General features: G+C 52.9%; 4 protein-coding genes across 8 annotated transcripts; 1 reads left to right on the forward strand and 3 right to left on the reverse strand.

The window, feature by feature from the left end:
- Positions 1–10611: 10611 nt before the first annotated feature.
- Positions 10612–16072, forward strand: SFTA2 (surfactant associated 2; the record flags this gene model as incomplete). Its single annotated transcript, XM_079713267.1, is given in 6 exon segments — positions 10612–10680; positions 12266–12387; positions 15430–15503; positions 15507–15510; positions 15759–15847; positions 15986–16072. Coding segments are annotated over 4 exon segments (234 nt in total). The 5' UTR covers positions 10612–10680; positions 12266–12387; positions 15430–15449.
- A 4434-nt stretch (positions 16073–20506) lies between these two features.
- On the reverse strand, positions 20507–31344 carry VARS2 (valyl-tRNA synthetase 2, mitochondrial; the record flags this gene model as incomplete). Its single annotated transcript, XM_079713206.1, has 29 exons — positions 20507–20857; positions 20959–21087; positions 21264–21439; positions 21585–21696; positions 22388–22594; positions 23385–23537; positions 23670–23797; positions 23918–23996; positions 24129–24197; positions 24355–24459; positions 24678–24803; positions 24932–25002; positions 25220–25325; positions 25618–25693; positions 25774–25850; positions 26169–26250; positions 26438–26541; positions 26659–26786; positions 26926–27016; positions 27514–27602; positions 28316–28427; positions 28791–28910; positions 29081–29162; positions 29697–29794; positions 29887–29953; positions 30299–30420; positions 30712–30812; positions 30929–31010; positions 31144–31344. 29 exons carry the CDS (start codon positions 31342–31344, stop codon positions 20762–20764), a joined length of 3189 nt encoding a protein of 1062 aa, XP_079569332.1. The 3' UTR covers positions 20507–20761.
- A 771-nt stretch (positions 31345–32115) lies between these two features.
- Positions 32116–36834, reverse strand: GTF2H4 (general transcription factor IIH subunit 4; the record flags this gene model as incomplete). 3 transcript variants are annotated; one of them, XM_079713225.1, is made up of 13 exons in its annotated part: positions 32116–32407; positions 32875–32953; positions 33127–33174; positions 33822–33952; positions 34129–34261; positions 34506–34589; positions 34779–34847; positions 34973–35084; positions 35299–35387; positions 35483–35579; positions 35849–35980; positions 36335–36439; positions 36695–36834. In XM_079713225.1, 13 exons carry the CDS (start codon positions 36832–36834, stop codon positions 32235–32237), a joined length of 1392 nt encoding a protein of 463 aa, XP_079569351.1. In that variant the 3' UTR covers positions 32116–32234. The 3 variants fall into 3 exon arrangements, with proteins under 3 accessions (XP_079569351.1, XP_079569353.1, XP_079569352.1); XM_079713227.1 differs by lacking the exon at positions 36335–36439; XM_079713226.1 differs by lacking the exon at positions 34779–34847.
- A 5422-nt stretch (positions 36835–42256) lies between these two features.
- DDR1 (discoidin domain receptor tyrosine kinase 1) lies at positions 42257–53203 on the reverse strand (the record flags this gene model as incomplete). 3 transcript variants are annotated; one of them, XM_079713208.1, is made up of 17 exons in its annotated part: positions 42257–43250; positions 43363–43512; positions 44087–44321; positions 44788–45003; positions 45212–45339; positions 45510–45754; positions 46829–46939; positions 47640–47805; positions 48689–48840; positions 48958–49053; positions 49604–49850; positions 49960–50146; positions 50632–50740; positions 51000–51147; positions 52472–52700; positions 52902–53004; positions 53095–53203. In XM_079713208.1, the coding sequence occupies 17 exons, from the start codon at positions 53186–53188 to the stop codon at positions 43110–43112; spliced, it is 2757 nt and encodes a 918-aa protein (XP_079569334.1). In that variant the 3' UTR covers positions 42257–43109. The 3 variants fall into 3 exon arrangements, with proteins under 3 accessions (XP_079569334.1, XP_079569335.1, XP_079569336.1); XM_079713209.1 differs by lacking the exon at positions 46829–46939 and having other exon boundaries at positions 53095–53188; XM_079713210.1 differs by lacking the exons at positions 45510–45754; positions 46829–46939 and having other exon boundaries at positions 47640–47723; positions 53095–53188.
- Positions 53204–69336: the final 16133 nt, after the last annotated feature.

Raw genomic sequence — 69336 nt, forward strand, 5'->3', positions numbered from 1 at the left:
CCTTTGTTGAGGCTGTCCTTTCAGCAACAATGCCACCTCTCTCCTCTCCACCTCTACTCTTCAGTTCTCAAGTTCAGATCTTTCTAGCTGTATAGCATCTTTCCTGATCTTTCTAAGCAGATAAGATCCAGCTTCATCTCAGTGCTCAAAAAATTCTTTGTTAGTTACTCTTTCCTGCTACCTTCAACGTGACATTACAGTTGTTTGTGTGCCTGTCAACCTCTACTCCCTGTCCGGCTTATCACTTTGTAAGATTTTGAGAGGAGATATTGACTGGCCTTTTGCTCCGCAAGTGCTGTTTTAGAGTTTATATACTTATGGAATGGAGCTGCCTTTCCACTGCAGAGCTGAGAGGAAAGGGAATAAATGTCAGAATCTCTATCTTTCCTTAATTGTCCAGCTCCATCCCAAATGTGACTGTGTGAGAGACTGTGGTGAGACCTCTGGCAAAACTTCCCACAGAGATTAGTAAGTAGACACAGGTGATGCGTGAGAGGATAAGAAGAGGGATGGACGGTAGGTAGAGGAGGGGGATGGGAACCTTTCATTTTGGTGATGAAGGTTGACCTGGATGCAGGGAAGCGGATGAGATGACTCAACCCTTATGGTTCCCCACTGGCTCCCCCTCTTCACACACCTGAGGCCATCTGAGATAGATGAAGGTGACCCTTTTGAAAGAAAAGGATATCGACTTGGGGGTCCTGGGAGGTGTGAACAAGGCAGCTGGATCCTGGCAGGGACCGACTATGTTTATGGACAGGGTGTGAGGGAAAACACCCCTATCAATGAACAGATGTGGGCCTTAATTCCATGGAAGAACAACCAGTGGGAACAGAGGAGATGTCTCTGATATCTAACCAGGACAGTAAGAGCCAGGAGAGCGGGAAAAGTGAGAGAGATAACGTCGTTACATAACTGAGCTTTCCAGACTCTGTTAACTCAAGGTGGCAACCAGAACCTGGACACACTCCCAGTCACAGGAAACCACAATCCACCCACCTCCCTGCTGACTCCTTAAGAAGGTTGAGGGTTGGGGAACTTAGTCCTTGAAAGAAATACGGGTGGACGAGAAGGGGGTGAGGGTAGGAGGGAAGCCCAAGTACCTGATGGGATTCAAGGTTGGGGAGAGAGAGGAAGGCTGAACTGCCAGGCCCTCACTTCACCAGGCCGGGTCCATTCTCTGATTCCCTCGGCAGCAATACCGACCGTGGCCCTTGTTTATTGGGCCCCTTCTTGGGGCCAGGAGCTCAGCTAATTGCCTCATAGTCATTCTCTTTCTGTGTTGTCTTCTAAGGTGATTGATCCCCCAGCTCCCCACAAGGCATCTTAGAATCTGTCAATGTCCCTATTTTACAGCCAAGAAACTTGAATTTCTTGGAGCAATGGTGACTTGCACACAATCCCACAGCCACAGCAATGGCCAACCTTTCTGGAACACTTACTGGGAGACAGGCAGGTCCTACGAAGGAGGGCATGTATTCACTCATTTTCTTTTTAAAACAACCATTTGAGGTTGAGAACTATTTGTTATTCTCCATTTTTATAGATGAGGAAACAAGGTTCAGAGAGGTTAAGTAATCTCCCCAAGGACACTCAGCAAGTAAGAGGTTGAGACAGAACTGGAACATACATTCTGGGCTCCCAGGCCCAGGCTTTAACTGGTTAAGACCACACTATACAGCCTATAGGTCAGCCCAGTCTCTTGGGGAAGGGAGAACATTGACATTTGTGGAACCTCTGAAGGATGATGTTCATATATTTGTTTAGGGACTTCCCTGGTGGCGCAGTGGATAAGACTCGGCGCTCCCAATGCAGGGGGCCTGGGTTCGATCCTTAGTCAGGGAACTAGATCCCACATGCATGCCACAACTAAGAGTTCTCATGCCGCAACTAAGGAGCCTGTGAGCCGCAACTAAGACCCAGTGCAACCAAATAAATAAATAAATAAAGTGTACAACTCAGTGGGTTAAAAAAAAAAAAAAAAAGACCAAAAACATATATTTGTTTATTTAATCTTCACCACAAACTTGTGAGGCAAGTGTATGATCTTACTCTTTTACAGGTGAGGAAAGGAAGTTCAAAGAGGGTGAGTAATTGGCAAAGAGGCTTTTCGCTACACCCCAGATGCTTTTAAATGTGATAGGAGATGACTAAATATCCATGGAGTGAATAAATGTGCAGGCAGCAGCCCGGAGTGGCAAATTCCACTGGCCTTAAAGAATCAGAGGAGAGGATAGAGTCTAGGCACTATCCCTCACTAGGTTTGCATCCTTACTCAGGTCACTTAAATGCTCCGAAGCCCCATGTCCTCAACAGTAAATAACGATGATGTCAACCTACCAGTTTAGTGTGAGGACTAAAGGAAGTATGGAGCATAGAAGACTCTGGAGCATAGAAGACTCCTTAAAGTGTTTGCTGAATTCAAGTCATAGTCTTTGAAACAATCTCATACTTTGCTCTGCTCTTCTCCTGGTAGTAAGGGGAGCCTGAGCCTGTGGCCTTGCCCTCCTGTCTTGTGCAGCTCCAGGTGTCTCTCCTGGCTTCCCCCCGCCCCCACCCCATTTACTTCTGCATCTACCTTGACCACGCCTTCAACCCCACCCCCACCCCACCCCCACATTCCTGAGCCGCTTCCCCGTGCTGTGTTTTATCAACATTGCACTCACCAGTTTCTAATGTATTACAAGTGCGGTTTACTTCCCACAGTGGCAGGGACTTTTATGTTTTATTCATTGCCTAGGTCTCCAGCCCAGAGCAATGTTTGGCCCATAGGAGGCACTTCATAAGTATTTGTTGAATGGATGAATGAGAAAATATCTTAAGACAGATGAAAACTCTTCAGAAGCCATGCCAACAACCTTTCATTATGCATATTAAGTAAGAAAACAAACATAATTGTGGCCTCCAAAGGTTGGGAGACCAAGGGTAACTTCTGCTATGTTAAGTAATTGAGCCCTGAGATGAAAAGATGTTGAAAGAAGGTCTCTCACCCACCCGTTTTGGGATATTGGTTGTTATTTAACCACAGGAGCCACATAGTCAATAACTAGACTCAGATAACTAGATTTTAGAATTCCAGATCTACATCACATAGTTGTGTTGTGGAACCATTGATTATAAAATCTGGAGTTGAAGCTCAAGGGATTCCTTGGTCCTGAGTCTTGAGGCAAATCAGTGACCTAACCCCCAGGTTGAGATGACCATCTCTTCTCCCCAGTAGATCTGTCATTGGTAGCAACTTTCTTTTCCTAGGAAGTTTCCACCATGAGATATTCATTTCACTGACTATAATAATGGTCAGAAAAGAGCTGTTTTGGTCACTGGGGTATAGGTAGAGAGCAAAACCTGGCTTTAGCACAAGACACTGGTGGTAGATACTCAGCCTGGATAAAAGAGTAAAAGCAAATCCCACAGCATCAAAACTATGTACAGTTCCAAGTGTCTGTTCTATCTGCTTCATTCACTGGTTTGAAAAGAAGATGGACATCCTACTAAGTGACTCGTGCTATGGAGTCTCTGTCAGAGCAGCCTCACACAAAAGAGTATTTCTGATGTTTCTTGGTGTCCCATCCCTAAAAAATGGCTTACTGCATTTGCAATAATGTGCATAAATGTTTGTTAAAGTGTCTATACAGTGTAAGTTCAATATGTGACCTAAAACACAGACATAGTAAAAAAGATGAAAGAGAAAAACACTCAAATGTTTGCATGGACAGCTACAGAGTATTAGAAAAGATTTTCTTTTTCTTTCTAATTTTTTTCCATTTTTCAGCTTCTAGATTGAGCATATATTATTTTTGTCATAGAAATTAATTCAAATAACATTTACTATAGGAAAATGTCTTTTTTAGATTCTCCTCAGGCAGGACCTCAGCCCCATCTGTGCTTTCTTCAGTGATGATTTAATCTAGATGCTGCACCTGTGGTTCTGTGGCTGCATGATGCAGACTCTGGAGTTCTAGGATCTAGTTATCTGCGTCTGCGTATTGACTGGTCCTGTGGATAAGTGACAGGGCATACCCCAGACCTGTGGGCTAAAGGTCTTCATCCACTCCTCTTGTCACTCTTCCCTCCCTACCCTGGCCGCACTGTCTGCTGGACACAGCTATGTGTCAGCCCTGACTCACACTCCACTTCCACCCTGACTCCATTCCAACCCCACCCCCACGCTGACTCCATCCCAACCCCACCGCCACCCAGACTCAAGCCCTCCCCCACCTATCACCCCCTTGCTCTTCTCTGCAGAATCTGAGCGCCCAGCGGCTCTTCCCTCCCCACCCGTCCCCTCCATCCCAGCCAGCCAAGCTCTAGCGTGGCTGTCTCCCAGACCACACACACAGAGCCCAGAGTGTCCTGCTCCAGAATTCAGATTTTGAGTGTGCCCTGTGCCTGTCCTGTGCCTCAGAGAAAATCTCCCTCAAAAGTGAATGTGAGGAGGGACTTCCCTGGTGGTGCAGTGGTTGAGAATCCGCCTGCCAATGCAGGGGACACATGTTCGATCCCTGGTCTGGGAAGATCCCACATGCCTCGGAGCAACTAAGCCCCTGCGCCACAACTACTGAGCCTGAACTCTAGAGCCCAGGGGCAACAACTACTGAGCCTGCGTGCCACAGCTACTGAAGCCCGCACACTCTAGGGCCCGTGCTCCGCCACAAGAGAAGTCACCACAATGAGAAGCCTGCGCACTGCAGCGAAGAGCAGCCCCCAGTCGCTGCAACTAGAGAAAAGCTCGCATGCAGCAACGAAGACCCGACACGGCCAAAAATAAATAAGATAAATAAAATTTAAAAAATAAAATAAACTGTAAAAAAAAAAGTGAATGTGAGGGAAAAAAGTGAATGTGTGTGGAGATGATTCGGGACTCATTCCCTTCTGCCCCCTACAAGTTCCTCTTCCCGGGCAGCAGCAGGACAGGAGGAGATGGAGAGTGGCAGGTGGGACAATCAGCCTGACAGGAAGGGGAAGAGAAGGTGCGTGGGAATGGGTGGTGGGCGGCTCAGGGCGGCTCTGATGCCTCTGTCCCCAGACCCTCGAGGTGGGGGGAAGGGCATCAAATCAAGACACTGCTGAGACCCAGCAGAGACAACTTAGAGATTCCTCAGCCCCTGCCCCTGCCCCTGCCGTCCACCATCTGCCCAGTCACCAGCTCACATCCCCTCCGGCCCCAGCGTGACCCTGAGCTCAGGGAAGGAGAAACTTCCTCTAACATCACCCTCAATCAAATACCATTGGAAGGAAAAGCTGCTGCTTCCCCTGCCCACAGTGCTGCCCAGAGCATCCAGACTCACGACCTTCCCGGGCCTGGTTTGGGATCATCAACGCTGTTACCGTGGATGACCCTGTGCGGTACGTAGAGAGTCTCTCTGAATCTATTTTTGCCAAGTGTCTACCTTGTAAGACCCTCCTCTGAATCGCCCAGGCCCCTCCAAGCTGCCCCTGTGTTTGGGCATCTCTGCTCCCCAGGTTCAGTCACAAAACTCTCTTAACTAAGTGAACTAATTTTGCAATTTCACTTTATCTTATAGGGTCTATTTTGCTTGTCAAACTTTTCTTTTCTTTTCTTTTCTTTTTAATGATTCAGCACCTCTTTTTTTTTTTAAATTTATTTAATTTTATTTATTTTTGGCTGCATTGTGTCTTTGTTGCTGCACTCGGACCCTCTCCAGCTGCAGTGAGCGGGGGTCACCCTTTGCTGCAGTGTGCGGTCCTCTCATTGCGGTGGCCTCTCTAGCTGCGGAGCACGAGCCCTAGGCCCGGGCACCCCAGCAGCCGTGGCTTGCGGGCTCTAGAGCGCAGGCTCAGCAGCTGTGGTGCGTGGGCCCAGCCGCTCCGCGGCATGTGGGACCTTCCCAGACCGGGTCACGAACCCGTGTCCCCTGCATCGGCAGGCGGACTCTTAACCACTGCGCCACCAGGGAAGCCCTCTTTTCTTAAATTTTTATTAGAGTATAGTTGATTTACAATGTTGTGTTCGTTTCAGGTGTACAGCAAAGTGAATCAGTTATACATATATGTATATCCACTTTTTAAAAAAGTTTTTCCCCATATAGGCCACCGTCAAACTTTTCTATATTCACTTTCTTACCAAAGCCTTGGGATGTTTCCCAACTGTAAAATGGGGATAAAACCACACACACCTTATCGAGTTGTCGTGCGGATTAAATAAGTAAACACAGATGAAGTGCCTAGAACAACGCCAAGCACATAATAACTTCATGTCAGCCAGGCGGCATCGTTCCCATTTTACAGACGCCCAGACTAAAGTACATGGGCCAGAGTCAGGGCTGGAACCCAGATCAGAACTGAGCAGGGCTCTTGGGAAAGAAATGCGCCTTATGCCCCCTGAGGACAGCGGCGGGGGTGGCGTGGTGGAACCCCTGCTTGCCTCCGTGACTTTGGACAAGCGCTTTACCTCTCTGAGTCTCATTCTCCTCACTATAAAATGGGACATTACTAACCACCTCAGGGGATTTGAGGACATGAAATGAGATGAAGTACCTCCCTCGAGCGCCTGTGAATTCCCTGCACAGAGCAGTGGCTCAGGGAGTGTAAGATCCCTGCCGCTGCCTACCCAGGACTGGCAGCCCAGCCAGTGTCTTTATCCAGACTAAAAGAAGCCCCCCTCTGGTGGCTGCAGCCTTGCAGGCCATGTCTTGAGGAGCAGAGCATAGGCTGTAATTCAGCTCCGACACGGCCCTTAGCTGGCACACTTGAGCAGTGCACACCCTAGACAACTGTATGTAGTAGCTCCGAACCCACCCCCTTTCCCACCACATAGTCACTTGTTGTTCATTTCTGTGATTGGTCGTTCAACCGTATGAATGCTAAGAAACAATGCCTCTCTATTTTCTATCCCCCCATGTGATGGTGACCCCTTCGCCTCTGAGGGCACCTTACCTGCCTCCCGGGAAGCTAGAAGGAAGAGGAAGCAACACTGGAGGCCAAAGATGGAATGGATGCAGTGGGCCGGCTGGGCCATGTTGGAGATGGATGGCTGCTTGAGGCCATGGGCTGGGGTCCCCTCAGCTTATATGGGCCCAGGTTTGACGTCATTGGGGCTGGGGCCCCTCAGGCCTAAATCTTAAACAAATGAAACTGCCCCACCCCACAGGGGTGCCTTGATAACGGGAGACCGCAGCTGCTTCGTCATGGAGTGAGGAACGTGGGTGCCTACTGAAAGGGTGGGATCTGGGGTCAGGGAAAGGCAGCTGGGAGGGACAGACTCCTGCCCCAGCCCCAGTGGAAGGTGGGGGGTTGGGTGGGCAGCCTCCAGGGTTCTGGGCAGGTGGGGAGCAGATGATGGGTTCCAGAAGGACTGAGTTCTGCCTGGGGCCAGATGGGGAGGGGGCTGGTTGGTTGCCTGGATTCTGGGAGGAGATTCAAATTCTGGTTCTTCCCCAGCTTAACGTTCACCCTCCCACTTCTCTCACGTCAGCCCAGCTCTCCACACCCCTTACTCACACAAGGTCACTCTTTTTGCCCTGGGTGGAGCTGTCCATGAGTATCAGGTGAAAGAGCAGAGAAGGGGGAAAGCCCTCACATAGCCCACTGCTGCAGAGACAGGTGCTTCCAGGTGTCCAGAGACGACACAAGAAGTGGGGACAGTGGGGACAGTGGCAGAGACAAGACGGCTATGGAACCCCAGGAACTGACATCCCTCACCAGGGATGCCAGCAGGTCCAGGCCACCCAGAGGCACTGAAGCCAAGATCTTTGGCAGAGATGCTCAGTGGACAGGGGCTCTGCCTTCCCTCTCCCCGCCTCCCGCCCTCTCCCACCTCAGCCCAGCGGCAGTCTCTTTGCCTGCAAGCCCCCATCCACCCCTAAACAGAAAAGCAGACCTCTCATTTCTAGGAGCTCCCTGGAGTCTCTCGCTCTCCTTTGTCCTGATTCCTTGCCTGAAGCAAACATTAGCTCAGAGACTGTCAAAATTCATACACTGCGTTCCCAAGAGACAGCGGCTGAGGCTGGAGTAAGGGGAGGACAGGCTACCTGGACTGTAAGGAGAGAGAAATCCATGGGTCCAGGTGTCTAAGTCACTGCTCCTATCGCCCACTTAATTTGTTCACTGTGAGTCTCCGCTACTGGAAAGTCAGCACCCTGCAGGTGAGGTCTTTGCCATGATCGCTGCTGCATCCCCAGCACCTGGGACCGGGCCTGGCACACAGGAGACAATCAATAGTGTTGACTCCGCCGAATGGAGTGGAAGCCAGGGCTGGCTACTGCCTCTAGGGGGACGTGGAACAGGCAGAGGGCGCGGAGAGGGCTGGATCCAGAGGACAGGAGGCCAGGGCCCTGGGGCAGCGGGGCTCATGGGAGGACTAGAGGGCCAATATGTGAATCCGTCTCAGTACTTGGCATGACTGGTCCCTAAGCCCTAGGCAGGGCTGGAATGTGAGGGAAGAGGAGCGGCCAACTGCTCATTAATGCAATTAATGGGAGATTAATTAAGCTTCATGGAGTCAGGCCAAAGACCAACTGCTCAGAACTGGGCAGCCTTCCTCCCAGGCAATGTGTCCTGAAGGATGGGGAGACTGAGGCAGAGGCAGACCCCTCCCCTGCGGCTTCATCTAGACGCAGGGCTGACTGACAACTCCTGTTTCCACTAGTCTGCTACCCCACACTTTCCCCCAGGGACCCAGGCCTCAGTAGAATAAGGGACAGTAATACTGCTTATATCACAGGGCTGCTGTGAACTAAAATATGTACAGTGCCTGGCACATAATAAGTGTTATTTAAGTGTTAGTTATTATTATTATACATTATTAGCTATTATTATTAATGAGGAATATGGAGCACAGAAAGGTTAAGTAACTTGCACAAAGTCACACAGCTATAACGGCAAAGCCAGGATTCAAAACCCGGGTTATAAACTAACTTCACAGAGTTGATTCTTCACTGCCTAGAGCTGAATTTAGCACCTCCATGGGCTGGTCAGCCTGCAGCGCTCCCAAGCCTCTCTTTCAGTGGCCCCAAACCTCCATTCCTGCCCGGTCAGTGTTTCCTCTCAGCCACCCAGACTGCGGTTCCCTTTTCCCCTCATCCCTCCCTAAGTGTGGCAAGTTGTCATCTTTTACCTTGAAGCCCCTGTTCTTCTCAGAGTTCTGGAGCACCAGATCCCAGCTCCACTGGCCTCAGGGACCCACACATTTGGACCATAGCTTCTTCACTCACCTTTTTTTTTTTTTTTTTAAAGATTTTTTTGATGTGGACCATTTTTAAAGTCTTTATTGAATTATTTACAATATTGCTTCTGTTTTATGTTTTGGTTTTTTGGCTGTGAGGCATGTGGGATCTTAGCTCCCCTACCAGGGACTGAACCTGCACTCACTGCATTGGAAGACGAAGTCTTAACCACTGGACTGCCAGGGAAGTCCCCACTCACCTTTTTTTTTTTTTTTTTTTTCCGATACGCGGGCCTCTCACTGACGTGGCCTCTCCCGTTGCGGAGTACAGGCTCCGGACACCCAGGCTCCGCGGCCATGGCTCACGGGCCCAGCCGCTCCGCGGCATGTGGGATCTTCCCAGACCGGAGCACGAGCCCGTGTCCCCTGCATCGGCAGGCGGACTCTCAACCACTGCGCCACCAGGGAAGCCCCCACTCACCTTTTTGATACCATACAGTAGGCCGACAGTTGCTGCCACCAAAGTGAGAGTGATCAACACAATGGCCCAGTCAGGGACAGAGCCCTTCTCCTGTGGCTTTGGGCCTGAGGAACACAAGGAGACCTCAACCCCCTGACCCCCACTGCCCTCTGTGACTTTCCATCTTTCCTTCTGTGACTCTGACATCTATGTAACTCTAAGACCACGTTTCTCTGTGGAGTTCTGTCTTGTCATCTCGGGAACAGAATCTCAGTGGAGGGGGTTTTAAAGGGCTTCACTCCAAGCCCCAGTCACCTCTTCCCGACACCTGTGGACGTGTCTGTCAGTCTCTAAAGTCCTCACTGACATCCACGTCTCTCCGTCTTTCTGAACCTTCCTCCATATCGCAGGCTCTATTGTCCGCGTCTCTCTCCATCTGTGATGTCTCTGCACTGTGAGGGTCCCTGGGTGGGTCTCTCTCCTTCTTCTGAGCCCCCCTGTCCTCCCACTGCCCCACCCTAACTCTGATCTCTAAGGGGAGCCAGAGTCGGTTGTGTGTTTTCCCTCCACTCATTTCCTGCCCTCAGACTGCCTGGTGGGGAGACTAGGATTGAAGGGGAGGGGAGGAGGGAGACAGAGGGAGGAGGGAGGACAGGATCTGTGGGGGGGATGCTTGTTGCCCTGGAAAGACAGATTGGGCCACGAGGAATAAAGTTGAAAACCTTTTGCAGGTAACCAGACATCTGGCTGCTGATCGGACCAGAGACTTGAGGGGCAACCGAAACCCTTTTAAGTATTGGAGACATCCTCAGACATACTCAAAACACAGTTGAAAGCAGGTCCTAATGCCTGTCCGTACACTCCTCTCCAGGAGCCGAGCTGCCTGAAGGTCAATGACCCACTGCAAACGAGCACCTTACAGGTCGGGATGCTGAGCTCAGGGGATGTGATGGCCACCCCAGCTGTGGTGGCAGTGGAACTTCCTGAGACAGCTCCACTTGGTGTGGAAGTCCCAGGCACAGGTGAAGCAGTTCCAGGGGCTGTTGTGGCCGAGAAAGATCCCGGAAAGGCAGAGGGGAAAACAGCTAGAGGAGATGTGAGTGAGAAAAGAAGCAGAAATTCCATCCAGTTCCCCCTCAACTGAAATCCTAGCACGTTTTTGGTAGAAATTGATAAACTGATTCAATGAAAATGAAAGGACTGAGAATAGCTGAGACAGTCTTAAAGAAAAACAAAAGTGGAAGACTTACACTAGCAGACCTCAAGTCTTGCTTCAAAGCTGCAGACATTAAGGACTGTGGCACTGGAGTAAGAACAGACAGAACAGAAGAGAGTCCAGAAATAGACCCACACATACATGGTCACTTGACTTTTGATAAAGGGACTCACACATTTCAATGGTGGGGAGAGAGGGAGGGTCTTTGAAATGAATTGTTCTGGGGCAACTGGTTATCTGTAAGGGGAGAAAAGGAATCTTGACCCCTACCTCACTCCATACACAGAAATTAATCTGAGATGCATAATAGGTTTACATTTGAAAGCAAAAATAATATAGTTTCTGGAAGAACGTGTAGTAGAATATCTTCATGACCTCGAAGCAGGCAAAAAAATGTCTTAGGCAGGATACAAAAGGCACTAAGAGAAAAAGTTGATAAGTTGAAAAGCAGAAGGGGAGCCTTTGTATAGCCACCAAGGCCAGGATACTGCTTCAGTGAGGTTCCGGGGAACTAACAACTTACTCAGGGCTGAACACAGGAAGCCCCCACCCAAAGCTATGGACCAAGCCAAAGAGTTCTTCAGAGGTGGACTGAGCAACAGAAGTATCACCTGGCAAAGTTGATACCACTCCTGTCGTGCTCCCCAAAATGGTCAGATCTAAAGTCTGAGGACTGCTGGGCAAAGCCCCAGATGTTGAAGAAACTTGAGAAACTCACAGAGATGGTGGGGAGGCCTGCAGAGATATCCCCAGAGGCAGTTGGGAGACCAGCAGAGACATCCCCAGAGGTGATGGAGATGCCTCCAGAGTTAGAGGTCCCCAGTGGGATCAGCTGAGCTGTTGGAAGAAGAAGAAAGATGATAAGATGGTGTTAGAAGAGTTGGTCATCTCCCTGGGTCCAGAGTCCACATCTTGACCCCAGTGCCTCACGTCAGAGCCCGGGTGCTCACCTTAGCCAGCCAAGGCCTGCAGGCCCAAGAGTAGCACCAGTGCAGCGTCCATGATGCCCGCTGAGGCGCGTTTCCAGGACTGTCTCCCCGCCTCTTTAAAGGCTTTGAAGCCTTATTACAAGTCTCAGGAGAGCCAGGTGTGCCGGGGCCTCCATCAACAACAGGATCTCCATCCCCAGGGAGAGGCCACCAAGCTGTCCCCAGGGGACTAACCTGTCCCAGCCTGATCCCAGGAAGCCCTGGGTGAGGGGGAGAGTGAGTAAGATCCTGAGGACTCCCCTACCAGGCTCTCAGGCTCTTTCTGGATTAGGGATCTAACCCCCAGGCCCAAGTCAGTCCCCAGCCCAGGCCCTCTTCAAAGGGAAGAGACCCAGGTGTCCTATTCCCAAGGTCCTCTTGCTCCTAGAAGTATAACCATTGGGGGTGAGGATATACGGGTCCCTTGTGGAAGCAGGATTTGGGAGCTGGGTGTGGGTGGAGAACGTCACTATCTGGGGACTGCATCTGACTATTAGGAGAGCCCAAGGCAGGGCAGGAGGGTGAACACCTGAGTCATCCTTCGTTCCCAATGGCTGCAGCCCACAGAGCTTTCCATTCGTTTGGCTGAGAAGGGGTGACAGGAGAAGAGAGACACCTGGTAAGACAATTATCATGTTCAGGGACAGTGCAATGAGCAAGTTCAGAACCCAGCTCTAAATCCACCGCACTGGAATCCACCACTTCTAAGCTGTGCAGGCTTGGGCAAGTCACATGACCTATTGAAGTCTTCGTTTCTTCACCCCTAAAACTGGGGTAATGTAGTACCTACTTCAAAGGGCCATAATAAGCATTAAAGGAAATAATGTTTCTAAGGTGCCTAGCACACAGAAGCCTTGGCTATGATTACATGGAAAGAAGAGGGCCAGTTGAGAAAGACATGGGCATGCTCCCAGTGTCCTCTTAGGAGGACTCAGATGCCCCAAGGCATCTCTCTATGTTCCCACCTTCTCACCCCTGCTCTTACCTCCTGCATCTGATGATCTTTTTGTCTATTAATTCTTCCCACTCTGGGCTTCCTGCTCTCCAGTACAAGTCTGGGAGCCCTGGGATCACACTTTGTTTACTTTTATGGGATAGACAGTGTCTCCCTCCATCTCTCCATTTCCCTGGTCCTCCTTTTTTTTTTTTTTTTTGTAACATTTTTATTGGAGTATAATTGCTTTACAATGGTGTGTTAATTTCTGCTTTATAACAAAGTGAATCAGTTATAATATACATATATCCCCATATCTCTTCCCTCTTGCGTCTCCCTCCCTCCCACCCTCCCTATCCCACCCCTCTAGGTGGTCACAAAGCACCGAGCTGATCTCCCTGTGCTATGCAGCTGCTTCCCACTACCTATCGGTTTTACATTTGGTAGTGTATATATGTCCATGCCACTCTCTCACTTTGTCACAGCTTACCCTTCCCCCTCCCCGTATCCTGAAGTCCATTCTCTAGTAGGTCTGCGTCTTTATTCCTGTCCTGCCCCTAGGTTCTTCATGACCATTTTTTTTGTTTGTTTTTTAGATTCCATATATATGTGTTAACATACGGTATTTATTTTTCTCTTTCTGACTTACTTCACTGTGTATGACAGACTCTAGGTCCATCCACCTCACTACAAATAACTCAATTTCATTTCTTTTTATGGCTGACTAATATTCCATTGTATATATGTGCTACATCTTCTTTATCCATTCATCTGTCGATGGACACTTAGGTTGCTTCCATGTCCTGGCTATTGTAAATAGGGTTGCAATGAACATTGTGGTACATGACTCTTCTTGAATTATGGTTTTCTCAGGGTATATGCCCAGTAGTGGGATTGCTGGGTCATATGGTAGTTCTATTTTTAGTTTTTAAGCAACCTCCATACTGTTCTCCATAGTGGCTGTATCAATTTACATTCCCACCAACAGTGCAAGAGGGTTCCCTTTTCTCCACACCCTCTCCAGCATTTATTGTTTGTAGATTTTTTGATGATGGCCATTCTGACCGGTGTGAGATATCTCATTGTAGTTTTGTTTTGCATTTCTCTAATGATAAATGACATTGAGCATTCTTTCTTGTGTTTGTTGGCAATCTGTATATCTTCTTCGGAGAAATGTCTGTTTAGGTCTTCTGCCCATTTTTGGATTGGGTTGTTTGTTTTTTTTTGATATTGAGCTGCATGAGCTGCTTGTAAATTTTGGAGATTAATCTTTTGTCAGTTGCTTCATTTGCAAATATTTTCTCCCATTTTGAGGGTTGTCTTTTCGTCTTGTTTATGGTTTCCTCTGCTGTGCAAAAGCTTTTAAGTTTCATTAGATCCCATTCGTTTATTTTTGTTTTTATTTCCGTTTCTCTAGGAGGTGGGTCCAAAAGGATCTTGCTGTGATTTATGTCACTGCGTGTTCTGCCTATGCTTTCCTCTAAGAGTTTGATGGTGTCCGGCCTTACATTTAGGTCTTTAATCCATTTTGAGTTTATTTTTGTGTATGGTGTTAGGGAGTGTTCTAATTTCATTCTTTTACATGTAGCTGTCCTGTTTTCCCAGCACCACTTATTGAAGAGGCTGTCTTTTCTCCACTGTATATTCTTGCCTCCTTTATCAAAGATAAAGTGCCTGGTCCTGCTTTTGGCTTTTCTCCCTGAATTTGCCCAGGGTCCTCTCTGCCTCCATCCCTCTGTACAGGGGCCCATTGGTTTTGGGGGGAAGAGGGAGAAGATGAAAAGGGTGGCAGCTAAGAAGACAAAGGGCATGTGTCTTTGTGCGTTCTAGAGGGTTTACGTGACAAGTTTATCAGTCTGTTGAGCTAACCCCTGTGTCTGGCAGGATGACGGATGGGTTCTAATCTCTCTGCTACTGATTGTGTGACCTTAATAAGTCATTTACCCTCTCTGAGCCTTTGTTTCCCAGTTTTTAAAGAAAGAGGGTAAACTAGATGGGCTCCAAATTCCCTCTACAAATCTGTGCTTGTGTTTGCCATTCTGAGTGCCTTGTGAAAGGGTGTTGGCTGGGAGGATGAGGGAATCCCTTTTGCCGTGAGTGCACAAGGCAGGGGGTGGGGTGGATATTTGATGAAATCGTGTCCCTGCCTGAGTAGCTAGGATATTTTAGAGCAACTAAAACAAAATATTCAAAGACGAAATTTCCCCCTTACCCAGATTTCTCACCTAGAAAGCCACTGTGGCCGGGGGAACAGGACACCTGGGTTTGGGAAGAACTTGTCCTAATCCGCCCTCCCTTTTGGGCCCACATTCCTGAGCCCTTCGGTGGCATGGATGACAGAAATTAATTGCAGTTAATAATTAATCCCTAAAGAGCAATGAGAGGCCCAGGCTTGGGTGGGGCCCAGACACCTGCACAGAGGGACACCCTCAGCTTCCCTCTCTGTGAGACCAGGGACCCACCTCCCCAAGCCTGGAGACATGGGGCAGAAGTGGAGCGCAGGATCCAGGAAAGGGGACCACCCTCTATTTCCCCAGCAGCCCAGTGAATGGCCCTCTCCTGGGTCCTCAGAGCCAAACAGAGAGAACTGGAAAGTCCAGTTACCCAGCTTCCCCCTCCCATCCCCCCACACACACCTGTGCTAAGGATTGAGTGGGGAGTAGGAAGGCAGGCCAGTTAAGGAGAGGCCAGAAGGCCTTCAGACATCTCTTCTGTCCATCTGAGAAGCAAGAAGCAATAGAGCCACGATGGGGGCTGGGCTGTCCCTCTTCATCCTCCTGACCCTCCTCGCCAGCTCACAGTGAACAGGTAAGGTCTGGAAGGCTAGACACCTGGGTGCCCAAGACAAGGGTCCGAGAAAGGGAATGAGAGAGATGGAGGCACCCTAGTCCTGAGCTCCTGAGTGTTCAGGGCTGAACTCCTGCAGCGAGAGGGTCTGGAAGGGCCTTGTCAGGGAAGAGGAACTCGGGCGGGTGTGGGGCAGGAAGGGGTGCCCGCATCTCTGAGGGAATCCAGCCCTGGTGGCTGGGTCCTAAGCTGTGCTTTTGGATCCCTAGGGTCAGAAGTGACTTTGCAACTGAAGATGAAGGACTCCTTTCTGGCAAATTCCTCCTATGATTCCAGCTTCCTGGGACTGCTCGAGAAGGTAGTCCTTGGGGAGGGAAAAGGATGGGGCTTTGTGAACTTGGAGTGCATTTCTGAGTCAGCTTGGGCCTCTGGCTGTCTCCGGGGTGTGAGTGAGGGCCATCTCACACCTCGCCCTCTAACCCTTTCTCTCCCTCAGCTTTGCTCCCTCCTCCACCTCCCATCAGGGACCAATGTCACCCTGCATCATGCAGGATCCCCACACCACATCACCTGCAAAGTCTGAGAGCGGTCGAAGCCTGTGCCCTTCTTGGCTGGGGCATCCCATCCCCGGGGTCCAGGTGCAATGCCTGGCCCCGTCTTCCAGCAGGCCCTCACCCTGCTGAGTGGCAGTAAATATGCTGAGCTCAATGACTGGACTTTGTGGGTTCATGAGCAGAGGGGCCAGCAGGAAAATGGAATTGGACACTCAAGTCTCTGACTCTCTCTCGTTAAGCAGAGGGTTTCCAGGGTGGACGCTCTCTCTCCTAACACCAGTGTCAAAGGCCAGAAGGAATCTGGGGAATTAACTGCTTGGACACACACACACACACACGCAGGCCACACACACATACACATGTGCATATACACACACACTTCAAGCTGAGTTCTTCAGAACACCTGGGAATAAAGAAAAGGAACGTTTATTGAATTCCTGCTTTGTTCCAGGTGTGAAGCTTTCCCATTTCAATGCTTGCAACAATCTTGCATGTAGCATAATAGGTTTCATTATCCGATTTTACAGATGAGGAAATTGAGGCTTAGCGAGCATAAGTCACTCACTGAGGTCCATTAGCAGTGGAGAGATCTGACACCAGGCAAATGCCTTGGCTTAAGCAAGGTTTTAATTTCATCTACCGCTGCTTAAGCTTTGGGACTGGGGGCTCAGGAACCTCAGACAGGGATGTGAGCAGAACACCCCCAGGATATGGGCCCCCTGACCAAGGGATCCACACAGGTCAGTCTGGGTAAGAGGTGGCGTGGGGGGCAGTTCAGGTGAGAGATGAGGGGTTCAGCTAGTGAGAGGATGGCCAGCCTGGCAGAGTGGTGGGTAGAAGAGGATGGGCGCTCTTGTGCTGGTAACTATGGGAACGTGTAGTCCCACAGGCCCACTCTTAAATCGTAGGTGAGTTTCTTATTCTCTTAGAGCCTCCATTTCTTTACCTGCCAGATGAGGATAATGATAGTACCTGCTTCCTAGGATTGGTCTGAGGATTACATGGATAAGTTACCTAGGGCACTTGCCATGGTACATGTCAGATAGTGGACCTGGGAGGTAAGGATCGTTATTAGGGTGGAAACCTGGTCCCAGCATATAAATCCTAGTCCCAGGGGTCCTCCTTCTCCTGCCTTTTTTTTTTTTTTTTTTTTTTTTTTTTTGCTGCGCGGCTTGCAGGATCCCAGTTCCCCGACCAGGGATTGAACCCATGCTCCCTGCAGTAGAAGCGCAGACTCCCAACCACTGGGCCGCCAGGGAATTCCCATCTCCTGCTTTTCTTGAGGCAGGTACACATCTGACTCCACACTGAAGATGATCTTGACCTCTTACCAGCTGTCTCAAAATGCAAGCATGCAGCCCAGACTTGACCATGTGGAGGGCATTGGTATGATTGCCTCCTGTTCTCCACAATACCTGTCCTACCAACCCCACCCCCCTCCCCCTCACACCATCACCACCATATGAAACTAGAGACTGACTCCTTCGCGGGGAGAGGAAGACAACAGTTCCATATGGAGTATCCCTGAAAATGAGAAAGCATAATAAAACAAAATTCCTCTAGTTTCCTTGACAATTGTCCTGAGACTATTCGCCCAGAGGAGAGGTAGCTGGGGGCTCCAAAGGGCCCCAATATTTCATGACTGGCCCCTAGCCTGCACTGGTGGGCAGGTGACACCCATGGGTCAAGTGAATAGGCCCCAAACAAGTGAAGGGATTAAATGTCTGGATCTCCAAAAGGCTGGAGGAGCAGACAGCTAACTGCTTCTTTTTATTTTTTTTAATTTGTATTTTATATTGGACTATAGTTGTATTAACAATGTTGTATTAGTTTCAGGTGTAAAGCAAAGTGATTCAGCCATACATATATATGTATCTATTCTTTTTCAAATTCTTTTCCCATTTAGTTTATCAGAGAATATTGAGCAGAGTTTCCTGTGCTATACAGTAGGTCCTTGTTGGTTATCTATTTTAAATATAGCAGTGTGTTCATGTCAGTCCCGAACTCCCAAGCTAACTGCTTCTTAACCTGGTTCTCGAATCTCAGGGCCTGGGATCACAGGGCTGTGATTTCCAGATTCTTTTCTCAAAGAATTCTCTTCCCAGACTCAAGGCAGAGTGGGGCAGTAAAAAGAATGCTCTGGGGTTCACTAGACTTAGGGGTGGCAGAGGCTGCTAACTTTCCCCTAATAAGTCATTCCCCTCCTTTTGGATAGTCATGTAAATATTAGCTGAGCACATGGCTATGTTACATTTCCCAGCCTCCCTTGCAGCTAGGAATGGCCTTGTGATCAGGTTCTGTCCAACGGGTTGCAAGTAGAAACGAAGTATGTATACAACTTCCTGGTAATATCCTTGACAGGAAAGTCACTTCCTTTCCTTTCCCTTCTCCCAGAGGGAAGAAAACAAAGTCTTTACAAAGGCCTACAAGGTCCTAGACCAGCACTTTCCAATAGAACTTCTCATGATAATGGAAATGTTTTATTTTATAACCTGCACTAACCAATATGGTAGCCACTAGCCACACGTGGCTATCAAATACTTGAAACGTGGCTAATGTGATTGAAAAACTGAATGTTTAGTTTTATTTAGATAGTCAAGTGGCTACCATTTTGGACAGCACAGGTCTAGATGATTGCCTTGAGCCTTCCCTGATCCCTACCACATCCCTTACCTTCCTGAGTTCACCTCTCACTCTCCCCCCGCCCCCTACCACCTCCTTGCTACTCTTTGAGCTCTCCAGGTGTACTCCCATCTTACTGTTTTGCTCTGGCTCTTCCCTCCACCTGGAACACTCTTCTCCCAGACATCCACTTGGCTAATTCCTGTACCTCCTGCAAGTCTTTACTTAAACCTCACCTTTACAATGAGTTCTGCCCTGACCCGTTTCATATTACAACCTGCCTCCCCCCAACACACATATGCACCCGAGCCCCCTACCTTATTTCACCCTTTTCCCAGCTGGCATTTATGACCTTCAGACACACTAGTTTATTTACTTACATGTGTTATTTCTGACTCTCCCTGCTACAATGAAAGAACTACAGTGGCAGAGAGATTTGTTTCATTCATTGATGAATCCAACAGTCCAGAATAGGGCCCAGCATATAATAGGTGCTCAAGAAATACTTGTTGAACTGGGGGAAGGGAAAAAGGAAGGTGCTCACTCCCTCCTCTTCCTTTCCCTCTGGGTGGGATGTGGATACAGTGGTGGGAGATCTTAGACCCAGAGTTGGGAAGTGTATCAAAATGTCAGGAAAGTAAGATCAAAAGGGGTATGGGACCCTCTAACTCAGAGTCCTGCGCTGCTTCTGCCCAGCAAAAGAAACACCCATCTCGTCTGAGCCATTCTTTTTTTTTTTTTTTTTTTTTGCGGTATGCGGGCCTCTCACTGCTGGGGCCTCTCCCGCTGCGGAGCACAGGCCCCGGACGCGCAGGCCCAGCGGCCATGACTCACGGGCCCAGCCGCACCGCGGCATGTGGGATCTTCCCGGACCGGGGCACGAAACCGCGTCCCCTGCATCGGCAGGTGGACGTTCAGCCACTGCGCCATCAGGGAAGCCCGTCTTTGTTGTTTTTTTAAAATAACTTTTTTTACTTTTGAGTTGAAGTATAGTTGATTTACAATATTAGTTTCAGGTGTACAACACAGTGATTCAGTATTTTTATAGATTAGCCACCATTATCTTTAAAGCTTGGTTACAGCAGTTAGAAAACTTGCACCTAACTTAACTGGGTTGAATCCCAGTTGACACTTTGGACTAGTTACTTTTATTCCCTGAGCACGTTTCTTCAACTCTAAAATGGAGCAAATATCCACCTCATGAGGTTCTTGGGAGGATTAAATGGCACCACAGAGGACCCAGTCCAGTATAGGCCCGCACACACAGTAGTTTCTCAGAGCTGCTGGACAGAATGTCACTTGGGTGTGGAAGGGCCAGGCCCCTGAATTCCACCAATGAGACAAGGTGTTGGAGGTGGAGGTGGCTAGGTGGGCATCTGCACATGTGTATATCCCTGCCTGGGGCTGGGCGGTGTGTCCCTGGCACTCTGGTTTCAGGTACACAGAAGCAGGGGGGAACTCAATCCCCAGCACAACCTACAGCTCCCCCCTAGGCCTGCAGGAAGTCCCGGATCCTCTCAGAACCCTTGGCGATAAGGCCAAGAAGCAGGGAAGCCTCCTTCTGGTGAGAAGCAGAAGAGGAAGGGCCTGCAGAAGTCGGGCCATTGTCAGTAAGTGCAGGAAGTAGGTGGAAGCCAGGTCACTGTCCCCAGGCCCTACGGAGAGCTCCTCCTTCCTCCAATGAGGGAGGCCCCGCCCAGCACCCACACTCCCACTGTGGCCCAGCACCCAGCGCTAAGAGGCCACCTGCCTCTCTCCCAGACCAAAGTGTCAGGGGACAGCCAAGAGGCGGAAAGTCACCGCTGGGGGAAAGAGGGACAAAAGGAGCACGAGCAGACATGTTTGGGTTTCTAAGTTTATCTGAATTTCCTCATTCCTAAACTTCCAGGTGGGACTGCATAGGAGGGAGGCTGGGGCAAAAACGTGAGCGTCTCGAGGACACCCAGTCACTCTGACCAAACCAGTCTGTTTCCTCATTGACGCAGGAGGGAACTGGACCACATGGTCTCTGAGGTTCCACAGCACCATGACAGCTGCCGAATCTGTCCTCAAAGGCAGGTCTGGGAGGGAGGAAAGCTACCAGGGATGGTTAGAGCTCAAAGCTCCCCAGGGCTGGGAGACACATCCATCAAGTGCCGGAGGTGAGAGGCCGCCTTGTCCAGTTTTGACAGTTCCAACTGGAGGGAAGAAAGCTGGGCAAGGAGAGAAGCAGGTGAGGATCGAGGTAGAGCCCCCCCGCAGCCCACGTTCCCTTAGGGAGTCAGGCATCCTGGGTGGCCTGCCCCAGCCTCACCCTCTGCTGCCTCTGAGTCTCTGCCTCTCCCTCTGATGGGGTCCGGGCTATGAGGCCATCAAGCTGCTTCTGCAACTTGTGTCTTCGGGCAGCTAGCCGAGGTAGGTGGGTCTGGGGGTCCACCAGGCCCTGCGGAAGAACAGAGAGAAGGCTCAGACATCTGCAGTCCACCCAGCATGCCCTTCCCCCCATTCTAAGGTCCCTCCTCACTCCCCCCCACCTCACTTTTATAGAACCCGCCCCTTGCCCTCCTCCCAACATCCTTTTCAACCCCACCCCTCCCTCCTCCAGTCTCCTCTGGTCACCTGCAGCTCCATGTAGACCTGAACGGTGTCACTGAGAGCAGCCTGGGCCCAGCCCGAGGGAGCTGCTGCAGCTGGGGGTAGAAGGCCCACGGCCCCACAGTGGCCCAGGGTGCCCAGGGGCTCCAGGAAGGCCTCAAAGAGGCCCTGTTCTCCTGGCTCTGAGCTCTGCAGCAGCACTGGGGAGGAAAGGAAACTGTCAGGGTCAAGAGATCAGCTCCTCATCCTGCACCTCCCAACTCTGGGCTCTGTTCTCCAGGTTCCCCCTCTTTCCCACCAGCCCCTCCTGTCTGCAGAGACTCAGGAGCCCAGGGCCCGCCTCACCTCGGGGCCGGGCCTTGGTGAGCTGGTACGTGGCGCGGAGAGCCCTCAGCGCCTGCACAGCCTCCTGGACCCGGGAGAAGTGCCGCTCCAGCTCGGGCTGGTGCCAGTGCTCCTGGAGATGGGCACCCAGAGTCGGTAAGCGGGCACCTGGGAGACTCGGTCTCAATTCTCCCGGCTCTAACCTCCACCCGCCCATCCCTATCTCCTCAGAGCAACGATCTGCTCTCTCCACCACACACATAATTCACCACCTCAAGGAATGGAACATGGCAAAAACTGGGGTGCCATCTAAGAAGGTCTTAGATGATCGCTGGTTAATGTCTGTTTAGTCGCTCTGACTGGAGATGACAAACAACCAAAAATCAGAATTTAAAAGGTATTACTCAAAACTGACAAAACCAAGTAAGTAAAAAAGAAATTGAGTTAAACTTTAGAATTATTTTTTGGGTGAGTTTGTAGTGTTTTATCCTTCTCAAGTTATTAAAGCTTAAAACTGCACTAAGATTTTTGGGATATCCTATCACTAACAGCTAATCTCATCACAACCATGACATGTACTACTATTACTAACACACAGCTAGTGTCAGTCTGGTGACAACATCCTACTCTAACCACTTGCTAATACTGCCCCCAACACCCTGGAGTTATCCCAGCCCTACAGGAACAATCCATCCTCCCAAAGACTCCACGGCAAAATACAGACCACCACTGTCAACGACCCCACAGCAGCAAGCCCTTCTAGAAGACTGCTCCCCAAGCCTTTACCAGAAGTCCCACTCCAAGACTCCACGGACGTGACTCACCAAGCTGCGGGCACTGGGGTAGGGGGCAACACAGATGCTGGGGGCAGGGGCGCCACCAGGCCTGGGGGGCAGCCTCTGCCAGAGCTCTTCAGCCAGGAAGGGCATCAGCGGGGCGAGGAGGCGGAGACCGACGTCAGCGCAGGAGAACAGGACCTGAAGAGGCCCCAGGGGGTGGGGCAAGTGCAACAGCACCGGCTTCACAGCCTCCTAGGGAGGAGGCCAAGGGGTCAGGCGATGTCCATGGCCATGTCCTTCCTCCACACGCTCGCCGCCCTATCAGTGGGGATGCTGTGGGTAAACACGGGCAGGAGCCCCCAGCATCTCTGAGACCATCAACTGTCCCTGGACACAGTGTGGAGTGTGTGACAACGGGAAATCTAGGGCAGGGACTCTCAGGGATGGGTGGGGAATAAAATTGTTAGGGAGGTTTGTGTTGTTTAGGATGAAAAGCACTGAGTTTTTTTTTTATCAAAAAGAGAAATTTTTTAAAAAGTTGAGAAACAGAAATCTAGGGCAGTGGTCCTGGGCCATCAGTGTCAGCATCACCTGGGACAAGAAATGAACATTCTTGCCAGCCACCCCCCAACCTACTGGCTGAGCTGCTCTGGGGGTGGGACTGACACTCCGCGGTTAACAAGCCCTCCCTCTGAGAGAAGCCCTTGGTCTAAAGACCCCTACTCTTCCTCCCTGTCTGCTCCCAGCTCCCAGCCTGCCCAGGGTCCAAACTCAGCAATCACAGGGACTAAAAAAAATCTCCATCTGCCTCCCAATCCTGCTTTGTCAGACTTGATTTTCTAGAAATCTCCCCTCCTCCTCCTCTCTCTTCTGGTTACAGGCAGGGAACAGCGCCCGGGCCAGTCCCAAGGAAGAGGGGAATTAGGATTTCCCCATCTCATCTGTCTTCCTGTCTGGAGGGAAGAATTAGGAACCCAGTTCAGAGCTCTCCGCCAGGGCACAGGAAGCAGGTCTGCAGGGGGAATGCCCTCGCCTCACTCACCAAGTAGACGTCACAGAGGTTGTGAAGCCAGAAGTGGTGCAGGGCGTGGGTGACGAGCGCGAGCTCGTGGGTGAGGAAGCCCCGCTCGCAGTCCCGGGCAGTGCGGGCCAGGCAGCTGAGGATCCAGGCGTCCATGGGGGAGGCGGGGGACAACTGCGGGCAGAAGGTGCTTCAGGGTGGGACAGCTTGACTCCCACTCTGCTGCCTCCTCTCCTTCTAGACGCCTCCACCAAGCCTCAGATGTCGGACTACCCAGCTCCCAAGCACCCCTTCTTTCTCTCTTACCTCCTCTGCAGGCTGGGGTACGAATTTCTCCCCAAGAGCATTCAGGATAAAGCGCAGGGCATTCCAGATCTTATTGCAGAAATGTCTGAAGCTCAGGACCTCAGAGACAGACAGGTGCAAGTCGCCCCCTGGGACGGAGAGACAGGAGGCAGCGTGCACTGGTGGTGGCTGCACAGGGAGTCCTTGGCCCTGCCCTGCCCCGCCCCACTGCACAGGGGCCACCGCCGGCTGCCCTCGCCCGGGCTTACCCAGGGCCCCGTGGGAGCACAGGGCGAATCTCAGGGCATCTGTCCCACACTCGGGGATCCCATGAGGGAAGTCCTTTCTCTGCAACCAGAAAGAGAAGAGGGGTGGCAGCTGCCTATGAGGCTGCAGGGCCAGAAGCTGGGTTGCTGGGTTGCAGAGGAAACCGGTGGCCACGAGCTAGAGGCTGGGATGGCTCAGACACTGGTGACTCACCTGTGCTGAGGCCGCAATCACCAGCTCTGCGGGATCCAAGTTCCCATCCCTCAGCTTCTCCTGCAGCACCTGGGGTGGGTGAGTAATTCACTGGCCTCAGTGGAAGACCCTGCCCCTACAAGGGTCCTGCCTACTGACCCTCCCAGCTCCAGCCCACCCTGCCGGCCCCTCCCCTGCCTTCCTCTCTCCTGAAAACCCCATCTCTCTTCGGGCCCTTCATCCTGACCTGCAGCTCCACCCCACTGATGATGTCCCGTGGGTCCAGCACATTCCCCAGCGACTTGCTCATCTTCCGGCCCTGCCTGTCCCGAACCATGGAGTGCAGCAACACCTGGGGGCGTGGAGGGGGTCAGCAGAGGGGGGCCTGGAGAACTTTCCCCTGGAGGATCCCCTGGCTTTCCTCCAGGCTTTAGGGATTAGGCTGGGAAGTGAATCAGGACAAAGGAACTGGGAACACAGAAAACCCCACATTAGGGGTTAGAATGGACAACAAGGCTTGGGGAAGACTGGGGAGTCACAGAGAGGGGCAGGGAACCAAAGGGCCGTTACCTTGCTGAAGGGGAGCTGCCCTGTGAGCTGGGTCCCCAGCATGACCATGCGGCCCACCCAGAACAGCAAGAGGTCACCACCCGTTTCCAAAAGTGACAGGGGGTAGAAACGAGCCAGGTCTGGGGTCTAGGAGAAAAAGATAAGCAGTGAGAGGCCTAAGCCCAGGGCCTCCAGCTCTTCTCGAGACTCTCTGGGGGCCCTGGGGGCCACTTCCTCATCCCCACCTTCACTCTCTTCCTCTCAACACACCTCACCTCTTGGGGCCAGCCCAGGGCAGAAAAGGGGAAAAGAGCCGAGGAGAACCAGGTATCCAGGACATCGGGGTCTGGGAAACAGAATGGGGAATGGGAACAATTGGAACCTCAGCTTCAGAACCTCAGCCCACTGCTCCCACCTTTCCAGCCCAAGCCCCACCCACAGAGACCAGGGATCGAGCCCTCCGCCCCATTTCCAGCTTTCCCGACCCTACCTTCTCTACCTCAGTACCTGCTCCCTCAAACACCCAGATGCCCTCCCCTGCCCTCCCCAGCTCCGGTACCCACCCCTCTCCAGGGTCAGCTCCGCCCGTGGTCTCCCTGTCAATTCTGCAGCTACTTCTCTGGCCTCAGCCTCTGTCCGCCCGACCACCCAACAGTCCTTCGTGTCGCCCTGCAGAAGTAAGGGGTAGGGAAGAGTGAGGAAGAACAACAGCACCTGACGGGTGTGAAATACCACTGAGTTTTCATGTTCTCAGGTGGTCTGAGAATGGCCGGCACCCTCTGGTGGTGAGATGAAGAATCGCCAGCTCAGGAGCTCTGATCCCACAACAGATGTTTACATGACCAAGACCAGAAAGCACAGCAAAGGCAGGGAGCTGGGACAGGCACTGGAAGTCCTTGGACTCCTGTGCTAAGGCTCTTTCAGCCACAACCAGCCCTCCCTTCCGCTGCTTCCTACCAACCTGTGTGCGCTCCTCTACAACCAGGTAGGCTGGAATCTGATGACCCCACCACAGCTGCCGGGAGACACACCAGTCCCTGCCGGGAGGACACGAGTGATTTTCTAGCATAACCAGTGGGCCCCCTCCCCATCTCCTGAGAGCCCCCCTTCTCCTTACCCAGTGTGGGAAAACCAGTGCTGCCAGTTCTTCTGGTGGAAGGAGGGACTGAGCTCCAGGGCCCCTGACTCCACAGCCTGGAGGGAAAGGACCTTTAGATGGTGCTTCCCTACCTGCACCCCTCAACCCCCCAAGAATGCGACAAGTGGTCTCTGAAGTGGTTCTAAAACTCAGGAAGAACCTCCCAAGCCTCCTGAGAAGATTCTGGGCTTGAGTGAGGATGCAAGCCAGCCCTTTCTGGGCACCAGGCCTCCATCCCCACGGTTCTCCTCTCAACGAGCACAGCTAGAGAGGTCTGTGGGGCAGAAGGGCCCCCAGCCTCCCTGTTTCTTCATTCCACTGCTCAGGGAGTGCCCCGGCCCAGGCCCCAGGCCCTCCTCACACTGCAGCCTCACCTTGGCAGCTCTGTCGCCCATTTCCCGGCAGCGGACAAACCACTGGCTCTTCGGTAGGTATTCTACCACATCCCCGGAACGGCTGAAAGGGACACAGGACCCGACTACGTGCCAGGCCCTCAAGCGCTGAGGATACAGCAGCAAACAACACTGACGCAGAGCTGGTATTCTAGCATAAGGGGTGCACAGCTCATCCTGCCGTCACTCTTAAGCTTCATCCATTCCCATCTGGGGGTGGTCCCTATGGAAAGGAGTGAAAATGGGGTTACCTGCAAATGGGCAGCACCATAGGGTGGTCCTGGAATCCCCGGAACAGGCCCCGTTCCCTCAGTGCCGACAGAATCTTTTCCCGGGCCACAAATCGGTGAAGACCCTGGGGAAAAGCAGCAACAGGAAAGCTTAAAGGCTGCTAGGAAAACAAGAAAGTGAGAGAGGGGAGATGGGGCAGAGGGTGCCCCCCAAGAATGGGGTATCACTGAGCTGGTACTACCTGCAGCCAGTCCCCACAGAGGGAGGTCATGGTCCCATCCTCCGCAATGACACTCAGGGGGCTCAAGCCGTGTCGGGCCCCCAGCTCAGCATCGGCAGGGCTGTGAGCTGGAGTCACCTTCACTGCCCCTAGGGAAGCAGAACTGATGTAAGCACTGAACTCTGACCTTGGCTTTTCCAGGTGTATCGTCATCGCCCACGCTACCCTATCCCTCCCTCCTGTCCCCCAGGAGCCTTGACTTCCTCTCTCTCCCCTGCCCCCACTCACCTGTGCCCAGGTGTGGCTGAACAGCACAGTCTGTGATAAGGGGGAGAAGCTGCCCCGTCAAGGGATGACGAAGTTGTCGTCCATGTAGATGCTGAAGGGAAGGGAGAGGGATCAAGGACAGGCACGTGTGTGGGATGGAAGGGTCTGGGGTGGGCATGAGAGCCCTGGGAATATGAGGGTGAAATCCAGAAGGTAAAGGGCCAGAGCAGGGCTCGGTAAACTTTTCCTTAAGGGGCCAGAGTATAAATATTTTAAGCTTTACAGGCCAAGAGGCAAATTCAGTCTCTGTACAACAACTCCACTCCACCACCATGGCCGAGTTAGATAATACATGATGTAGCTGCAGACGATACAGAGGGAACGAGGGTGGCTCGTACAAAAACAGGCAGCAGGTGGATCTGGCCCACGGGCCATAGTTTGTCAGCCCCTGAGCTAAAGTGTAACATCAGGAAGAGCCACTGGAGAACTGAGATAAGGGAAACTTTAGGAAAAGGAAGAGAAAGCGGAGAGGAGGAGCTGCCATTCTAAAAGGAAGGGAAGAGGATGGGGGTGGGACGGCCATGTGGCAGAAAGCGTGCTGTGTGTTACCGTGTATCGGGAGTCAGCGGGATGGACGGCCACAGCCACGTCTCCAGGCAACGTCTCTGGCCTCGTGGTTCCTACCACAACCTCTGCATCTGAAGACAAAATTCAAGCACTTAAGGTTGGTCCTCGCCCTCGCCCCACACTCCTGACCAAGCCAAAGCCAGGAGAACTGGCAAAGGGAGGGGACAGGGATGGTCAAAGTTGAGCAGGCCCCCAGGAGTAACTAGAGAAAACTAGGACCAGTGCCTACAGGAGCCTGAGGTTTCCCCCAAGCTAATGACCAGAGGCCTGAGGGGGTGTCTGGTGCTGCGGAATTCCTCAATAACTTGCTTGCGAGACAAGGACTGAATGCTAATAAATACAACTAGAATCCTTGCTTGGGGCACAGAGGACACTGGGGGTTCTCGGTGCCCTGATCATAAATGCTGTGCCTTCTTTGGGGCAAGCAGCAGCCCCTCCTACAAGAAACCTCCTCTGACTATTCCAGCTCATCTATCTTCCCCTTCTCCAAACTCTTGGGAACACTTATTGTTCAAACCACACTTTAGAACTGATCTTTTGTCTCTTCCGGGGGTAGCAGCCTCCTGCAGAATTATGCTAAGTTCCCACAGGGCAGTGACCACGTGCACTTTTTTTACATGGCCCAGGATACCGAGGGTGAGTGCCCATGAGGACGCAACACTGCCAAGGTTCCTTATGTCATGTGGGAGACAGGCTGGTGGGTTCCCTCCATCAGCCCAACATGGGCTTGAGAAAACAGGGGAAGCAGAGGCAAGTGCGTGCCCTTTCCGAGGACTACCCTCACCAGGCTCTCCATCCACGGGGAAGGCCACGGAAAAGAGGAGGCCAAAAGACACAGGGGTGGGCGAGTCAGGCAACCGAAGCTCCGTGCAGCCAGGGAGGGGCCGGCTCTCCACCTGGAGGCGTGGAAAAAGCAGGGTCAGAGAGCAGCCTTTCTGCAAGGCTTGCACCCGGCTTCCCACCTCCATTCATCCACGGCCCTGCCTCCCTGCAACCCATCTAAAAGCCACTGGAGGATTCAGGAGCCACCTCCCTCCCCTCATTGAACTCTCACAACATCCCCATGCCACAGGCATTTCCATCACCCCTAATTTACAGACTGAGGAAACTGAGGCTGACAGAAGCTAACAGCCTGCCAGGAGCCACACAGCTGGGAGGTGGCCAGACTCAGATGTGAATCCAGGCAGTCTGGCTCCAAAGTCCAAGCTCTCCCCCTGCCTCAGAGCTCTCACAAACCCGCCTCTCCTTCTCTGCCTCACCTCAATATCCGAGATGGCAGAGCGTAAAGCACACGACCAGTTGACAAGCTGCCGGCTCCGGTACAGCAACCCAGCTTTGTAGAGCCGCACGAAAGCTTCTGTCACAGCCACTGAGGAGCCCTAGAATGATCTGAGTGTCCACATCCAACCGCCTCTTCTCAGCCCATCACCCCACTCAGGGACCCAGGCATCCCACCCTGCTACCCCAACACAAGTAGCAACACGCCTCCCTGCACAGAGCTCTAAACACCTCCCCGACACCCACAGGGACCACGGCATGGAACACTCACAGCATCCATGGTAAAACACTCTCGGTCCCAGTCCAGGGAGGCCCCCAGCACTCGGAGCTGCTCACATATCTCTCCACCTTTCCTGGAGTGAGTATGGCATTGGTTTAGCCTCTAGAAGCTAATGGACACAGACAAACCCAGTATGGGGCCTTCTATGACACTGAAAGAAGCATAAAGTTCTACAGTAACAGGGGAAGGGGCAGCCGATTTATGAGAAACCCAAAGAAGCTTTACAGAGAAGATGGCATATGTTAACAGACCTGGAAGAAAGAGGGTAATTTCAGGTGGATGGAAAGTGGGAATGGCTGAGGAGAGATGATGAAATCTAAGCAAAGGAAAATGGGATAAATAGAGGGAAAAACATACACATATACATACATATATATACGTACATATACACAAGCATCTACATTTTAACGTATACAATACACACACACACACATACACACAAAGCTTGGAGACCCCACCAAATGCTAAGGGGCTTCAGAGCTTAAGTCACCACAGGAAGTTAGCACCGAATGGAAAAAGCCTGGACTACATGTTAGCAGAGAGGGGCTGGGAAGCCAGGACCCAAACCTGCTGTCTCGGCCCCTCCAGTCCTGCCCACCATACTCACTCTTCCTTCCACTTCCACACCTCCCTAAGGAAGTCTTCCCGGCTCAGCTCGTGTCTCCTCACTCCTCGCTCCTTCCACAGCTGTTTCTCCACCACAGCCTACAGCAAGATGAGGCGGCAAACAGAGAATCAGGTCACTCTGGGGGAAGAACTCTCTCACCCAAGAAAAGGAAAAGTGGCAAAAGACATACTTGAGTAGCAATCCCTGCATGATCTGATCCAGGGACCCACAGCACCTGATCCCCACGCATCCGGTGCCTGCAAAAGAAATACCGTCATGGGACTTCCCTCGTGGCACAGTGGTTAAGACTCTGCACTCCCAATGCAGGGGGCCGGGGTTCGATCCCTGGTCAGGGAACTAGATCCCACATGCATACCACAATTAAAAGTTCATGTGCCGCAACTAAGGAGCTGGCAAGTGCAACTAAGGAGCCCACCTGCCGCAACTAAGACCTGTAGCAACCAAATAAATAAATAAAATATTTTTAAAAAGAAAAGAAAAACCCTCACAGGAATCCCTGGTCTTACATGTTTGTTTATCCTCACTCCTTCCCACTTTCTCCTTCCCCTCCAAGAACTCAAGCAGCCCCATTCCCGTCTCACCAGCGCACGAGGGCGTCCTGTATGGCTACGGTCAGCGCATGCCCAATATGCAGGGAGCCCGTGACATTGGGAGGTGGGATACACATGGAAAAGGTCTCCCGTGTGGCCTGGGGCAGCCTGGCCTAGAGGAAGGGAAAGTCAAAGGGCAAGAGAGGGCTGCATGTTTCCTGGGGAAATAGCACACTCTGGTGTCTCCAAGGCAGAAAGAACTGCAGGAAAAACAGTCGGGCAAATAACAGGGAAGGGGAAAACCTGTGGACACCTTGGAGACACCAGAGGGAGAAGGCAAGCTCTCCCTGCTTTTGGCAGCCTCTGCAATGTGGCTGGTTGTGAGCTCCAGACTCATGCCCACCAACCTCATGGGCCATTCTGCCCTGAGGACCGTTTAGCACCCCTCCCTACCAGGTACTAACCTGATATTCTGGTTTGAAGAAGCCCTCTCGCACCCACCAAGGGTACCAGGCAGCCTCAACATATTGGGGACTGTATGCAGGAGGCAGGGGCCGGGAGACATCTATGGAGGAAGAGGAGAGCTCCACTAACTCCTGAGTTTTGTTCCCAGGTTGCATTTCAGCAGACCGAATGGGCAACCAAAATGTGAGGGAAAAGGCCTTCAAGTGTCCTAGTTACCTTTCTTTTCACCATGTTCCGTGGGGATTTCATACAACACTATCTCCTTAGGGGTCCAGGCCTTACTGGATTCTGCAGGTGACTGCGGAGAGGAGGAACCAGAAGGGGGGATGCAATTCGAATATACCCCAGGTATCTGGAATCCAGCCAGTCTCTCCTCCAGCTCCCTCCCAAGATTTCTCAGAGAACCAAGGACAAGCTGTCTGACCCCTAACCTTGCTCTTCTCAGCGATTCCAGCCTCCAGTGCCGCCTGCTTCTGTCGCAGGCGCTTCTGTTTGGCTTCACGGTTCCTCTGGGAGATAGCTGATCCATTGGGCTCTGACTGGGTGGAAAGGGGATGGGACCCGGGGAGTCCCCTTGAGGGCCTCAACCCCCAGAGTGGTGGTCGAAAAGAGGCCAGAGGCAAATGAGGCATCTGGAGTACTTGGAAAGGGGCCAAGGTCTGTTCCAGAGAGAGCACATTAGGAAGTTAGGGGGGGTGAGGGAGGGTCACACCTCCCAAAATCACATCCTCCTCCTTATTCTCTGCCTCCTTCCAAGCACTGGTCTGTTATTTTAAGTATCTATCCCATCCGTCACAACCCTTCCTCTGTGAAGACTAGATTGCATGATGTCGACAGGGCTCTTGGGGGACAGCGTAGGACTCTCAGGCCCTCAACCTACTCATCTGCGACGTGGGGATGACCGCGGACACAGAGAAAGGGAAAGGACTCAGGGATTCTGGCAGATGATGGACATTTGCGCTCCCGAGAGCCAGCAAGGAGTCCCGCCAGGGTTACTACTTGTTCTCCTTCCCCAGAGGCCGTCCGCACTGCCCCCAGCCAGCGCGTGCCAGGCCTTCCCGCCCGTCCCGCCGCGTGGGTCCTGACCCTGCAGCACCTCCCACTCCCCAAAGGCCGGCCCGCCGCGCGCTCACCCGGTGAGCCCTCCGCTATCCCAGGGCGCCCCGCGGCTGCGGGCGACTGGGGCGGCGGCGGCAGGCGCTCGAGCACCAGCTAACCGGACCCCGGAACTTGACTCGCGGTCACCGCGGCGCTGGGAGGCGGGTCCCCGCCCGGGCGCATGCGCGGTAACTGGCCTCGGCCCCACCTCCTTCCCCTCCAGGGCCAATGGCTGTCGACGCGGAGAGGAGGGCGTTCTCCGCGTAGCGGGGTAGCCTCGCGGGGAGGCGCCGGGGGCTGCGTGGTTCACTTTCACAACTTTATTAAACAAGAAGAGTCCCGACGTGTGAATAAAAAAACTCCTGAGTTCCGAGGCCGCGCCCGCCTCCACGCGGCCCGCCCTCCCGGGTCCGGTCCCCCACTCTCAGGAGCTGTGCTTCTGCCGCTTCCAGAAGCGCTTGACGTCGCCGTGCCCGGCCGGGGTCACCACCATGAGCCGCTTGGCAGAGTTCTCGAACACCAGGACGCCCAGCTCCCGAGCGTGGGCCAGAAGCAGCTCAAAGTCCACTTGCGACAGGAACTGGTTATACAGGACGCCTGGGGTCCGCAGGTCAGGAGCGACGGGGAGAGAGAGAAGGTGAGAACCTGAGGCGCGGAGCCCCTGGGTGGCAGCCTCAGGGCAGCGGTCTGGGCTTGCCATCCACCACGTTTAAATACTAATCTTCTATGTTTGCCTCTTCCAGGGCTCATCCTAACACTAGTGGGATCCAGCCATATTCAGGAAAGCAATATAATACAATAAGAAAACCCATTAATGTTTACCAAAACCAGAGAAATTACTATGAATTATCCCTCCCAATTTCCCTCTTCTAACTAAATCCAAATTGCACTGATTTGAGACAGTTTATTTACTGCCACCGACTCACCCCCCCCAAAAAAGTGCATGCGTTTACCAGCCCATGCAGTAAACAAAAAATAAAATGCATGAATAGCTTTTTCAGTTCATCAAGACTGAATTGTCTTGCTCTGCGATGACCAAGAATCAACCGCCAAAAGCCACTCACCTTCGGTGAACCGGAGTCTGTCCCTTTCCAGCTCCCACAGCCGAATCTGGTCTGTGATGGTGGGGGGCAGCACAGGTGTCTGCAGGGGCAAGGGATGGCTGTAAGATTCAGGAGTACTACTCCAGACAACCCTAGCCCTCCACTCATTCCCCAGATTTGGGTGCCCCTTTCTCTTTTCCATCACTTCATCGCCAGGTGCCAAGGGCTGTCAGCCTCCAGCAGCTGTCTGTACCTCCAGTCTCCTGTTTGTACCTGTTTAAGCATCACTGGGTGGGCCCTTGTCCTTAGGAAGTGGATGATCTAGGAAAACAGACAAGAACTGGGATCAAGGGCTTAAGAAAGCAAGAAAGCTACCTAAGCTGTCACCTAATGTCACTGAATATCAACTGTTTAAAAACTCGTGGGCACATGCCTGTCAACAGTTCAACCCATCCCAGTTTAGCTGTTGTCCCCAGGTGCTGTTCCCACTGGTGATGTCTGCTACTCCTTCTTTGACACATCTGTCCTTTCCATAGTCTTGTTTTTCGTTTTTTTTATCTTTAAAATAACAGCAACTATTATTTTTGAGCACTTACTGCATGGCAGGCTCTGAACTAAATGCTTTACCTTGATTTCACTGAGTCCTTCCAACAGCCCTATGAGGTGAGAACTCTCATTATTTCCATTTTCCAGATGAGGAAACTGAGACTCAGAGAAGAGAAACAACTAGGCCATCTATGCGTCTAGGAAGTGGTGGTGTCCTTCTTCCGTGTCTTTTCCCCTCGACGGTCTACCTATTCCCACACCTAGAGCCTTGATTTCTCGTGTGCCTGATGCTCAAACATAGACAACTCACCACCACCTACTGTAACAGACCCCATGCTAGCCTTCCATGAGGTGACCACCCTGTACCCCACAGGCCAGGTGCAGCCTTTCTTCCCACCTGCACCTTCCCCAAGAGGCGATACCTGTTGGGCTGTGATGCCACTAGCAATGGCCTGCTGCACACTCTCCCGGGTCACCTGTGCCACCACCATGTTGGGGAAGCGATAGAGCATCTCAGAGAAAAGGGCAATGAGGGCGATCTGCAGCTCCGACTCTGACCCGAGGATAGGAAGAGAGGATTAGGAGGCTCCTCTACACCCAGAGCTCAAGCCTCAGCTCTGTAAACCACCCAGTTTACATGACCAGAAACTGGCCGTCCCTCCTCCTTCTTTCCCCTTCCCCACTCCCCTCCCCAGCCTGCTCTCCCAGGGGCCCTCTGTCCAGCCTCACCCGTGTAGGCATACAGCCGGTAATTGGTTTCCACGACAATGAACCCAGGCTGATGCGCAGTGCCCCCAGCCCCAGAAACACCTGACGAGAGATTGATGGCCAGTCGCGTGGGGTAGTAACGCCGAGATTTCCTCTGGAAAGGAGAAGGGAAAGGCAATAGGCCCTCTCTCCGGCGTCACTGCCCTTCATCTTCCTCCTCAGACATTATAGATTCCTTCCAGTGCACAGAACCTCAACTCCCAATTTCTCTCCCGAGGGACCCAAGCATTCAGTCCTGGCAACTGCTTCCTGCCTCCCGAGACCCCACTCCTTTTTAAGGCCAAGGCACCATACCACCCTGCCTCTTCCCTAGAAGCCATGTATCTGGGTGCTCATACCTTCCTCTGGAAAACAAGCCCAAACTCACGCAGATGTTGCAGGAAGTTCAACAGAGAATCACTCATACCTTCCACAGAGTAATCCTAGGGAAGAGAGATGGCCAGCTGGGGTCCAAAACACATCTCATTCTCCCTTTCCCAACCCCATACACACACTCCCTCTTTTCCCATCTTTGTTCATTCTTATCTTTCACTGTATTGCCCCATAACCTCATTTCCCTTTCCCATCTCTCTACTCTTTTCCCATCTTGCCCACCCAAGCCCCCAGCTTACCTTGCCCAGAGTAGAGAAGCTGAGCTGGAAGAGAAAGGAGAGAATCTCCACTAGGTCCATGCCCCGACTCTAGGGAGGAATGGGAGGGAGGAAATGAGGAGAAAAAATCAGGGAACAGAGTCTACGGGCAGCAGTCTCTCAGTGGGTCCTGGGCAGAGCAGAGCATGCCGGCAGGCAGCCCCTGACCTGCTCACCTGCGCTGTCTGCAGATACTGTAACATAAAGTACCAGAGCTGGGCCGGGGTGTCCAGCAACAGGAACTGGAAGCCGGCAGAGGTGATGCAGGGCGGCTCTCCAGGTTCAGCACTAGAGACAGAAAGGGCCCATGGCAGAGGTGTGCGGAGAAAGGCCACCATCCCACCTGTGTGATCACATTTTTTTTGGTTTATCTCTGGCCGTACTCTGCTCAGCTCTCCTTTTACAGTCAACCCTCTGCAATCCTGACCCGATGTGTACACTCAGTTTAGCAGGGACCCAAGCAGATGGCAAAACAGAGCCGCTGTGCCTCTGGCTTCCTCACCTCTTCATGAGCCCAGCCTGGCTAAGGAGCTGAGCCAAGTCCTGGCTGACGGCTGCGCTGGGGGATCCCACCATGAAGTGCAGGACCACCTGAGGAACGGAAGAGAACAGAGAGTCGGATGCCTCTAAAGGCCGTGGGAAGTAGGAGCACAAGCAGAGACACACACAGAATCCCAAGTCCTCACCTCCCATCGCTCCTCGGCATACTTGTCAAGTGAGGGGACATCCCGGGCGTGCTTGTCTGGTCCCAGCTGACTTGTGTCATCAGACCAGGCCTTGCCCCTATGCCAGGACGGTTGAGAGTGAGGAACCCTGCCTGTGTTCCCCACCCACCCTTCTGCCCTCTTTCCACCTTCGTCCCTAGGGGCCATGAGTGGGAGACATTTCCTACACCATGTAGCTATGTCTGGTCCAACTTATTCCTAAAGGAGCTTCCAAAGTGGAGCCCACAAGCTTCCAGAGAGGCCCCCTCAGGAGCTTCCCCTCCAGCAGTTTAGTGAGCAGTTTAATCACTATTTCCCCTGCCTAGCTTAGGAAAAGGTGTGACATACCCACCCAGAAGGGCAATGCGGAGGTTTTGGCGGAATATGGGGTTGAGGATGAGGCCCTGGAGACCACCAGGGAGCAGCTGGGTGTGCCAGATACGGAGGCTGCTCAGCAGCCCCGTGCTTTCCTCCTGAGCTCTGGAACAGAAGCAGAGAGGTGAGGGGGATGTCTGGAGAACAGAAAGAAGGAGGCCCATAAAGGCTTCCATTTCTGCCTGTTCTGAACTGGTGATCTTTGGAACACTTTCACAGAGTAAGATCAGTGTCTTCTTAAGGCAAATTTCTTTACTGTAACACCTACCAGAGCCTTCTTACAGACCTCACAACTCTCCAAGAGGCAAAATACAGTAAACGGAATTTCCCCAAACTTGCTTAATTACAAGTTTTGTGGTGTTCCCATCAATATTTCCTGGAAGTGTCCCAAGAACAGGAGTTTGGGAAACCTGGCTATTGAGAAATTTGTATCTGACTGAGAATGCCGGAGACACTCACTTGCTGAATTCCTTCTTCACCCACAGGGCTACAGCAGCTTGCGGCAAAGGCTGCTCCAGAAAGAGCATCCGCATCACCCAGTTCTTAGCCAAAGATGGGAGCTCCCTGTAAGGCAGGAGAGGGAAACTGTTAATATCAGAGCTGCCTGAGAACTGCATCCCTGCTCTCAATGGCCTCAAATACCTCACCTCACCCCCCACACTTTGACCAGTCTTGCTGCCCCCACTACCTCCATCTGGTTTGGCACACTTCAATCTCCAAGCCCACCAGGGCCAAGCTTCTACCCACGAGAACTTATTGTAGTCTGCAGGCCTTATTACATTTCCCCACCATGGTCCCTGCCATGAAGGGGGTCCTCACCTGAAGACAGCTAGACAGGTGGCAGGGTGCCCATACAATCGGTCCAATACCCCAGGGCTTAGGCTCCCTAGGAATTCCTGCAGGTTCCTGCATTGTAGGTGTGCTCGATTCAGTCCACCCCTGGAAGGGGTGCTCTCCATCACCTGAGAGGTGCAAGTGTTAGCGTTCCCCCACAGTCCATGCCAGTGTTGCCCCTCACCTTTCTCACCCCGGCTCCAGAGCCACTGGCCCCCACAAAAACGCATCTTTTCTATGGTTTCCTTTTTCATGTCACTCATCTCCTCTTGTTTCTCCCAAACCTGACCAACCTCCCCTCTTTCCTGCCTCCTCGCCCCACTGCTGGCCTCAACTCCAGTCTTCTCTAAATTTCTAGATGGCAGAATTGTTAACTGTCCCATATTTGCAAACTTTGTATTTCAATGACTGGTCTCATCTTTACCTAAGCAGTGACAAAGAGACTTCTTGGAGCCCAACCCTCTCTCCCTTCTACCTCTCCTGGTCTGAGCAGCCTATAAGCTCCAAATCTGTCCGTTCTTCCCATCTATTTCTTGGCCCCATTTCTCCTGCTGGGCACGGCAATAACTACCTTACCCCTCCATGTCTCCCAAATCCAGTTCCACCTCTTTCCTCTTCCCGCCCCCAAGACTACTTCACCCCATTCAGCCTGACCCACACCGCTTGATCTCCTAACTTGTCCCCTACTTTCCTCCCAGTCCTCGCCTCTCATTCAACGCTCTCCCTTATACCTCCACCACCGCTTCTCTCCCAGCCCCCTTACCACTCAGTGTCGATCCTCCCTCGTGCACTCCAAGTCTCGTCGCTTAAACGGAGCCAATGTCTCTCATTGGCTCCGGGGAATAGGGAAAAGGATGGCGGAAGATGAGAGAAAAAAATGGGAAAGGGACGAAGGATTTCACCGACAGGAGACCGGAGTGGAGGATTCAGAAAAGAAGGGAAGGAGTGGAGAAGCAGGGAGGACAAGAATCAGCGCTGCGCTCGCCCGCCGCAGGGCATACTGGGAATTGGAGTCTTGTCTTTCCCCACCCGGGAGCAAGCTGAAGCGCGTCTGACTACAACTCCCAAAAGGCACCGCGGGGAAGCCTAGAGGGGAGAGGCTGGCTTTTACTTGAGAGAGTCCGCGGCACCAGAGGTTGGGCCGCTTTGTTCCGCGTAGCTCTCCACCCTCTCGGCCAACGGCAAATCTAACCGACCTGAGCTGGAGTAGGGACGCTGGGAGTAGAAATGCCCTGAGAGCTTCCTGGCGGAGGCGCAGAAAAGACGTGGTGGTGAGGCGCTTGGGTTTGGAGACGCACGAAACTGGGTTCTTTGAGCTCAGTTGCTCCCCGTGAAATCGGAATAATGCACTTTCCAGAGCATTTTCTCGAATTAGGAGTTAATTCGATCCAATGCGCCTTCCTCGGCACGTAAGTACTCAATAAATCCTAATTGTCACGTCCTCCATGCTTCCGCCCACCTCCCCACCTCCCGTTTAATTAGAAGATTCTAATAAATGCAGTTTTAAAAAGAAACCAATTTGGTCTGATTTGATTTATGAAACTACTGCGGGGTAAGGGAAGGGAACGTCTTCAGCCAAAGCCAGAGCTACACGTTTCCCCACATTCCTACAAGGCAAATTTTGTTATTCCCACTTTGCAGACTAGAAGACGGAAGCTCAATGAGATTAAGAAATTTGCCCACGGTCAGACAGCTAGAAAGTGCCCGAACTGGGAGTTGAAGTTCATTTGCCAGTGACCAGGAATCAAAATGGTAAGAACTAAGACTTTGTTATACTTTGTAGCCCACCCATGCTTGTTTTGTTGTTTGGTTTCTTTAGCAATGTTTAAAATCCTCAAAGAATGACACAAAACTGACAAAGCTTCCTTATGGCAAACGTTGAGTAAGGTTAAAAGACAAATTACAATCTGGGAAGAAATATTTGATAAAATAGACAAAATACAAACAGCCCTTATAAAGCAATAAGAAAAAGAAACAACACAGTAGAAATATTAAGAAATAACAGGCAATAAACAGAAGAAATACAAGTGCCTTGTAACCAAATGAAGAAACTCTCAACTTCATTCTTAATTAAGGAAAAGTAAATTAAAGAAATAATAAAAAGTCCAATTAGAAAAAAAAAAAAGGATCAACAACCTCATTGTTGGCTTGAGTATACATGAGCACTTAACCATACTCATTTTTTTTTCATACTCATATTTATGTGGAGGGTTGACATAGGCACACCTTTCTAAGGGTAAGTTGGCGGTATGTACCAGTGATTTTAATGTAATTACCCTCTGACCTAGCAACTCCCCCATTAGGAAAGTAGCATACTGAAATTCTGCCACATGGGTACAAAGATATACATACAAAGATGTTTACTGAAGTGTGTTTGTTGTTGTAGCATGAAAACAATGGAAACAGTTCAAATGTCCATCATTGGGAGCTGGTTAGATAAAATGTGGGTCATTGCAATGTAGAATACTGGGCAACGCTTGCAGAGGAGGTTACTGTCTGCACACTGGCCTGAGCTATGTACCACCTATCATGACGGGGACAAGAGCAGATTACAAAATGGCATACCTAATCCAGTGCCATCTGTAAAAGAAGCTTTTATGTGTGTGTTAAACTCAAATAGGCCATATGCTTCATTTTGACTAGAGCAAGCAAGGGGGAGCTGGGCAGACTGGTCACAGTTCCCTACAGTGTAGGGAAAACTAGAGCTACACTGTCCAGAACAGGAGCTGCTAGTCACCTGTGGCTATTTAAATTTAAATTAACTGAAATAAAATTTTCAATTCAGTTCCTTGGTCACATTAGCCCCATTTCAAATACTCAACAGCTACATGTGGCTAGTGGCTACCTATTGGACAGTGCAGATATAGACCATTTCCATGATCACAGAGTTCTCTTGGAGAGCCCTGCCCTAAGGGATGCAAGGTGTCTGATGTCAGGCTGAGCGCAGGCTGAGTTCCTGGAACTGGCCTTCAGAAAGAAAATCAGCCTGGGCTTGTAGGAGCTGAGATTGTGGAAAGAGCTCCCTGACATAGGGCTATCCACCCTGTGCTTGAAAACGTCCTATGTTGGGTAATGGAGAGCTCATGCCCTCCTCCCCTCGGGTAGCATCCTGAAGAGAAAGAACAGAGCCAGGAGCTGACGGGCCTGTTTTCCACCAGCTTCTCCATTTCCCGGCTGTGCTGCCTCGGGCATGTTGCTAACCTAACAAGAGAGGTTTTCTTCTCTGTGAAATGGCAGTAAGTTTAACTACTTCCTGTGTTGTATTAAATAAGATACAATATGTAATAAGTATAGTACCTGGCACAGAGAGGGTGCTCAGTAAATAGCAACATCATTTTATAAAAAAACAGCCAGGGCTTCCCTGGTGGCGCAGTGGTTGAGAGTCCGCCTGCCGATGCAGGGGACACGGGTTCGTGCCCCGGTCCAGGAGGATCTCACATGCCGCGGAGCAGCTAGGCCTGTGAGCCATGGCCGCTGAGCCTGCACGTCCGGAGCCTGTGCTCCACAACGGGAGAGGCCACAACAGTGAGAGGCCTGCGTACCGCAAAAAAAAAAAAACAAAGAAAACAGCCAAACAAAAACCATGTAAATTTGCACCTGTAGTAGGTCCTACAAAGAAGAGAGTCATGTGCTCAGAGAGCATCAAGGGCATTTGACCTGGTCGGGCAAGTCAGGGAAGGTTGCTGAAGGACCAGCAGGAGTTAACAAGGCAAAAACAGCAGGGAATTATGTCCCAGGTGGAGGAACAGCAAGCTATAAATGCCATGTGGCAGGAAGGACTGAGTCCATTGGAGGGACTGAAAGGCGGCCAGTAGTGCACAAAGGGGGAGGAGGGGCAAACTCGGCCAAGAAGATTTTGTTCATTTTAAGGTCAATGGGAAGCCATTAAAGGGTTTAGAATAAAGGAGTGGGGTCAGATTTGTGTGTTTAAAGATCACACTGGCTGTAGGGCTGTAAACAAACCAGAGAGGAACAGAAACAGGTCCTGGGAGACTACTGCAGTGGTCCAAGCAAGATGGAGGTGGCATGTGCTCCGATGGGGACGGAGACAGAAATGATGGATTTAAGGGAAATATGGAATCAAAGGCAACAGAGCTTCTTGATAGACTGGACGTTGGAAGTGAGCGTAAGGGAGAAGGGGTGTCAACAGTGATGCCCAGGTTTCTGGCTTGCGCAGCTGAGCTGCCATTCACCGAGTCAGAGAACCATGGAGGAGCAGCAGGTTTGAACATGCCGAGACTGACATTCAAATGAACCGTAGGTGGTTGTGCAGGTCTAGAGCTTAAGAGTGCTAAGCTCAGAAATTTGGGAGTTCTCGGCTCACTGCCATGGCTTCTTTTGCTCACCATTCTGGGTTCTGGCCTCTAAACTATTGTCTTGTCAGTGCTTGTCTTAAATTGTAAATTGTGGGTCACAGTGGTCTGACCTGTGTAGGTTCCAGCAGGACTCAGACCTGTGACCTGGAACCCCAGGGGCCTATCAGTACAACCGAAGATGAAATTATCTTTATTGTCATCCTCATTATCCAGTTGGCTCATTTTGTAAATGTCATCAACTGAGACCCCAGGGTCTTTATTTCACATGAACTGCCATCAATATGGGTCTGCCTTTTCCCATACTTGCAACTGATTTTCTTTTTTTTCATTACAACCAAATTTGAACTCTGTTAAATGTTTTCTTGGCAGCTGTGGCTCATCCTTCCAAGCCTCTGAGATAATTTAGGGTCTTGGCTTGGCCCTCAAACAATTCAAACCTATTTGTTATTTGAACACTTGATCAGTCTAATACAGGGAGGGATTCTCCTCCTGGGACTTCCAGACCCTGGGGTGTAGGCAGTGGGAGAGGGTTTCCTAGAATTTGGGCAAGAAGAGAATTACATCTCTATTTTTATTAACCTCTAACTGAAATTTAGCGTTTCCTCCAAGTATGAGTATGAGCAAACCCCCCAGTATATTAGTAGTACCTGTGACTTGTCACTAACAGACACCACAGCTATTCTCATATCCCACTATAGCTGTAGAAATCTCAGAATATCATTTATACTCATTACTTTTTGAAAATATCAATAATTATTACACCTGCTACTAGGTCTTATTATTAAATATATTTAAAAGCAGCACATATGTTACTATATCATTTTTTTAACATTTTGGTAAATGCTTTGATTTCCTGTTATATATGTGTAATCATAATTATATATTTTATATATATATGAAATATTTTTAAACGGGTTTTAAAACATAATTCTGAGGAGGAATCAGTAGACCTCTCCACACTGCCAAAGGGGTCCATGGGTCAGACAAGGTTAGGACCGCTGGCCTCATCCACCTCCTTCCAGGTCTCCTGCAGAGCTCCATATTCATGTGGGACCTTAGGTCCCACAGGCGAGGGCCTGGCTTATGCAGAAACAGAACGCTATGCAGGGAAAAACACATGTTAGGAAATGGAATAGGAAGAAGAGGGAAAAAGAGGGGAAGGAAGAAAGGAAATGGGTTTGGGGGAGCAGGAAGCAGATTTCACCAAAACCCCAAGAAACCCACTCGTAGCTGTGGAAAACTCAACCTTTATTATTACCTGCCTAGTGCAGGGGATTAAAATAGCATTGAGCTAGATCCATATATTAGTGTAAAAATCTGTGTCTCTCCCCCCCAAAAATGTACAAACCCCAAGTGATTATAGAAAAACCAATGTGGCAGCTACCATAGAGATGTCCAACCCCAGGGCCACGGGCCATTGCTCTCTTTCCCCCCTAATCCCAATACTTATCCCACAGAAACATACAGGCTTAGAGAAGTTCTACCTACAACAGGGCAGGTGGGAAGTGGGGAGGCTGGGGGGCACAGGGATCACCCCCAAGTCCAGTGTTTCATAGGATGGAGGAGGGAGGCCAAAGCTGAGGGCAATCCCAGGAGGAGGCACAAGGGAACCCCTTTCTCCCTTTCTTGTCCTCCTCACTCCCCAGATTCTCAGCCAGTGGGGTCCAGTGTGTGACGGAGAGAGAGAGAGAGGCTGGGGGCAACAGCCTTCTCTCCAGGTACCAGTGTTGTCCAGGGGGGCCCAGTTGCTCCAATGGGCCAGGTCCAGTGTCTGCCCTATATTTTCTCCCACCTCCCCCAAGAGATGGCTAGAGGAGGTCAGAGAGGATCCCATCCACAGGGCCAGCTGGGTGGGTGGCAGGGGCTTCTAAGAGAGGAGCAGGAAGGGGGCATGAGAGCGTATCTGGGGAAGGGAGGGCATCAGCTCCCGGGCAGGCCCAGCCCACCTTCAGCCACGCTGCCTCTCTCAGAGGTGAAGGGCAGTCAGGAGGGGGAACGGAGTGGGGTGCGCTTAGCTCCTCTTGTTTAGTGCCGCTGGCCTCCCCTGAATCCTCCCTGAGGGAGGGGCGGCTGGGTGTTGTGATTCACACTGTGTTGAGGGCATCTTCTGCCAGGAACCGATGCAGTTGGGAAAAGGGTGGTCGCTGCTCAGGCTCCCGGCTCCAGCACCGAAGCATCAGCTCATACAGGCCCAGTGGGCAGGCCGGGGGCCGGGACAGGTACACCTGCATTGTGGCAGTGTGGACGAAAGGCAGGCAAATGTTCTTTAGTCCCCAAGCTGACAGGCTCTGGCCCTCCTGGACCCGCAGACCCATCTTCCCTCCCCTCTGCTCTGACCTGCCGGCCCTGGTCCCGGAAGAACTCCCCCGCGTTCTCGATGACTTGCTCATCGGTGAGCTGCCCAAAGGGCTGGGCCCTGCAGAGCATCAGCACCTCCCACAGGGTCACCCCAAAGGCCCACACGTCACTGGCAGTCGTGAACTTCCCCTGGTGCGTGGATAAGGCAACGGAGGCAGAGAATGGCATCAGTCAACAGAGACCCTCCTCCTCTCCCCACTGGGACCCCACATCCACTCAGCATCATCCTCACACCCACCTGACTCCCTCCCAACCCCCGGCGGTCCACCCTCCTTAGCTGGCCCTCTTTCCCACTAAGCCTGCTCCTCTCCTCTGGCTCTGCCTTCTTTCTTGTGCTCTAGTCCTCTCCTCAACTCTTCCCGTTTCTACCCATCCTTCCCCCCATTTTCTGCTCCTGACTCTCCCAACTCATCGCCTTCTATCTCTAGCCTCCTTATCTCTCTTTCTCTCTGCTACCCTGACTTCATCTCTCACACTCGCTCTTGGCTCCTGGACCCTTTCCAGTCACACCATAACTCTCTGCTTTCTCCAGTCCCTTGAGCCAGAGGGAACCTTATAGAGCACTGGTCCAAACCCTCATTTCAGAGATGAGGAGAACTGCAGTCCAGGGAAGGCAAGTGACTGAACGAGATCCCAGAGCTTAAGTGGCAGTCAGTGCTCCCCTAACTGCCCCTCCCTTCCCGCCTCTCTCAGGGCCTCTCACCATGAGGATGCACTCCCAGGCCATCCACCGGATGGGCAGCACCGCCCGGCCCTGCACACGATAATAGTCCCCGGCGTAGAGGTTCCGGCTCATGCCAAAGTCGGCGATTTTGATGGTGAAATTTTCCCCAACCAGGCAGTTCCTTGTGGCCAAGTCCCGATGCACAAAGTTGAGTGTGGCCAGATAGCGCATGCCCGAGGCAATCTGGGCCGCCACATGCAGCAGCATCGGGTAGCTGAGTGTGGAAGCCAACAACAGCGGGTCATAGGGGCAGCCCTAGACTCGTCCCCACCTCACAGATTCCTGGGAGATGAAGGAGAGCCCTCTCCCCAGGACTGGGTTACCCCTCCTCCTGGTGCGGAGATGGAAAGCCCTGGTGGAGGCCAGCGGGTAGATGCCCACTCAACCTTTCTTTAGCTCATCCGACCCCAGGGAGCTACCGCTTTTGTTATGCTCCACAATCTGGACTCAGGGACAGTGAGGGTGAGAGAGCGCAGGGAAGTTCCTGACAGGGTCCAAGTCCCTTCACCACCCTCATTGTCGTCATCTCCAGCCTTTCTGCCCCTCAAGTTCTAGATGAACATGGCCACGTGTGTCTCATGCCAGGCCCCCTCCCAGAACCTCTACCTGCCTGCCCACCCCATGTTCCCCCTTTCCCTCTAAGCTGGAGTGAGGGGAGCGGAGGAGACCCCCTTGTGTACCTGATGGTGGGCCCCTGCGCCGCCTCCCCATCTCTGTCCTCCTCCACCGCCTTGTCCTCTAGCTGGTGGGCACTGAGGAACTGGTTGAGGTCGCCATTCTCCATGTAATCAGTTATCATGCAGAGGGGGTCATCCTGCACACACACGCCCAGGAGCCGGATGATGTTTGGGTCCTTTAGCCTCGACATGATCTTCACCTCCTTCAGGAAATCATTCCTGGAGAAGCAGGGAGAAGGTGGTGGGATGCCAAGGGGCCGACCTGCAGCTTCCCTCCAGCTCCCACAAACCACTGCCCCACTCCCCGACCTCTAATCACTAGTCCCCAGACACTCCCCCACTGTTGGTCTCCACCGTGTTTCCCTCTAGATCGCTCCCCTCTCTTCATGGCCCCCCCCTTCCTCCAGATGCCATCCCTGGTCCTCACCTGGCATTCTTGGTGGCATCTGGCCGTAGGATCTTGACAGCTACCAGTAAAGGGTGTTCCTTGCGCACACTAAGGGGGAAATCAAGACTGACCAGATCTTGAGGGTTCTCTACCTCACACAGGTGCACCTGGAGAAAGAAGGTGATTTGGTAGGGGGTCACAAGGTTCACCAAGGAGACATGGTCGATTGGGACAACACAGATGATGGTTTCCCAGCCAAGGGGGATGTCTGGGCGTGGCATGAAGAGAGGCAGAGAGAGGCAGACACTGCTGATGGCTGGGCAGGAATCCTTCTTACCTCCCCAAACTGGCCCTCGCCAAGCTTCTCCTTGAAGCGGAGCCTCGACCGAGGGAAATCCACTCTGGGGGGCCCATCCCCAGCTGCCCCTGGGGGCAGCGCAGGCACAGCATAGGTGTTGCCTCCAGTGACACCCTGCAGGGTGACAATGTCAGCCTCGGCATAATGGGGGACGCTGTTCTGGGGAGGTGGGGGCAGAAGCGGGGCACCCGGCTTCTCCGGCTCCATGTAGTCCCCACTGCAGGCTGCAGGATGAGGGAAAAGAAGACAGGACGAGGCATCAGGAACAGCCCCCGAGAGCCACGGTTCTCCACACCCCCGTCTCCCAGAGGCGCCCCGTCTCCCAGGTGGGTGAGAGACTGGGTCTACCCTCCTCTCCTTGGTATTCCACCCGCCAGCCTCAAAACAGAGAAGGCGTTGGCATGGGATAAGAGCTGCTACAGAGCTTTCAAGGCAGTGGAAATGGTTGAGCAAAGAATGTCATAAAGTCTTGTTCTCCAGGGATCCCAGCACAGTCCAAGACCATGAAAGAAGTCTTGGCTGCAAGTGGAATTCCTCTACCCACCATTGGAAGAAGGATGGTCCCAGCCATCCGGTGACCCTCCAATTTCCAAACCCATGACCCACTCACCGCCAGCCACTGCCATTCACGTAGCCGTTCTACCGGTTGCTTTCATCCTTTCATCCTCCCTGCCATGGTTACCCAAGCCCTCCCTGACCCAACACACCAAGCTCAAAGACAAGCAGAGACAGGGGCACACAGAGGGAGAGGAAAACAGTTCCTCATAGCCCGCGCAACATGGAGTCTACAGACAGAGGAGAGGAAGCAGAGCTGTCGCCCCTTGGCCCTGGGGGAGGGGTGACGAGAAGAAGGTAACACAGAAGAGAAGAGCAGACAGGAGGGGCGGGGGCGTGAGCCGAGAGCGGACATGTCGGGGGAGAGGGCAAGCACTGCGGGAGAGGCCCTCCTTGCAGCTCTAGAGAGAGGGGAGAGTGAAGGAAGGGCTGTAAGAGAGCCTGGAGCCACCATAGCAACCTCCTCTCTGGCTCTGGAGAGCTCAAGAGATGGGGTGGAACAGGAGGAGGGGAACAGAGCTGAGAACCAGGGAGCTTTCTACTCCTCAGCTCAAGGGGGAGGCCTTAAAAAGGAGCAAGCAGCAGCAGAGGAGAGCTAAGGGCACAAGAGCTTCCTCCTTGGGAGCTCAGGAGAGCAGAAGAGGCCACAGTGGGGAGAGGAGGGAGTGCAAGGTGTGAGGACTTTTCCCTGCCCCAGTAGAGGTACGGGGAGCCTGGCGGAGACTAGGGGCAGAGGGGCTTACCCTGGGTGTTGGTGGGTTTGGCCCAGGCGGGTGTGGGGGGGCCCGGGCCTCGAGGGGGGCGGGCGTAAGTGGCCAGAAGGAGACGGTAGGCTGGATTGGAGAGCAGCAACGCTGTCGGGAGAAGGAGGGGGGGAAACACGGGGAAGGGATGAGACTCAAGGCTAGACAGACAGGGAGACACAGAATAGGGCAAGACTAGGGCTGATGAGAAGGAATGTACTAAGAGAAATGGAATAAAACAAGCATCTGGAGAGTGCTGGATAACTGGACGGATAGGTGATAGATGGACGAACAGATGATGGATGGATGATGAATGACTGGATGGATGGATAGTGAATGCATGGATAGATGATGGATGGACAAACAGATGATGGATGGATGCATGGTTGATGAATGGATGACGGATGGACGTATGAATATATATGGATGGATGAACAAACGGATGAATGATGAATGGATATATAAATATAGGTAGATGGATGGAATGAACATGGTGAGTCTAGGAGAGAGGAGAGGAGCCAGAAAGACACAATGAGAGGGCACAACAGAGATGAGAGAGGGAAGTGTGTGGGACACAGAAACAGGACGAGAGCACTGAGGGCTGTGAGTAATGCATGGAAGACTCCTGAGGGAGATTATATGGTAAGGACATGGAGTAATGTAGAAGGCTGTGACCAGGGACACAGAAATAAGAAAATGAGTTGAAACTGGGGAAGACAGTAAAAGAAAGGAATGGTAAAGGAGAGGAAAAAGGATACACTGAGAAGACAGGCAGAGGACGGAGGTGGGACTGGAACAAGGAAGGTCTTACCAGAGCCGTTGGGGACACTGGGAGCAGAGTGGGGCGGATTCCCACGAGGCCGGGGCTCCTGGTAAGGGGGTGGTTCTCGAGGGCCTGGGCGGTTGTTGATGAGGATGGTGTCCCCAGGGACAGAGAGGTGAACCGTCAGCTCCTCTTCTAACACCGGACGCTCGGCCTTGTCATGGGGAACGGGAAATATTAAGCGCAGCTACCGCTCCGCGCGCACTTCCCAGCTCTTGGTTAAATCCTACACCCGTGTTCCCTCCTTCAGTCCTCACAAAGTCCTGTAGTCCTATGTACTACTAACTCATCTCTCAGGTAAAGAAAGACTCAAGGGCATTTAAGTGGGTTCCCTGATGTCCCACAATGGGATTCCCACCCGAATCCTACCAGTCCGTAACTATTAACTGTTACGCGTATCCCCACCACTGGACTCTGGCCTGGAAGACGTGGGCTTAGGGTGTGCCGCACTTCTTCCAGTCGCTCCTCTAGCTCCACTCGCCACCTTCTCCCGCTGGGCTCCTGCCCCAAGAGGTCGATCAGTGTGGACTGCATCAACGGGCTGGGTCTGGGTTGGCCAGATAGGAGGCCCAGCAGGAGTTTGGAGGGCAGACAGGAAGTGAGGTCAGGGTGTTCGTTCTCCCAGCCCCTCCGTAAGGGATGGACCCAGGTGAGCTGCATCCTGGAACCAAAGTCCACTGCCCCTCTCAGGCGCCCTCTCCACACACTCCTCCTAGATTCCTCCCGCGTTCCAGTAACTGCCTCCTCTCACCCCACAGACCCAGGGATGGTAGCAGCTCTGCACTGACCAGGCCTGGGGAACTGCACTGCTTCTCGTGACGTACGTACACCCTGCCCACATCTTTCTACGTGGTCTCCTTGCTAAGCCTCCCTCAAATTATTCTCATCCGACCGTGCTCTATGGTCCCTGCTGGATCCTAACTAACGCAGGAGTCCCGACACACGCTGGCCTCATTCTCCACACCCACATCCTGCCCATCCCTCCCCAGGCTGCCCCACCCCCAGTAGCCCAAGGGTCCCCACCCCACTCTGCCCACCTTGCTGAGGAGCTTGCGCCAGTGCAGCCGCCACAGCATGAGGGCGATGATGAGCAGCAGCAGCAGGATGATGGCCACCAGGCAGCCAATGAGGATGGCGGTCGGGCTCCCCTCGGCTTTGGCCACAGGCTGCTGGCCCCTGGGCTCCAGCTCTGGTGGAGGCGGAAGGGTCAGGACCACGGGAGGCTTCCCACCCAGGCTGAGGGGGCCCAGGGAGGACTGGTGACACAGGACCCACACGCCCTGGCGGGGGCCCCAGGGCAGCTCACCCAAGCTGCTGAAGTTGGTGGGAGGTGGGCCGGGTGGCCACCAGGGGGCTGGTGCGAAGGTGCCCCCCAAAGCCAGGGAGGAGTCATTCACAACATCTGGGGAGAAGGAAGAACAAAGGGGAGGTCGGATAGGGAGGAGGCGACCAAAGGGAGGCACACATGCATGAGACCGAGGGAATTCTATTATTGGGTGGGGAGTAGGAGCAGGGCTGATACTCAGTGTATGTACCAACCAACCCGGATAGGTGGTGGGACAGGATCCTGGAGGGTCCTGGGCCGTTGTGGCGGTGCTGGATGTTAATCTTTTAGTTGCTGGATTGTGGGGAGAAGCGGGACTCCTGAGGAGAGCCCAGGGTTGGGATCCTGGCTGTCAGGAGGCTTAGAGAAGAGGCTATTTCTCAACCAGCACAGAATATTTCAATATTTTAACAACCACACTGTCATACTGCTCAACATCAGTCGTGAGTGAGGGGCTCATAAATGAAAGACGGAGACAGGCAGGGGGGAAGGGGGAGGGAAGTGTTCAAATTACTTAGGGCAGCCTTCCTTGTAAAGTCTCACTGGTGCCGGGAGTGGTTATTCGAGGGCACTATGGGTTAGTAATTAATCCCAGAGGCTGGGAACTGGGCAGAGACCAGGGGCTTACCAGAGATGAAGGAGATTTCGCTGAAGAGTAACCACGGCCCAGCAAAGAGGAAGCGACACTGCAGAAAGCGGCCCACTCGGCCGCCCAGGGGTACTGACACAGTCCGGGCTCTGGGGTCCCCCAGGCTGCCCCCCAGGGCATGGCGCATGGGCTCCCCCTCCCAGGCCATGGCAGGGCCCCTCTTGAAGCGACACTCCACCCCGCCAGGCAGGCGGGCTCCCAGCGTGTGCATGTTGTTACAGTGGACCTGGGGGAGGGAAGGAAGGACACAAGGTCAAGTCCAGGAGAGCCCGAGCGAGCACCCCAGGGCACTCACCCTGGTCTCAGAGCCCTCCCTGGGAGTTGGCCGCACTTACCTGCATGGAATGGAAGGTCCTCAGCCGGTCAAACTCAAACTCCATCTCCACGTAGCCGCTGGGGAAGCTGTGATTGCTCCATCCCACATAGTCATAGCCTGGCCAGACCCGCAGCTCCTGGCTCTTCCGAAAGTCATCCAGCCCCACCACGCCATCTGCCAGCTGGCCCAGACCTCCGTACTGCAGCCTGGAGAGGAGGGGAGCCAAGGAAGGGGTTGGAAGAGAAGAAGGTGTCACTTATCTGCGTGCTCTACAGCCCCCACCCTCCAGTGGCCTGGCCAGCATAGCCCAGCAACCCCCCACCCCTGCCCCAACCTCACACAGCCCTCTCTTACCCCCACCCAGGACTCTCTAGGGCACCCTGAAGTCACATGCTATACAAAGGCACCGCCTCTAAGGGACACCGCTCAACCTATGAGGTATTTATTGTGACAATTTGCAACAGATTTAAGTGCCTTAGCAGAGGCAGGCCTCTCTCTAATTCGCACAAAGTGTCACATTAGCTGGTGGTCACCTTGCTATCCCTCAATCCTGGTCCTGTCCCTTGAGCCCCACCTAAGCCATCGCTCTCTGCAGTTCTTCCCTCTCACTGCCCAGACAACCCCCTCCCCCACCCACTCCATCCACTCTCCCACCCCAGGCTCCGTGTCCTGCGGGACCCGCTTCTTTCACCCGCCAATGGTGTGTGTGGTGTGTCCATCGTAGGTGGAGTCGTTGAGGTGCACGGCCTCAGATAAGTACATCGTCTGCCCCACAGGGGCCATGTAAGACAGGAGTCCATCTGGGGCAGGGGGAGGAGGGGCGTTAGGGGCACGGAGCCTCCATCCCCCACCCCTGCATCAGGCCTGGGCAGGTTTCAGGTCCCTCTCTCGTACCCCTCCACAGGCCACTGGCATGGAGGAGGCAATGCTGGCCAGTCCCCTCCTCACTCAGAGTGACAGATTCCCAACAGGAGAGAGGATCCTGGATGCCCCTCTCCCCCATTCCCACTCCCCAGTCCCCAGGACAGGAATGAATCCTCAGGGGTCTGAATGACTCACCCTTCCAGAGGCAGCCATAGAGCTCCACCCGTAGACAGACGCTCATGACTCGGTCCGCCCGGGGATAGAAGCGAACCAGTCGGGCCACCATGGGGGGCCCAAGGTCCTTCAGCACCACTCCCCCAGGATCCTCATTACCTAAGATCACCTGTGGGCCAGGACGCAGGGGTGGATGGGGGAGGAAGGCTCCAGATCGGATGTAATTTCCCAGCCACCAGCTGCTCCCTGGCCCAGCCCACAATGGCCACAAAGAGACCCATGAAGGGTGGCGCTGAGCACCCAAGGCATGGAGTACAGCCAGGCATTTGTAAGACAAGGGGCTGCAGCAGAGCCCTCTTGACACCTCTCCGGGCCTGATGGTCTGTCCTGACCTCTAAGTCTCTGATCCTGTTGTGCCCAGATTCTACCCAGTCCCTCACGGCTCTGCACCCCTGCTCTGGCTTCCCCTCTTCCTTCACCCATTCCCTCTGTTCGCCCAGCAGATGCTGGCTGAGCACCCACTCTGCACCAGCCAGGCACATTCCTGGGGGTGAGCATCAGTCCCGCCCCTGTAGGACAGTCCAGTAGGAGAAACAGCTGTGACAAACAAGAGGCAGCTGGAGGTGGGGAGTCGGAAAAGGCTCTATGAGGAGGTGATATCTTCGGGGAGAATTGAATGGAGGGAGGAGAGCCTGTGGACAGCTGGGGGAGGAGCTTTCCAGGCACAGAGAACAGCAAGTGAAGGTGTCCTGAGGCTGTGGGGTGAGCCCTAGCATGTACCAGGAACAGCAAGAAAACCAGCATGGCCCGGGTGGAGCGAGAATGGGGAGAGGGGTAAGGGGCGTGGACAGAAGCCAGCACAGGCTAAGCTTCTGCACCCACAAAGGGCCTCAGCTTTCGTTCTGGCAGCGAGGAAAGCCAGCAGAGGGCTGTGAGCTAGGTGTGAGGCATCTGCGCTGCATCTTCTCAAGTACCCTAGATGTAGCCTCCAGGTGGAGATTTGACTTCAGGAGAGAAAGAAGCAAGGAGAACAGTTTGGGGACTACTGCATTCATCTAAGCTGGGGATGGTGGGGGCCTGGCCTAGGGGTAGAAGTGGAGGTGGTAAGAAGTGGGCAGATTCAGGAAGTATCATGGAGGTGGAACAGACTGGCCTTGCTGATGCTTTGGAAGTAGGAGGTGGGAGAAAAAGAGGAATCAGGGATATCATCTTAGCTTATGGTGGTACCATTTCCTGAGCTGGAGAATGCTGGGGGAGGAGCAGGTCTGGCATGGGAATGGGGCTCAAGTTCAGCTTGAGAAGTTTATGGTAAGTTTGAGATGACCATAATACATCTAGGTAGAAAGTGGTCAGGTTTGCAACACTAGGTGGAGCTCAGGGGAGACGTCCGGGCTAGAGCGGGCGGACATTGCAGAGGCATCAGTGGACAGGTGGTACAGCGGGGGGACAGAGGAGAGCCAGCCTTCCCTGGGCACTGTCCCTGCCAGCCTCACCTCCTGGCCCCAGCGGTCCCTCCAGTCCATCCAGCGGTGGCCATCCCGGGAGTAGCGCAGCCGGTAGCTGGGGGAGAACTCCTTGCCCAGGCCTCCTGCGTGCCGCCCCTGGGTGCCCACCAGCGCCACCAGGTGCAGCCGCCGCAGGTCCACCTGCAGGTACTCCTCCTCCTTGGGAAACACCGGCACCGCAGGGCACCATGCCCCATCTCCATCGCTGCTTTCCAGCCTGGGAGGGGGCAGGAAGTCACAGGGAACATCTGGCCCTAGGTCTGCCTCTGTCTCCAGTATTTAACACCCGCCCCCCAGTACTGTGGGGGGCTTCGTTGGCATCGACCCTCTCAGAAGCCTCTTGGCTTGGGCAGAGGGTTGGAAGGGCAAGTAGAGTCCCCAGGGGTTCCCTCCGGGGCAGCCCAGGTGTGCCAGCTACCTGCTGTGGCGAGCAGCAGTGGAGTCTGACCAGGAGCTGGAAGCAGAGATGTCACCATCCGGGATGGTCCGGTCCTGCATGCCCAGGGCATAGCGGCACTTGGCTGGGTGAACACAGACATACGGAGGGTCAAAGCTCCCAACTCGGTCTCCCAAGCCCCATCCCTCAGGGACCCAAGAGCCAGTCTCCTCACCAGGGTCAAAATGTCCCTTCATGTCAGCATCTCCTGTTGCCACCAAGAGCAGCAGCAGCAGCAGCAGTAGAAATGAGAGGGCCCCTGGCCCCATTGCTCTTGATCCCTTGGGCCTACGGGGGTGGGGGCAACATCTCTGCAGGGGACGTAATGAGGGGGGAGGTTAGTTAAAGGGCAGTCAAGGAGACTGGCTCACAGCCAATAATGAAGAGACAGGATGGGCTGCTTTGGGGATAATAGCAGTGAAATAACAACAGTCACTGTTGAACAGCATCAGCTGTATTTTTAGAATGCTTCCCATGTGCCAGACACTGAGCTAAATTCTGGTCCCCTCCCCACCTAGGAGACCAGAATTCTAAGCAAAGCGGGGGACCCCAGCAACCTTCCAATCTCAGTGTCCTCTGTAGCCCCGCTGGCCCCTGACCCAGCAGCCTCAGCCACACCTGGGAGCTTGGGAGAAATGCAGAATCTCAGGTCCCAACCTAGACCTGCTGAATCAGAGTCTGCATTTTAACACAATCACCAGGTGACCTGTGCCTATTAAAGCTTGAGAATCCCTGCTTTTTTTTCCCCTCACTGGGCCCCTGGCAGCTTGCCCCCTGAAAACCATTCCAACTACAACTCCTTATGAACCCAGGTATCTACCCTCCCCAGCCTCAACCCCAGCCCCAGCCCCAACCCCAGCCCCAGCCCCAGGAAAATCGATCCTGACCTGTCTTCTTCCCAGCAGAGGTCTGCTCTGAGTTCTCCAGGCCCTGGAATCCTTTGGGACCCCTAGTGCCACCCCTCAAACCCTGATCCTCTCTGCCATCAGGTCCAAAGCATTCCATCCCCTCTCCCTGCTCTGCCTTCCCTTCCTAAGACCTCGACATCCTATCCCCCCCAGTTCCCAGTTTCTGAAGGGGACTGCCTCAGAAGGAAGAGCCCAGGGCTGAGGAAAAGGCCGAGTTGCCTTGGAGATGAGGGCGGATCTAAAGACGGGGAAGCCAGGTCACCCCAGGAGGTAGGAGGAGTGGGGGGATACTCCCCCATCCCTTTGTCCTCCTCCAGCTGCTCCCACAATGCTCTAGGGCAGGAATGTAAGAGGCAGCTGAGACCCCACAGCTCCAAAGCAGCAGCTGAGGGGGCTGACTGAGTTATGGGGGGACCCAGGTATCAAAGGAGAGCTGGAACCGGAAGCATCACGCCTGGTCCCCTGGGGGTCTGGGAGCTGGCACAGGGGAGCAAGCTGCCGGAGCCCCAGGCAACCGGCCTGGAATTCCTGGGTGCTGCTCTCCACCCCCACCTCTCTCGGGAACAGCAGGGCCCTTGTTCCCCTGGGTAACCTTCATGCCTATCCCAGATGAGTCATCAGAGCCAGACGGAGCAAGCAAGAGGAGCCTGGGGCAGACATACAAAGACAGGCAGAAGACAGAAGGCAGGGGGAGACGGCGAGAAACACAAAGCAAGAGGTAAACAGAGCAGGCTTCGAAGCGCAGGGCACAGAGCCAAGCAGAGAAACACACAGAGAGACGTCTGGGGCAATCTGTTCTCTGACACCCTGTCACCCCATTTCTCTCCACTGGGTCACAAACACCAAGGACAGGCCCAGAAGACCTACCCCAACCCCACTACAATCAATCAGTCAATCAGGCCCCCCATGTGCCGCCCCTGGGTGCAACAGGAGGCTGGAAGCCAGGGGCTGGAACACTCTGCCACAAGCCCTTCGCCCTCTTCTCCCAACCCCCAACCCTCACCCCAGACAACACCCACACAGCTCTGTACACACGCGCACGCACACACACACACAACTGTCTTACAGACTTTCAGAGACAAACACATGTGACATCCTCATAAATCCATTACACACATAGACTCTCCAGCCAAGGCAAACACGGATGGACACTCGCGCACACATCACCTCCATCCACACCTCGGCATTCTTTCAAGTTCAATCCCATCACTTAGTTAATAGTCATCTTCAGACACCTGTGAACATGAAGTGACAAACATGCTCCTACAATCAGAGGACAGTGTGAAACACACACTCAGGTCCTCAGGCACAGGATCCCAAGAGAACTGGGGCCCACCCCCTAATACTCGAGGTGACCAAGCCAGAGGGAAGTCAAGAGAGTGGGGAACAGAAGGAAACTTGGGTGGCTGGAGTGACAAAAAAAAAGTCATTTCTCTATTTTCCCATATGCTCAGCTTTCATCTCCACTGTACCACTCAATTCTGGACACACTATGTGCCCTCAGCAACAGTGAGTCTGAGCACCAGACTCTGGCTGGGGGTAGAGGTGCTGGAAAGGAATGTCCAGCCAGCAGGGGACCTGTAGGGTGAAGGCTGGAGAGGAGGGAGTGGGGGAGGGACACTGGGGATGGTGCTCACTGGGCAATGACAGTAACTCCTGGCAGAACCAACTGACCATCCAACCGTGGATGAACGACTGTCACTGGCAGGTTATGGTGTCAGGCCCTCTCTCTGCTGGGCTGAGGCCAGGCTGCCCAACTGGGAGCTGGCTGGCTGGAGGCTTAACAGTTAGTAGATGCCCGCAGAGACTGGCCAAGTAGGAGGACAGGCCCACTTCTCCAGGAGGCCGGGAGATGATTCAGTAGGACCACATATGAGCACCTGTCTTCCTGGGGTTCAGTTCCTCCATACTGGGTAAAGGGGGTCCTTCCTCAAGGCTGGAACACACTTTCTCGGAGGTCAGGGGGTTCCCCCCCCCATTTTCAGACAGTAAACCAGAGCACTGTGGAGGCGGGCAGGGACAGACTTAGTGGCGCTGGACAACGAAGTCCAGCCCGGGAACATCTTGCCTCCCGGCCAGGCCCTCATCCTTTGGCCACCGAGCGTCCCCGGAGCCCCAGGCCGCCGCCCCCGCCCCTCCGTCCCGCAGAGGTCCTACCGCCGCTCTTCCTACCTCTCATCGCTCTTCACGGCAGACCCCGGCGTCCGACCCCGAAGCGGGGCCTCCTTGGTGGCGGCGGGGCGCGGGGAGGGGGAGGCGGAGGGAGCCAAGAGCCGGGCGCGGGAGGCGCCGGCGGGGCTCGGGTGTCGGGAGGCGGCTCCCGAGAGCAGCTGTCGGGGGCCTGTTCCGGGGAGAGGAGCCAGGGCTGGGGCGGCTCGGACCCAGGCGCCGCCTCCCCCTCCCTGCTCCCCCCTCCGCCCGCTCGCCGGGCGCTCGGGCCGCTGCCTTCCCTTCCCCCTCCCGGGCTGAACCGGCCCCGCGGCTCCCACGCCCGGCACCGCCCTCCCGGCCCCGCGCTCCTCTCCGCCCCGCCACGCCCACCCCGCATTCCCCCGCGCGCCCCGGCCTCCCCCAGGTAACCGCGCCGCCGTCCCCGCCGCGGGCTCGGCGCTGCGTGCCCATCCCCCTCCAGCCGCTCACGGCCCACCCCCCCAGGATCCCCACAAAGAAGAACGGCCCAAGCAGGGGGCCAAGGGCTAACCACTCAGGGCCTCCCCCACTCCCAGGCCCCACGAGGGGATGGCCCGCCTCCCTACTCCCCCTTTTCTGGGCTCAGTTCCTGGAGAGGGAGGTGAAGGGGAGCAGCCCCAGGGCACAGGGAAGGAGCACGTTCCCACAGGCCCGGCGCCCGGTCCAGCAGCAGGAGTTTGAATGGGGGAAGGGAGCAGGGCTCACCTGTCCAACCTGGCCTCCTAGACCTACTCTCTTCACACCGCCAACCTTGCTTCTCTCTGGCACCCTCTGAGCCTCCGGTCCTCTGCACCCCAACCCAGCCGTAGGAACAGACCCCTCTCTCCCAGCCCCTTCCTCTCTCTACTTCCACCTCCAGTTCCTCCCCATAACTCCACAAGGCCCTCCCCAGTCCTCTCAAGGACCCTGGGGTCCAGACTCCGAGGTCCTGGTTCCCCTGGGCTCCCTGCTCAAAGCCCGGGAGTTCTCTTCAGGGCAGCCAGCCCTGAAGGGGTCGGAGGGTCTGACCGCTGGCAAGGATAGGCCCGGACAAGGTGAGTGGTGGGGATGAGGAGGAGGATAGGGGGGCAAAGAGAAAATCACGCACAGACAAAAAGTAACAGTACACGAGACCCAGAGAAGTTGGGTGCAGAGAGACTAGGTACAAACCCAATGTGAGAGAAAGAGAGCGGGAGAGCTGCTGGGTGAGGTGGGCAGGACAGAAGGGCTGTGGTGGGAGCTGTGCCACCCTGCTCAGCGCTACCTGGGGCCCCACCACCTCTCTCCACACCCCACACCTACCAATCACCTGCAGGGTAAGGTCTCACGCCACTGCAGATCTCTGCCCCATTGCACCTCACAGTAGATAGATAGAAACTCACCCTACGTGCAGTCCCAGTTACAACAGTCCCAAGAAAGAAACACGAAGTCCCAGACAAGTACACAAAAGCACTGCCAGGAAGAGGCTGGCCCTTGGGAGAGGCCAAGGCACATATGGGCACGTACTCCAACTCACGGGTCAACACACAAACCCTAGGGCGCCCCAACTGCTAAGGGACTCACTAACAGACAGCCCCATGGCCACCCTGAGAATTGCCTCTTCCCATCGTCCCCTCCCACCAAACCCCCAGGGTTCCCCCGGTGCACCTACCCCTCCGGAGAGGGCAGCTGGGGAAGCTGGGCCCGGAGAGGCTGGGCCGGGGGTGGAGCCAGGCCGGGGGTGGGGCCAAGGTTTCCCAAGTAATCTCACCTGGGCGGACTCTCAGCCCCTCCTTCCAGGGGCTGTGCTCCCGGGAAGCCCCGGGCAGGCGGCCCGGCTGAGCTGCAGCCAGACCCCTCAGGGAAGGAGGAACAGCCTCTCACACCCCAGTGGGACATTCCACAGCCCAGGCCCACGCTGACCCCGGCCAGGTGGCATGGCTGTGCCAGACAGAGGGGTCGACTGCGGAGAGTATAAGAAACCATAGAATCCTGAAACCCTTGCTCTCTCTTCTCCCCCAGGAGAAATTCCTAGTCGGTGATGCCCACCTCAACCCAGCCCAGAGCTGGAGGAGTGGGAGGGATGCAGGGCTGGGGCCCTGTGGAGTCAAGTGACAGCGGAAAGGGGGCTGGAGCCGGCTGGAATGCCAGGCTCTGAGCCGAGACTCTCAGGGGCCAGAGAGGGAAATCCCAGCCATTCAGGGGCCCCCAGAGTAGTACCAAAGACCTAGTGTATCCAGCCACCCATCCGTGGTCCCCAGAGCCCATCCCACATCTCCTGAATCACAGCTCCAGAGGGCCCCATGTCCTCCTGAGCCCCCAAAGGACCCTCTACCCCTCCCCTATCCATGTCCTCCAATTCAGGGCTTCCCTCCCCTTCGAGCCAATGGCCTTCTGCTGCCCAGGAAAGAGAGGAGGAACAGCTGAAAAAATGTGAGGAGAGGCATGTAGAAGAGAGCAACTTCTGGCCTACAGACTACTGGGCCACTACAGGGAAGCCCAGCAGGACCAGTGAGAGAGAGGATGGGCCAGATGGGCCCCCCACACAAGCTGCTGTCCCCTTCCTGGGAGATGCAGCTGCCTCTGGGTCAGCAGCTGGGGAGAGTGAGAATCCACTGGGGGGTGGGGGGCAGAGTGAGGCGGTGGACAAGGCCCCGGGTGTGAGCTGGGCCTCGATACCACCAAGTCCACATGGGAAACTGAGGCCCAGGAGCAGGAGGAGGAAGAGATGATACAGCCCAGGGAGGAAGATGAGGCAGAGCTCAGCTGTGGGCAGCCTGGGGGATGGAAAGAGATGGGGCCATGGTGATGGAACTCAGAGAGGCAGGAGATAAACTGAGGCTGAGGCAGGGGGGAACTGGGGATCAGAGAGAGGAAAGGGATGAGAGGGCACACGGCAAAAGGTGGGAAGAGTGGAGTTTGGGGAAAAGGGCTGGGTGAGCAAGTGAACTGGAGTGGAGATGATGGGGAAAGGTGGGGGGGACACTCAGAGAGGAGGGCAGGAAAGAGAGGGGCCTCAAGGGGACGCCAAACAAGGACAAAGGGGAGAAGAATCGGTTGGAATGAAACCCAGAGATGGGAGAAGAGGAAGACGGAGGCACGGGGGTTGAAACGAAGGGACTGGGGAGAAGAGAAGAGTAAGGGGCTGAGAAGGAAAGGGACAACTGAGGGACAGACCAGGGGAGACAGCGGCCCCAACTCCAAAGACTGAAGCAAAACTGCTTCTGAAGGCAGGACACAGAGGCCCCAGACCTCTTGGTTGGTTACTTGGATACATCCTAGTCCTCAGCCCATCTGCCACACCACGGCCCCCAACTCTATTCCCCATCCTTTCCCTCCTCCCCACCCCTCTGGCTCAGGCACACTCCCCTCCTCCCACCACACCTCCAGCCCGGACCGCCTGGTCCCTCCCCAAGAGGGGAGGGCTCAACTCCAGTCCCCACTCCTGCCCTCCCTGTTTGGCTCTCGCTTTCTCCCTCTCACCTCCAGCTCAGGGTTATCCTGGGTCTCAGTCCCCCCAGTCTCAGGCCTTTAGGGTTCCGGCTCTGGGGCTGCCAAGGCCGCCTGGCTTTGTCCGCCCATCCGGAGCCCCGGGAGCAGCTGCCCTGGCCAGCTGCGGCGGGCTTCGACGTGACCATGGCAACCCAGCCCGCTCCCCTCGCCGAGCCTCCCGGCCCCCGCAGAGAGGGAGGGAGCAGCCAGGCCAGGGAGAGAGGGAGGGGAGGCGGAGGACTGTGAACCGCAGGGAGACCGCAGACAAAGACCCCAGACAAAGGGAGATGAAGGGAAGCAGCGCGGGAGAAAGCAGCAGCGGCTGGCTGTGGCTGAGAGCTTAGGCAGCAGGCATTACGTCCTGCTGAGGGGGAGAATCCAGGCAAGAGGGACAAAGAGACAGGAGGCGGGAGAAGAGATTAACAGTGGTCCTTAGGAGGTCTCCTTCTGCGTCCCTAACAATTCATTTCTTCCGTCAGGGTTTTGCACTCCGGGGAGAACCAGGATACCAGTTTCCTAGTTGGTGAGTGCCCCCCCCCCAAATTGTACCAAAGCATAGGAAGTACCCAAGGCCAAAAGGCACCCTCAGTTTTCCAGAACAATCCCAATTCAAACATATTCTGACCTGTCACCTCTGAAGTACAAATGTCATTGTCAGACAATGTACTCCAATTCTTGATTTGGAAAATATGCTTCCCAAAGCCAAAGGGGACTGATTAAGCTTGGAGAAAGTAGGGCCACGAGGGAGCAGTAACGAGGCCTCACATGAGAGGAAGCAAAGTACCAAAAGGGGAGGAGAGAAAGCAAGGCTTTGCCGCTGAGAAGCAAGGATCAAACCTGCCACTCACCATCTAGCTCCTCTTGCTGAGCCCTACGGCCTGCCAGTCCCCTCGTCAGAAAGATGGCACTAATAGACCCCCGGGGGTCTTTTGGGATGATAATGTGAGATGGCAAACAGGCCCCATTGATGGAAACAACCATCCAAACCCCACTAACATGATCTCCATCTGTGGCTTTCTCATGTGTCACTTGGGTCCCTGAGTTCCATGTCCCAATTCATTCCACAGTTATGAAGGGTTTGTGCAGGGCAGGGTTCTGACAGTAAGAGCTATGAAGTATACATAGAGGAACACAACCCACTCTGGGCATTTACAGTCTAGAGGGGGAGCAAGGTATGCATATGTGTGTATAACTATGTATGTATATATGTATATGTATAAATACACATATGTGTATGTGTGTATGTGTTTGTATATGTATATAATCAGAGAAGACAGCCTGACCCACGCTATAGTCAGAGCTGGAAGAGGCTATGGGAACCCAGAGGACGGGCAGGCCAGGTCCTCCTGAGTGGGGGCGAGGCAAGATCAAGGTCAACATCATGGAAGAGTTGGAGCTGGAACTGGGTTTTAAGTCAGACAAAGATTTGCAGAAACGAAGCAAGGCCATTCCTGGCTAATAGCAGGGAGACGTAAACATGGTTATGTGAAAACGCAGCTGTGGCTGGAAGACAGAGCCTGTACGCATTAACCCCAGAGGCAGAGTGAGGTGGGGTAATCTCATTAGTAGTTTCATTTATTCTGAAGGTGAGGAGGAAGGGCCTTGGGCCTTTGAGCTGGGAAACGCATGACTAGATGGGTGTTATTTTAAAAGTGGTTTCTGGCAGCAGCACGTTGGATACACAGTGCAGAGCAATGGCTGAGGAGGAGGGAGGAGTTCATTCCCCCTTTATCTCGTCCACATCCACCCGGGGTTGTCCCCCGCCCCCGCCCTCCAGCCAGCAAAGCCGTGAGGAAATGGTGAGATCCTACAGAAAAGCACATGCTCGGTTCTCTCCCGGTGTTTTCACCTATCATTTGGTTGTTTCCTTGGGGCCTCTGAGGTAGATGGGGCAGGGCTCTTCTTAAAAAGGGAATCAGGGGCTTCCCTGGTGGCTCAGTGGTTGAGAGTCCGCCTGCCGATTCAGGGGACACGGGTTCGTGCCCCAGTCCGGTAAGATCCCACATGCCGAGGAGCGGCTAGGCCCGTGAGCCATGGCCGCTGAGCCTGCGCGTCCGGAGCCTGTGCTCCGCAACGGGAGAGACCACAACAGTGAGAGGCCCGCGTACCGCAAAAAAAAAAAAAAAAAAAAAAAAAAAAAAAGAGGGAATCAGGCCCGGAGAGGTTGTAACTTGCCCTAGATCTGTGGCAAGTTGCTGCTTTCCACCCAGGACTTCTAGATTCCTCCGCCTCTCTCTTCCAAAAGGGGGCGGGGGCTAGGAGGGAGATCCAGAACGGCTTCCTGAGTGGCTAGACTAGGCAAAGGCCTGAGCCTCTTGAGTTCTGCCCCCTTGGAAACCTCACCTATCTTCAGTCTTTTGTAGGCCCCACGGTCCCTGTAATGAACAGAAAGACCACTGGGGGGCGCTCGCTGCACAGGTGACCAACACTACGGTAATTACTGGAGAAAGTGAAAACCTGGAGGGAAGGAGCTTCAAGCCTGGACGTGGAACCGGGGCGGGCAGAGCTCTGGAGAGGCAGCCAGGGCGGGAGAAAAGAGAAAGGCTGAGCGGAAGCTTAGGGTAGCTGCGGGGCTCATTAGTGTGAAATATGCTGACAGTCACATAGCAGAAATACTGTTATTTATGGACAGAATCTTAGAATCTTCACTTTCTCTTTTCTATCATTCTTTGCCAAAGCCTGGGGCATTCTCGGCAACCCTTGGCCTCTTCCTGATAAAGGCTGCTGATTACTGAGCCTTGCTAGGTGCCAGGCTCTGCCCTCAGCACTTGCCCAAGTCACCGCATTTGGCCCTCACTGCAGCTCTGTGAGGTGGCATTTTGAGACACTTCCACTTTTACGGGGGCAGAAACTGAGGGTCAGAGAAATCAAGTAACTTGCCCACAGACACATACACAGCAATTGGCAGATCTGGAGTTCAAACACAAGTCCTTTTGACTCCAAAGTCAAAGCTGGACTGGAGTGTCTGAGCTATCGTTATTTGTCCAACTCTAGGGATCTGTCATAAATCCTCACCCCTTCCTTTATCGTCCTTGAAGATCCTGGGACATTGTCCTTAACTCCTCTAACTTCCTTCATCTCCCAAGAATACTAGTGGTCCAAATTATTCTTGTTTGTGCACAATGTACAGAGATTGAACGATGGCTAACAGTTTGCCCAAGGTCACACCAGAAGTCAAGGTCAGTGCTAGGATAGTGTTTCTCAAACTGAGGTTCCATGAATGCTCTGTGAAAGTTATTAAATTCCATGTTTTTGTTTCATTGGTAATTTTTTGGAAAGTATTTTAAGCATGTTCTGGATCCTATGTAACTGATCTAGGGCCCTGCATGTGAGTGCCTGCATTTGTGTTGTGTGTTTACCTACTTGTGGTCAGGTTAGCACTTCTTTAATTGTCTGGGTTGCGTTCGTACCAAGTGAAGTCCAGGGGACACGTACTGACAAAGATTTCTTCGTTATTTGAACAGATACAAGTAGGGGGAGAACTGAATCATACTGGGCGCACAGTGGAATATTGTGTCAACTTCAAAAGAGCCAATTAGGTATTATGTGTTCACGTTGCCAGCACCAACTTCATTGCAGAAAAACGACACTGTTCATCACATCAAATTACTTTTAGTTTAAATTGTCTTTCCACTTTTGTTTGTATTTATTGCAACTTTGTTTTGGGTTTATGACTGCTTAAGTACTGAAGCAGGAAGAGTTCATCGTTAGCTGTGTTTGCACACATTTGTTATAAAAATAATTTAAGTCAAGTCCATGAGAATTGTATGTCTTCCAAAAGGGTCCATACATTACTCAAGTTCTAGCCCTCAGTGCAGGGCTAAACTCGACCTGGGCTTTCAGGAGTCTCCAAAGGAAACCTGTAGTGTCGGAATCTCTGTTAAAGTCCAAACCCCCACCCTCCCCCAAAGATCCAGCGCAAGGAAGTTAGAGCTGGGGACCTCGGGGCTGCTGAGACTGAGGGAGGGAAGGAGGGGTTACAAAGTGAAGCGGTCATAGGGCAGCACCTGGGGAAAACTCCAAGAAGAATTTACATGACAGAACGGAAAATTGAGATGAGAGTGTGTAGAATGTGAAGGTGTGAGAGAGACCACTGCAGGCTTTAAGTAGAAGGAAAGGTGAATTGTAAAAGATGATATTGGGCAGGTTTATCAGTGAGAATGCTTGTGGCTGCAAGTACCAGAAAAGGCTTAAACAAATTAATTTTTAAAAAAACAGAAGAAAAAAAAAAAGTTCTGGGTGAAGAAGTTTCCTGGTAAAGAAAGGTTCTCGGTTAATTTGGTGGCTTTATGATGTCATCAAGGACCAGCTTCTTTCCAACTTTCTGCTTTCCCATCCTCAGTATGTCAGGACTCAGTCTCATAGACTTTGGTTGGCCACCTCAGCTGCAGACACCACATCCCACATCCTCAACAGCAATGTACAGAGGTAGAAAGCTTTTCCCAGAAGTACCCCCGCTGACTCCCCCCTAACTCCCCCCCACCATGTCTCACTAGGCCCAGAGCCCCACTCCTAAATCCATCATGGGAAAAGGAATGGAAATGGTGTGGCTGATTTAGAGCAATCATAGTAATACATCTCTTTCGGCCGTGAAGGGACCGTCTTCTCTGAATATATGGGAGGGCAGCACTGAAACAATAAATAAATAAAATTTGTAAAAGCTTTGCCAGCAAGGAAGGTAGGGATGGCCGTTTTGTGAATGCCAAAAGTGTCCTCTACAAAATGCTTTCATGAGATTGGACAGGCTTTCTTGAAGGGACTTGCCCGCCGAGGGGTTTGGGTCTTATCCAGTAGGTTCTGGAAAGTGTTTTTAAAAATTGAGTCTGGGCGTGATTAGATTTGCATAATGCTATAAAGAATTATATGAAGGCAAAGTGGAATTAGAGGCAGAGGTCCCAGTAATAAGGCTATTTTTTATGTGCTTCTAATTCTAAATCATATACATACTAGGAAACCAGAACTGGCAGATGGTTGGATAACTTACCATGCCCGCTGGATCAGAGGGGCAGCAAAGACCGCCCCTCTTGGAGATCTTCCACTGTGAACTTCACAGCTCTTCAGCCATGGGTGGAGCTAAGCTGAGTACAAACAGCAGACTCTTAATGCCTGCCTAGGACCCAGAACCACCCTGTGTGTGTGTGGTGGGGGGGCGATCAGAGGTCGGGGTGGGAGGGGGCTGATAATGTTTTAATCAAAGGAGGCTCACACAAGTGCTAAATTCTGCCACTATGCTCCTGAAACAGACCACTGTGTCCCATTTAGGATGCCAAAAGTGATATTTTCGATAATTTTAAGCATCATGCTGTGAACTATACTCCCATCTATGACATATCCATGGGTGTGGGACATCTCATGTGTCTCTCACCTAGACTCCAGGGAACCCACTGACAAGGGCTTCATAATGACCTGCCCCCTGACCCGAGGGCAATAGTGATACAGACAACGTGGCCCATGTCATCCTCTGCACTGCCTGAGTCCTTCCATTCATGAAATAAATAGTCTGCCACCACCACACGACCACATGACCGTCAGCTGAGGCTTGAAGTTCACATCATGTCTCTGGAAAATAGCCTTCAAACTTCGCCTGTCCACTTGCCACTGCCCACAACCAGGGGCCAAATGCAGTGTATTAGTCACCTTCTGGAGACTTTCCTCCAGCCTCAGCAGGGCGCCCACCTGGAGTGAGGCTTGTGCTTCATGAAAATGCTGGTCTGAGGAGTAGGGGTTGGAGGTGGGAGGTGGAGGAAGAAACTTTTCTGCAGAGATCTATCCTCCCCATCATGGAATCAGCCTTTTAGTTTATTGAACTGACGTCATAACATGAGTTCCAAAACATTCTACATACAAACAGAGTGAAATTTTTCAAACTGTGAAAGAATCTCTCACTTGATAAAAGAATCACATGAGGGACTTCCGTGGTGGCACAGTGGTTAAGAACACGGGTTCGAGCCCTGGTCCAGGAAGATCCCACGTGCCACGGAGCAACTAAGCCCGTGCGCCACAACTACTGAGCCTGGGCTCTAGAGCCCATGAGCCACAACTACTGAAGCCCGTGTGCCTAGAAGCCATCCTCCGCAACAAAGAGAAGCCACCACAATGAGAACCCCATGCACTGCAACGAAGAGTAGCTCCCGCTCGCCGCAACTAGAGAAAGCCCGTGCACAGCAACGAAGACCCAACACAGCCAAAGATAAATAAATTAATAAATTAATTTAAAAAAGAAAAGAGGGCTTCCCTGGTGGCGCAGTGGTTGAGAGTCCGCCTGCCGATGCAGCGGACACGGGTTCGTGCCCCAGTCTGGGAAGATCCCACATGCCACGGAGCGGCTGGGCCCGTGAGCCATGGCTGCTGACCCTGAGCGTCCAGAGCCTGTGCTCCGCAACGGGAGAGGCCACAACAGTGAGAGGCCCGCGTACCGCAAAAAAGAAAAGAAAAGAAAAGAAAAGAATCACCTGATCCCATTAAGTAGCATCTTCTCTTAATGTTTCCATAGTGTGTGTGTTCACATCAGTAGACACTTAACAGGGACTTCCCTGGTGGCGCAGTGGTTAAGACTCCACACTCCCAATGCAGGGGGCCCGTGGTTCAGTCCCTGGTCAGGGAACTAGATTCCCACATGCATGCGGCAACTAAGAGTTCGCATGCCACAACTAAGGAGCTGGCGAGCTGCAACTAAGGCGCCTGCCTACCGCAAGTGGGGAGCCAGTGAGCCACAACTGAGGAGCCCACCTGCTGCAACTAAGACCCAGCGTAACCAAATGGATAAATAAATAAATAAATAAATATTTTTTTAAAAATAGAGACTTGGGCTTCCCTGGTGGCACAGTGGTTAAGAATCCGCCTGCCAATGCAGGGGACATGGGTTCAAGCCCTGCTCCGGGAAGATCCCACATGCTGCAGAGCAACTGAGCCCGTGCACCGCAACTACTGAGCCTGAGGTCTAGAGCCTGCGAGCCACAACTACTGAAGCCCGCACGCCTAGAGCCCATGCTCCACAATAAGAGAAGCCACCGCAGTGAGAAGCCCGCGCACCGCAACGAAGAATAGCCCCCACTCACCGCAACTAGAGAAAGCCCATGTGCAGCAATGAAGACCCAACGCAGCCAAAAATAAATAAAATAAATAAATTAAACAAAGAAGGTTTGAGCATTTCACTATACATAAATTATATCTCCATTTAAAAAAAGAAGAAGAAAAAATAGAGACTTAACAGAGGCAGGGACTGAAAATTTCTGTCTTCCAAACAACAGAACAATTAGAAAGTAAGCAAATGAAAATGGAAATCTGAAATTCTAATAGTTTAAAATTAAAAAAAATATATATGTAGCTGGTTTTCCTGGACAGGAAGCTGAAATTCTGGGCTGGTATTCAACTCTGGATGACCTTCAAACCAAGCAGGAGCCTCAGCTGGGTGTCTCTGGGCTGCACAGCTGGAGGGGGGTGTGCAGTGGGGAAGGCCCAGGACAGGTTGGGAGGCAGGCAAGGGGCCGGGTCTTGCTGTTTGTTCACTGGGGTGTTCTTCACGAGATCCTTTCCTCACCTGGAGCAAGTGGGGCAAGGACACATCTCTTTTAGGTGCCATTTGGGAGTTGAGGAGACTTTTTACCTTCACAGAAAACCCCGAGGAAGGTTGGTTCTGAAGGTTTTCAAGGCCAAATATAAACAGTACCAACTCTCTGGGTGTGCACTAGTTACCCCCTGCCAGGCACCTGCCGCCCAGGACTTGGGGCTATCTCTGTTCTAAGTGACAGATGATATTTTGATATGGTTTTCACATCATCAAGATACAGGCAAATTTCTTTTTTTTTTTTAAATCCCTTTCTCAATCTTAAAATACCTAAGATGGACCTCCTGACCCTATTTCGTTCTGGATTTTTCTTCCCTGCTTGTGTATAGAAAGCTCCCTGGGGGTAAGAATTGGAGGTGGGTTGTCTTTACCCACATCTAACATATACTTACCTTTGCTCCAAACTCCTCGCTATTGAGCCATTGAATTTCTGAGTGGATGAAGAGTTCGATGAGGAATTAGTGTTAATATTAACATTATTGGACTAAAATATGCATCCCATTCTGTGATGAGAATTGCTAAGTGTTCTGTGGGAGTCTGAGGACAAGTAGAGTTGATCCCTGAGTATTAGGCTGTCCCTTTTGGTTGCATCTGGATGGGATTTGGCACTTGTGGGGTATGGAGTCCGAGGTAAGGGGTGCCCAAGAGTCTGCTGTGGGTTTTTGAAGCTGAGGAGGTGGGAGGAGGAGACATGACAGCGGTTATGACAAGAGGGAACTGAGAAAAGTAAGAACATTCAGTGCTTGTTTTGTGCTTCTAACATTTTTGACCCTGGGGAATTTTAAAGGACTTTTTCTAATATTTATCTTAGATGGAGGAGTCATTCATTCAATAAATATCCCAGGTACTATGTAGGGGTTGGGAATAAACGGTAAATGAGACGAAGTTCCAGCCTTCAAGGAGCTTTCTAAGTTTGTTTTTTAGCCCCACAAGGACAAGGTGGAAATCCCAAGGGAGGCACTTTGACTGAGGCCCCAGGGAACACCCAATGCCCAGATGTGTGGACAGAGACACAACTCCCAGCAAAAGCAGAATTCCTTTAGAACTCTGCTGATTGTTAGGAATAAGTCAAAATGGCACACCTGCAGGATAACATCCTGGCTCATTTCTTTTTTTATTTTAGCCTCGCCACACTACTTGGGGATCTCAGTTCCCCGACCAAGGATTGAACCCAGGCCATAGCAGTGAAAGCACTGAATCCTAACCACTAGACCACCAGAGAACTCCCATTGGCTCATTTCTTATACAAAGGAAAACACGGAGAGTTTGCTGAAGAAAGGAGGAGAAAGCAGCATAATGGGAACCATGGTGCAAAAATGTAAATTGCTCCCTGGTGATTGCTAAGATCTTGATGACCTGATAAAATGGTGTATAAGGCAGAGCAAACACACCCTTGTGATGAAACGAGAAATTTCATCCACAGTGAAGGATGCTACCAGAGGCAGGGTCAGGGTGGGTTGGGGAGGATCAAGATTGGTGTCTGGAAAATTAGTTGGGAGGCTGTTGAAACTGTTTCAGTGAGCAGTGTTGAACGTTTGAATGAAGACAGCCACCAAGGGGCAGGTAGGGACAGACAGGACACAGATTTCAAGGCAGGAAGGACTGATGTAAGGGGAGAGTGAAGAAGATGACTGTGTTCTTTCCTCACATACCGTGTTGCCTTGCCATGGAATGAAGACCCCACTTCAGTCCAACTCTTTCACTTTATAGCAAAAGGAAGACATTAAAACCCAGGAGGGCTTACCTGGTGGCGCAGCGGTTGAGAGTCTGCCTGCCGATGCAGGGGACACGGGTTCGTGCCCCAGTCCGGGAAGATCCCACATGCCGCGGAGTGGCTGGGCCCGTGAGCCATGGCCGCTGAGCCTGCGCGTCTGGAGCCTGTGTTCCGCAACTGGAGAGGCCACAAAAGTGAGAGGCCCGTGTACCGCAAAAAAAAAAAATAAATAAAAAAATAAACAGGAAATGGAAACCCTCATCTACAGCTGAGCTGAAAGTTGGGGGAGGAGCCCAAGTAGAAGCCAAGTCTCCCTTCCCTGGTCCCACCCCTTCCACAGGTGCACATTAGAGCCAGTCAGGCCCTTTCCACACACCTGGGCCTGGGCCACACCCCCTCCAGTGAATCAGAATCCCAGGGCTGGGACCATGAGCTATTCCAGGGCAGTGCACAAGCTTCTCTTCCTGCCGTGACCATAATAGCACATCCTGTCTAGACCACACTTTTTCTCTGTTTCGTAACTGCTTTACATAATTGCAGTACACTACATATTCCTACTGATAATTGGAAAGGTGCTGAGTGTTGGAT

This window comes from Hyperoodon ampullatus (genome assembly GCF_949752795.1).
Source record: "Hyperoodon ampullatus genome assembly, chromosome: 10".
NCBI classification, from domain to species: domain Eukaryota; kingdom Metazoa; phylum Chordata; class Mammalia; order Artiodactyla; family Ziphiidae; genus Hyperoodon; species Hyperoodon ampullatus.